We start from the raw sequence: 72089 nt of genomic DNA on the forward strand, positions 1-72089 counted from the left end.
TATATATATGGCCAATTATGGTTTTGTGGTAAATTGGGTTATTATTCCTAGTTTTTCAGCCCTTCTGTGTGGCAGAATTATACATCCATAGCCTCTCCAGTGAATTTTTAACGCCTCCAAGCAGAGTAGGGGGAGTGAATTGCCTATTCCAGTATGGGCTTGACCATGTGACTTGATCTGGCCTATGAGATGTCAGCAGATATAATGTGAGCAGAGCCATTAGGTGTGTTTATATGGTCTGCCTTATCCTCTTAGGCTTCTGACATCTGTCATAAGAACATACCCTGTGTAGCTGTTGGTCACAGAAGGAGGAAACATGATGAGTGGATGTGAATATACGTATAGCCAAGAGCCAAGCCCAGTCAATCAGAACAGAATCATAGCCAAACCATAGAGTTGAGAAATAAACTTGTTTTAAGCCACTAAAATTTGAGGTTGTTATTACACAGGGTTATTACAATATACAATTTTTTTATTTTTATGTCTTATTTAATGCATATTATAATTATGCATGTCATACTTATTTTAGAGATTAAGAAACTGAGGTTATTATAATCCATTTAGTTTAACTGAAAGCACAGAAGTAAACAATTTAGAAAAGTCAGAAATGCTTTGATAACTGTTGGCCTCTAAGACTCATAGCTTTCTAGTTTCCCAAGCTACCTCTCCTAAAAATTCTCTTTTTTCTCAAGAGGTTGTTTTAATCATTAAAAAGAATGTACTGAAAATATCTTTGTCCAGCATAGGAAACCTGCTTCAATTTTCAGTCTGAATTTCTGGTGGGTCTAAGTGTACGCCTTATAGGAGTAAGGATATGGCACAGGCCTGGCCAATTGCAATACTGGAGAAGTCTTATTAAACTGATTGATTCAGGATAGGAATACAGCTAAAGCCAGATTGATCAAAAACCGGAAACCATCCACCAAGAACCAGTTCTTCTTTCTGTGATAGTGAGCACTAAAATCCAGGTAAGCCTGAGGCTGCCAATGGCCATCTTTGCTACCACATGAAGAAAATCTGTTTGAGTAGGAAGTTTTATAGAAGAAACCACAGCTGAAGGACTACCACCCAAAAAGAAGAAAAAAACACATTGTGATGACATCAGTTGAATCACTTGATCTATTCGTACCTGGAGCTGTACTTGTCCTGCTATAGGAACTATCAGTATTGTAAATGTCTTATTTTTATAGGTGCAATAGAAATAAACCACATGGACAATAAAAACTAAAATATCATATAAGCAGAGATTTAAATTTATACATTGTAAAATTTTAGCCAATGAAAGAAAAAGGGGGGGTGTTATATGCTGTTCACATCATTAGAAGTATCGTGAGTCTAAGAGCTTGCTTTTGAGTTAAAGAAAATGCCCTTGGGATTAGATATTTTAGCTATCATTTACTACCATCTGCCTCTTAAAATTGTTGGTTACATAGTCAGGTTAATTAAGGAGTTGATATTGCTGGAGTCTGATTAATCAGAGATTCTTTGTTGTTGTTCCCAAATTTTGCTTATCTTTGGAAGGGCAACAAAAAGTTTTTGTTGCAAAGATAACCTCTAGCAACACCCTCCCCTCCCCACTACCCAAAGAAAAAACCCTGACTATCCTCATTTTAGAATGTATAAATAAAGATTTCGTTTTTGTCTATAGTATTTTAAACATTTCTGTTGTGTGCAGCTCAATGATTGTGTTTACTCTTGAGTAAACCAAAGATGGCTCTGTGTGTCAGGAAAGTATCATGTATTACTGGTGACACATTGCCTTTTCTTTAATTTCACATATCATAGAGCTGGTTACAAAAGGATGGCTTGATGATTTGATACCCTCTCTTTTCTGATTTGGAACACCCAGCTTCCACCCATCTCCTGCCTCTCAGAACCTGTTGTCCTTATGAAACCTCTTTATCCACCTATCAAGTATTGCCAATAAGTGGGGGCCATGATGGAGGAAGGTGGGATGTACTAATTACCACAGAGAAGATAGCAGCATCCACCTAACATTATTTACTGTAACTCTTTTGTGCCACAGATAAAATTGGGCTGGAGTATTTCTCTATAACAAGAGAGAGCAGGCGGGCCTGGAGGAGAACAAAGAATCTGAGCAATGGGAGGGAGAGTGGTAATTCCAAACACATGTTTATACTTTCAAGTCACCATGAGAAAATGAAGAGTGGGATGTGTAAGAAGTTAGGTTTGGTTTCATACCTGTGTTTTTTTGTTTTTGTTTTTGTTTTTTTTAGAGTGGGGGGAGGGGCAGAGGGAGAGGGAGTGGGAAAGAATCTCAGCGGGGTTCCTCACTGAGTGTGGAGTGCAATGACCCTGAGATCATGACCTGAGCCGAAACCAAGAGTTGGTTGCTTAACCAGCTGTGCCACCCTGCAACCCCTCATACCTGTGGTTTATAACCCAAACACATAGCTGGTAAACTGGGCAGCCAAGATGCCAACTTGGGTTTATGTGACACCAGAACATAGATACTTGATAGGTGAGTCACATACATATATCCATTAAAATTAAAATAATTATTGTGCTTTTAAAAATAACTGTGCTTTTAAAATTAAAATAGTTAGAATTCTGTCTTTTTAAGTGAAAGCCTTTTAGATATTTATGCTTAATTTTCATATCCTGGTGGAATTCTCTAGGCTCTACCTCCCCGATTACTTACTAAGTATCATTAAAAACGCGGTTTACGTGGTCACTATTATGAAGATTTGATGGTAAGGAGGAGGATGATAACCCATATTTCTATTATATACTAAGTAAGTAACTGCTGTGCACATGTTCTGTTGTCATTGGGTCCTTGGACATAGCACAATGGACAGAAATATCTGCGTACATAGAGCTTATATTTTAGCAGGAGGAGAGAGAAAACAACAAAACACAAAAGTAAAGTATGGTGTGTTAAAGATAGAATAATTTCATGGAAACAAGCACACAGTAGGTTATCATGTTGTTAACTAAAATAGCTTCTGTTTCTCCCTGCTCCTAGGGCAAATGGTAGGATTTTACTTGCTGCCCCTTGCAATTCAAGCTAATGAATTGTTTACAGATGTGATATATGTTGTTTCTAGTCCAGCACATTTAAGTGCCAGAGTCTGAGCCCCAGAGCTCCCTTCTTTATCGTGAACAGGTAACAGCAAAGTTCAAGGTGTTCATTCCCCTATCATCGTGGGTCCCTGAGTGACCAGACTCAACCTTGATGGACAAGTAGAATGAGGGAGAAATATAGGTTGTTCTTTTAACCCACTAAAGTTTGAGGGTTTTTTTATCCTATTTTTATTTTTATTTAAATTCAATTAACCAACTTAGAGTACATCATTAGTTTCAGATGTAGTGTTCAGTGATTCATCAGAGGGTTTTTTTAATGACTAAAAATATTTTGATTGATGCATGTTATAGACACTAGGCAAAGCATACTATGTACATTACAGAGTTTAATCTTTACAATTATATGAGATATGCATTTTTATTTCCATTTTATATAATCATTAAATCACACAGAACTTAGGTTATCTATTGCCCTATAACAAACAATCCTAAAACCTAGTTCTTGAACATTTTATTTATATTTTTATGACATTATCTGTCATAATTCTCATGTCTCATTATTGCATAGATGACTTGGTATCATCTAGGAAGTTCTCAAGGGGGGTCTGTCAAGTTATTGCAGTCAGATGTTGACTGGGGCTGTAGTCATATGAGGGCTGTACTTAGCTAGTATTTGAGATGGCACATGCACATGGCTGGAAATTGATTCTGATTTATGGCTGATAGATCAGCAGGAATTGTCAATTGAAAACCCTACATGGGGTTCCTTCATATGAATTGGACTTTTCAAGCATGGCAACTAGGCTGTTTGGGGGAGCATTCCAAGAGTTATGGGCAGAAGTTTTACCTTTTATTTTAACCTATTTTTGGTAGTCCACCACATTCTATTAGTAAAGCAAGTGACTAAGGCAAGCTCAGGTTTAAGGGGGAAAGAATTAAATACAAGTCTTAATATGGCACATGTCTGTACAAGGAGAGAAGTAATGCATCCATCTTTGGAGTCTTATGTGTTATATATGCAGTTTGTAAGATATAATCCTGTTCCTTGATGATCTTAAAATATTTTAAGAGCTTAAAATACCTAATTGAGCTCATGAAAATAATCCACTGGGAGGGGGGATGGGAATTGAAGCTGGACAGGGCATGGCGTTTGACACAATGTGTGTAGATCAAGATAGGCTATATTATGTGTGAAAGTAAACCAGTCCAAAACCACAGAGACTTAACACAACAAATTTACTTCTTGTTCACACTGCATGTGCAAAATTGGTCAGAGGGGAGTATGCTTATTGTAGTTGCTCAGGCATTCAGACTAATAGAGTTTCATCTCATTAGATTCTACCTCTAGATGCATTTCCAGTATCAATGTTGCAGAAGAGGGAGATACAGAACATTGCATCCTTGATCTTAAAGCTTCCACCTAGGAGTAATACCCATAATTTTTCTTACATCCCATTGGCCAGAATAACTCATATGATCATGTCTCAATTCCTGCCATGTGCCCACAAGGAGGATCAGAATATATTGAAACAGTCCTAATACTTCTCTGCCATTGTCATCTGAATTCCCATGTACTGGGACTAGACTGAGTTTAGAGAAAACAGGGAAATTGGAAACCACATTTTCTTTCTGGATCTCACAACTCTTTCAATGCTCATTAATTTTCAAATGCTATTACCTTTGCTCAATGTAGTAGGCCAAATATTTGCCCTCATATTTGATATCTTATATAACTTTACAGTATATATGATACTTTCACATACCTCTATTTCCTAATTTTTTAGTCATTTCAATATAGTAGTAAAGTTATTATTTGCTCTGGTTTGTCAGAAAGTAAAGGGTCAGAAAATAAAATAATTGGCTCAAAATTGTCATTGCTTAGTTCTTTGACCCGCAAACTAAGTACTTCCATCTATATCAAAGATTTTGTACTGGGGTCCTAGAAAGGGTTCAAGGTATCCCACAAAGCCCATAAAACTGCAACATTGTGTGTGTATGAGTGTGTGTGTATGTATTCTTGGGTGGTTTGTAGTCACTATACCACTCCATGTTGTCAGTAATGAATAGGTAGATGGACATTGATATGCTATTGATTAACCTGGTTCCTAGAGATGGAATCTGTCTTAACTTCAAAAGGTTGATGTAGATTTCAAAATAAGACTCTGTGGGGCTTCCTACACCTGCTTGCTTACATTTCACACTGGATTCCTTGCTGACTCATGTCTCCTGTCTCTTGCCCTGGGCTGGGAAAATTTCAGGCTCCCCTCACAGGAAGCGATAGACAGGAAATGCCATGTTTTTTAGTGCTAAGCCCATCATTTCCAGTGTGGCTCACATCTCCGTGGGTGGCAGAACTTCCTGAATGCCTGGAGAAACTTCTGCAAATACTCAAGTGCCTATCCACTAATTTCAGATCGCTAGCTCGTTTCCACTAAGTAATCATTTTTATTTTAAACCTTTATTTACACTTATCAGGGCCCTTTCAACTCAATTTGCAAAATGATGATTAGCATGTGTCTAAAATAGTACATCAAGGAGCTCAGGTCACTTTCATTCCTCAGTCACTTGCTGAATACCTATTTTATGTAATACAACAGTACAGGAAATTACAAGCCTAAGGCATGGGCCACGTTAGTCTGCATGCAAGCAAGTAACCTGAACATCAGTATATATAAGTATGGTGCTGAGGAGTCAAAAAGACCTGGTTTAAATCCTTCTTTTCCTGCTAGCTCTGTGATCTGCCTTCCTTGAGTTTTATGACTTCAGCTGTACAAACGGGCAAAGTAAGAGCCCTTAAAGATTATCGTGAAGACTTCATAAAATAATGCATGCAAAATATCACTTCAGACCCGGGGTGACACAGGTGAAAACACACAGTTGAAACTAAGTACATGACCTATTCAGGGCATGAATTTTGAGTCTACTGAAGTAACTACAAGGAAAGTACATGGAAGAATGAGATTAGAGAGACAAACCATGACCTTAAATCTCAGGCTCATCCATTTGGACTTTATCCTGAAGTCAAAGGAAAGGCAGTAAACATTGAGAGAAGATTAGAGAGAACATAATCATTTTTTTAAGCTTTAAATTTTGAAATAACTTAAGACCTGATAAGAATTTGCAAAAAAAAAAAAAAAACAGTGCAAACTTTCCCTGACCTTCATTGAGCTTCCCCCAGTGGTAACATTTTATATAACTGTAGTATAATATCCAAACCAGGAAACTGAGGTTTGTATAATATTAAATAAAACACAGAGCTTGTTCTGGTCTCACCGGTTTTTACATGGACACATTCTCTTTTGTGTGTATAATTGCTTTTTGATTTTTATCACATGTATAGATTAGTGTAACCACTACCAAAATCAGTATACAGAATGATTCTTTCAGTAAAAGAAACTACATAACGCCCTTGAGATCTATCTAAGTCACTGCATGTAGCAGTATTTCCTTTGTTTGATGGCTGAGTAGTAGTCCATGGTGTTTATTTATCCATTCACCAATGAAAGGAAGGCATTTGGGTTGTGTGTCATTTGGGACTATTACAAATAAAACTACAATTAACATTAATTTACAGATTTTTCTATGGATATAATTTAATCTTATTTTAGTAAGATAATAGGGGAAAGCTGAGACTATTGAAGAAATGGATCTTCAAGTATAAGAGAAACAATTCAGATGGTTGTACACCAAGTATTTCAAAGATGGGGCACTGAATTAGGGCAGCAGTGGGGATAGAAAGGAGGGGCTTGGAACAGGACATTAAGAATGTAGAAGTAACTGATCTTAAGAAATCCCTCTGGGGGCGCCTGGGTGGCTCAGTCGTTGGGCTCCTGCCTTCGGCTCAGGTCATGATCCCGGGGTCCTGGGATCGAGCCCCGCATCGGGCTCCCTGCTCGGCGGGAGGCCTGCTTCTCCCTCTCCCACTCCCCCTGCTTGTGTTCTGTCTCTCTCTGTCTCTCTCTCGTCAAATAAATAAAATCTTAAAAAAAAAAGAAATCCCTCTGATATAAGAGGTGGTCATTTGGATAGGGTGTAGACAAAGGTAGTTGTAAAATTTCTAGTTGGAGGATTTGGTGCTGATGATGCATGAACTGAAAGACATAAGGACAAGTGTGTAGATGGAATAAGGGTAAATTTTGGTACTACTGAATATGAAAGGGGGGAACATCCTGTGGAAATGTCTGGCAGGCATGTGGAGAAATGAGTCTAGTGTTAAGCAGTGAGATCAGTGTTGACAACATAAATATATAAGTCATCGCCATGGAGGGATGGATGCAACCATGGTTGTCAAGATGTTTGCTAGGAAAGAGAGGCAAATGTTACGATAGGAAGATCCACAGTATGATTTCAATGTGAGTTTATAGCCCAGATTACAGCAAGAATTTCCAAATTTTGGCACTTTGACCCCCAGTTTGTGTTCTATGGAAGTCTCAATTCTTCCCAATGTTCCCACAAATTCCCAAGGGCATATTTGCTCAGAGTCACTTCTGACACTATGGGTATGTTTTCACACAAGGTGTTTCTGTCTGATGCTATTTTGTTAGCTCAGCCATGACGTTTGCTAGCTCAGTCAGCCTTTTACTTGATCCCACCAACCATGCACCCCAAATAAAACAAAATAAAACAAATGAAAAACAACCGTGGAAATAGCAGAACTCTTACACGAAACACTCAACATTCATTTAATAAATATTAAGTAATCTCTTACTATAATGTCTAAGCAGTTCTTGAGATGTTTTGAGCAATAAAACCATCTTTAATGTAATCAAATAATTGAACAAAATTTTAAATTTTCTTCACCTGAAAGCTAGTTGTTTTTTTTTTTTCAATTTGATATTTTTTATCAGGTTATTGGAATCTTAAGGTGCAGTATCATTTTAGGGAGCTGGAAACAGAATGATTTATATCAAATAGTGACCCATAACTAACTAGGTTTGTGACATTTAGGAAAGCCATTGAATTTCTAGGAGTCTGTTTTCTCATCTAGGAAAAGTATGTAATATCTAAGTCATTTTCACTAATAGGTCCTTTGAGAGTAAGATAGGACTTTTGGTGGGGAAATTTGGAGAATTGGAAGCACCCCAAAATGTTAGCCATTCTTACTATAAGTAATAGTCATGTTTTCATTCCTTTATGTCTTCATTTCAGACTCACTGCATGTCTGCTACATTCTAAAGCACAAAAATGATCATATAATTTTCCTGCTCAAAACACTTTTATGACTATCCATTACCCTCAGGATAAGGTGAGCCTTTTTCATCATGAATTGTAGGGCCATTCCTGTTCTGGGCCGTGTTGAACAAACCAGCCATGCTCTAGGACTAGCTTATAGCAGCTTCCTACAAGCGCCCCTTCTCCCTGAAATCCTCCTCCCTGCCTCTGTACCTGATCCACCAGGGCACTGCTCCATCTCCTCCACATCCACGAGGCATTCTTTAAAGGGGCCCTTGCTTATATCCCTGTACTAAGCTTTATTTTTCTCTAATACAGCACTCATCACTTTTGTATTACCCTTTCTTGTTTAGTTGTAGTGTTCACCCTTTGGGTAGTAAACTCTCTGAGTACAGCGGCAACTACACACCGCTGTACTCAGAGAGTTTACTATCTCTCTGAGTACTAATCATACTGTGGATCTTCTTGTTCACTATCCTACCTGTAGTACTTACACCTTGTAAGATGCTCACAGGATGAGAATCCAGAGCCCATCTGTAAGAGGTATGGAAAGTATATAAACAAAAGAGACATGGATCTTCCCTTCAAGACGTTGGTAGTCTATTGAATAACTTTTTACTTTTTAATTTTTTTTCTAAATTGTATTTTCTTTTATTGATTTATTTGAGAGAGAGAAAGAAAGAAAGTATGCACAAGCATGGGGAGGGGCAGAGGGAGAAAGAGAGAGGGAATCTCAAGCAGACTCTGCACTGGGCTGATCTCATGACCCCGAGATCATGATCTGAGCTGAAATCATTAACCGGCTGAGCCATCCAGGTGCCCCTGAATAACTTTTTAAAAGGGAGGTTTTTACTTATTTACTTTTTAGCAGAATGTAAGTTTGAATTTTTGGCTTCCTTTAGGATAATTTGGTTGTCCTCTTATTTATAGGGCCACTAGGTGATTAGGAGACCTGCTCTTTGACACTGCAAACCTCACAACCCAAATTAATTCTAGGTACAAAGGAGTTGGGTCGAATGCCTGAGATAGAGCCCAGCAAAGATGGGGCCCAGATTTATGGGGTGGCGTTTACAATGAAGAGACACGACCTATTTTTATTTGATCTGCACCATCCAAAAAGAAAATTGGAATTATAATTAAAGCAGGGGAAATGATAACTTAGGTATTGATTTTCCCATAAATGTGCCAACCCTCAGAACAGTGGCTGGTCTCTATGTTCCATATCCTGCTGTGTAACTTAGATGAGTGAAACCTTCTCTTTTGATGAGTCGATTTACACCGCAGTGTATAAATTTCAGTTTGTATGCCCTGATGACTCATCTTTATAGCTGAAATACTTCTCAGGGTTCGGATTAAAGGGAGAGGCCCTTAGGAAAAGCAGGAAGAAGTATCCTATTGGGACTAGCAGTTTGCTATTAGAGACTCTTTATAGATCTGTCTCTGATAAACATTCAGCCCCATCACTATTTTAGATTCCTCCAATATCTTATGGAGATTAAACACAAAGGAATTACCATTTATCTGTAAAGGTAAAATTTACATCACCTATAATCTTTTCATAAATAGATATATCAACTTCCACATTAATACAAAGTGCAATCTGAAGGCAGAAGGCCATTATATTTGCTTACTGTCGGACATAAAGCTGAGGTTGCAAGTCATGCATGATTTTAATAAGGTTTGATAATATGCTATCAGCTGGTGGGAGCTATAGATTGAACTCTTAAAGACTTTTGGCTTCAGTTTCCAAATAATCAATCATGTCAAGATATGAAAATCATTTCATTCCCTTCAATTGAAAAGAAGATGTGATTTAAAATGTCAGCCCTTGGATATATGAGCAGAATTCCTGTAATCAATCATGTGAAATAAACCATCTTATTTAGTAGCTCTTTGGAAGAAGGGAAGCGTTGGGGGGGGGGTGGTGGGGAACAAACTTTTTTTTTTGCCTAACGTGAATGAAGCTCAAGCATCATATGCATATAAATAACAAAATCTAAACCTGGGTTTTCTCATTTGTTTCTTCTTTCAGCTCAGTAAACTTAGCAAGGAGTTGAATGGATTTAGAAGACCTCAAACCACTGGCATAGAAGGACAATATTGTCTATTGTATGTAGGTACTGAAATTAGGAACTGGATTCAGGTCATTTGACTTCTTTTAGAATCGTCTACCTGGATTCAATTCAGCTCCATCATTGTCTGGATAATCCACATCGGACAAGTCTTTAAATGTGAGCCTCAGTTTCCCTGTCAGTTATCAGGTTAATTCCCTCTGTTCTTACTCAGGTACGAGACCATGCTAGAGAAAGGATCTGAGAAAGCTTTGCAGATAGAAACTCTGTGAAGTTCTCCATAAACCCAAGTGGTTATCATCATGGCTATACCAAAGAATAACAAATGATACCAGCATTACTTCTTTTAGAAAACAGAGCGGTGCACATGGAGTATCTCCAGCTAGACTGAATTCACATGTAGAACAGAGGGGCTTGCTTGAGAAAATTGCTCTTACTCTCAGTAAGTGAAACAAAACTGTAGATTGTGCTATTTTGCTGTGCGACTTTAGGCAAGTCACTTAGCTTCTCCGAACTATATTTTCCACCTAACTAGAATTAAGGGTTTGGATTGTGTAATCTTTAAGATTTCTATCCAGCTATAAAAATTGCTGTTTCTTTTTCTGTTTTTTAGATTTATTCTTAACCCCAGTAAAAATGCAGATCAAAGCCAAAACACATTCCTTCCACACATAATACAAATTCCCAACTTGGGTCGAATTTAACTTTCACTGAACTTGGAGAAGTCCAGTCAGATTTGGCAATAAGTCTATTATGACAACAATTACAAGAAACAATATATGTAGAGTAATCTTAAACTAAATTATTTTATTTATGAAATAAATTTAGGAAAACTTAGTTGTATCACCATAGCTCCTTCCAAATACCACCTTTTGTGGATCCGGTTTAAATAGGCTTAATTGAGTGTGTTGGGTTAGAAGTCCTTAGGGGACCTTTATTAATGATTCATTGTAAGCACAAATAATTATTTTGTCAACCATTATGTATTCCTGGATGCTTTTAATGTGCCTTGGAATATTTGAAAATAGTAAATTATCTTGAGCTGTTTCATATTTACACAATTGATTTCTCTATGAAAAATAAGAGGACTTTCTTCAATTAAGGGAAAGCTTAGTACAGTTGTTGTTGTTGTTGTTGTTTTTTCCTGAATGTTCTTGGTGCCAAACTTAATGGACATGAGATTTAAAAAAAAAAAAAAAAAAAGGTTGATAAAAGTAATTTCATTCCTTAGAAGCCAAAAGTAGCATGTGGAGGCACAAATTAAGATAGTCAGTGTAGAAAATGTGTTTGACATTTGCTGCAACATCCAGAATAGTTTATATGTATGTATATATGTATATGTATGTGTATATATAATAGTTTACCTTCCCGTCCTCAGCAAATCAACCTTGAAGTTCTTGTTTCTCCTATCTCACCCTGTATATGCAGAAGAGTACTCTGTGTTTTGCATATTTTCTCTTTCATTTTGACTGGCTGCCAAAAGTTACTCATATTTTATGAAGCACAGAGAGTGGTATGATATGAGTTCTTGTTCCATCATTTCTCCGCACAGAAGAGAGATGGGTTTCTCTTTTCCTTCTTGTTCATTAATGATGCACGAAGCTGAGACTTTTAAACTCTCTCTCTAGTTTTACTTCCTGTGTTTCTTAGGAATTTCTCACATTACTTGACACGCGTGGTTCTATGATAAAGACTCACCAGAGCTGTTAATCCTGCTGGTATGCTTCCTGAGCAATCTTGGCTCATCAACTGGCTGGCAAAGCAGTCTGTCATTTTTGTAGACTGACCGCTTTATTTAGGAAGGAAGGGAGGGAGGAAGGGAGAGAGGGAGGGAGGGAAGCAGGAAGGGAAGGAAGGAAGGAAGGAAGGGAGGGAGAGAGGGAGGATGGATTACAATGCCCGGAACATCCACTAATCCTGATAGGATTATTCTCTCTCACTTCCAGAATGTGAATTTCCAACCTTGACTCTATTCTGCGAAATTAATAGAACATATTCTAGTGACTCACTGAGTCTGTGAGTGAAGCAAGCAGGGGCTGGTGACCTTGCTATAACATCTCCCCCACGTTTGGATTTAGAATCAGATTTGAGATCTAAAATCAGCCTTAACTAACTCATGGTGTGATGCCAACTCACTTTTCACTCTCTCCCTCCTGAAACACTTGCTCTGCTTGACTTCCGGTCCACCATAGTTCATGTCTTTTCTGCCAGATTGCTCCTTCTCATTCTTGTTTGCTTGTTTCTCTTCATCTCTGACATCTCTTATTACAGGAATGCACCAGCTGTCAGTCTTTGAAATTCTTCGTTCCCTCCTCTCACTCTCCTGCTGATGTCTTCCAGTCCCGTGACTTTAAATACCATCTGCACTTGGAAGATTGCTCACCTTTCTACATCCAGCCCAAGACTTTCTACTAAATTCCAGGCTCATATCCTCCCATGTATCTGACATCTCCACTTCCATATCTACACTACATTTCAAGATTGACAGATCCAAAACCAAACTCATCCTCCCACACACAGTATCTCCCATCTTTATAGATCACAAAGCTACCTTTTCAATTATTCAGGGTATATCCATTAGAATTAGTCTCAACTCTTCTCTTGTTCTCATACCTCACATTCAATCCATCAGGAAACTGTGGCATTCAGTCATCCAAAAAAGGCTAGAAATCCCACACACTTCTTACTACTTTTACTAAGACCAGCCTTGTCCAAATCACTGTTATCACTTGGCCGTATTGTAAGGTAGCTTCCCAACTGGTCTCTGTACTTCTGCCCCCATTCCCCTGTGTGTATTTTGAACTTCACAGGTGTCATCCTGTGAAACATAACACATCATGCCACTCCTCTGATCAAAGCCCTGCAACGTATTTGCAGCACATTTTATATAAAAAACAAAGACCCCGAATGACTTGCAGGGTCCAGCACGATATTCCCTGGTACTTCTCTGAGTTCACTTCTCAGGACTCCCTCTCTGGCTCACTTTTCTCCAGACACACTGGTGCCTCGATTCCTTGAAAGTACCAGACACAGTCTCTTCTCAGGGTTTTGCTGTTTGGGCTCCTTCTGCCTGGAATCCTTTCCTGCTGGATATTCATGTGGCCGGCTCTCCTATCTCCTTCCCACCTTTGTGCAAGGTCACCTTTTCAATTAGATCTTCCTTCATCATTTTATTTAAAACTGCACCAAGCCCAGCACTTCCTAACCCCCTAGAATGCAAACTCCATGGGAAGAGGGATTGTTTGTTTTCTTTGGACTGTATCCCCCGTGCCCAGAATAGTACCCACAAGAAAATATTTACTCCTTAAACATTTACTGAATTAAAGAGAATGAACGCTAGGCAGCTATGGTGCTCTCTCATCATTCCTTCCCACCTGCCTGGGACCCTCTCAACTCCTCTGAAACTTCTTTTACATCCTGAAAAATGCTAACATACCTTTATCCTCCAGCCTTTTACCTCCACCACCTCGTTTGATTGGAAATGTTTTCAGCCGCAGGTAACAGAAATCACAATGGTGGCTTTAAATACAATTTTATTTTTCTCACTTGAAGATATGTTTAAAAATGAATGTTTGCTAGCACTGATTAAGCCACTCAGTAGTGTAAGGGCTCTGAGAAAGCGGGCTTCACGAGTCCATTGGCCCTGGCCTCCTGGTCACCAGATATTGTCTCAGATCCAGTGTTCCAGCAGCTCTCAGAGGTACAGGGCAGCCTTCTGGGTGAGGCAGGCAGGTGTTGTGTATGAGCCTCCCTCGAAACAGGTAGCAAGGGACCTTTGTCACGATGCCGTCTTCCCCAGGCTAGACTTACCTTGATACCTCTGAAGACTCAACTTCTCTGAACAAAAGTGAAGGTCAGTGGGGGGCCCCAGGGTGGCTCAGTTGGTTTCCGCTCAGCTCATGATCCCAGGGTCCTCCGTCCTCAGTGGGGGAGTCTGCTTGTGAATTCTCTCTCCCTCTCCTTCTACCCTTCCCCCCACCTCTTTCTCAAATAAATAAACAAATATTTTTTTTAAAAAAGTGAAGGTAAGGATGGCTTTTCGGTAGGCAAAAAGATAGTGCCAGCCTCACTCTCTTTCCCCTTACCAACTCTTATTTCTCCTCCAGTCTTTTTTTTTTTTTTTAAAGATTTTATTTATTTGACAGAAACACAGCGAGAGAGGGAACACAAGCAGGGAGAGTGGGAGAGGGAGAAGCAGGCTTCCCGCTGAGCAGGGAGCCCGATGTGGGGCTCGATCCCAGGACCCTGGGATCATGACCTGAGCCAAAAGCAGACGCTTAATGACTGAGCCACCCAGGCGCCCCTCTCCTCCAGTCTTAACTGCGATATCCTTTCACACTGGAGGCCTTTTCTGATCCATCTCTTACCTATGAGAAGTCTGGGCTAAATGCCCTTCTTCTTGGGTTCTATAAGCCTCTGAGGTTTTCTACAACAATGTTTTTGTGTGTGCTAGAAAATCAGCATTCCTTGTGTGCCTCTCCCCATATTTCCACTACTCCTCCAACTCACACACACACACACACACACACACTCACAGACACACTGTAGACGGCTAATTAGAGAAGCCAGCAGAAGAAAGAATTGAGACTTCAGGATAAAGACCACATTTTTATTGTTCACATTTTCAATTCCCAGCATCTAACGCTTATCTATAGAGTAAATGAGTACATGCATGAATGAATTTTTTTAAGTTGAGGGGATTTCTCTTAATGGCCTTTAAAATCAATTTTGCATTAAGTCACTGTTTCCAGAATTATTTCAGTACTTTTCTTATGTATCTATAGCCTAAGCCAATATTTAAACTTTTATTATCCCCAACCCTCCTCTCCTCTCTTTTTTTTTTTCCCAAAGGACTTGAAGTCTCATTGGTTAAATAATTTAATGCATTCGCATAATTAGGGAAACAAAGTATGACGTGGACACACCTCTCAAGTTGTGGGTGAAAAGATAAAAAAAACTATTATTTGTTCTAAGTTATCACAACAGACATTCTGCTCCCCACGATGAATGTGCCAAGAGGTTCCCTTGGACAAAGGGTAGACAGGGGTGAAGGATATTCTCCCCACCTGTGTTCATGGACAAGGCAATACTAGTGATGGGGAAAGATACAATGTGGCACCCGTAACTCAGCATGGTTACTGCCAGACCAAACAGAAGGCACTTCATAGTGGGTTCAGGGCGGGTGCCCTAAACAACCATCCAAGCTCTACTTCTAGCCTTGTTTTCCAAACCATGTAATACTGGCCACGTTAATGAATCACCTCAAGCCTCTGTTTATTCACCTGTGAACGGGGATCACACTCAGTAATTCCACAGGCACAGTCGTGAGCTTCAAATTAGATACTGTGTGCAAAGTGATTAATGGTTGGCACATGTTTGTTCTCAACAAGCCCTGAAATTTATAGTCATTATTATAAACAAGGCACTATTAGATCATAAAAATAGAGTAATTGGCTCTACAAAATTATGGGTTAAAGTAATTATAACAAATAACTCTAAATCGATATTTGCTTCTTCTAATGGTTGGGAACACTGTTTATTTCTTCTACTTCTCGATCCAGCTATCCAAAGAGCTGGTCCACTACAAAGGGTAAAATTAACACAATTTTCTAATGGGCTCTCCTTTCTCCAGTCCTTGTGATGTCATTAGTTCACTTGCCTTGCCTCTTTCCAGAGTCCTACACCATTTTATTTCAGCCTCTTGTTTCTAGAAGGTGTAACATTGATGTGATGTTTTAGGAATTTTAAATCAGACTACCTTTAGGTATAGAGGTGTCTTTGAGCTCAATTGGCACAGTCCTTTGGTTGCATAGATGGGGAAATGGACTCTGCTGTGATTGGTTTGAGATTATGGAACTATTACCAGAGCTAGAGTTGAAACACAGGTCATTGGAATCCATACCTACTGCATATCTTATGTTGCATCCTATTGAATTATTCATGGGAGCAGAGAGTAGAAGTGGGGAGTAGTGCTTTCTATAAGGGTATTTGCAAGATCAGGTCAATTTTAGGTATTTTTTATCATGGGTCGTGACGATAGTATCGGGTGGGCAATGGGAGGTCTTAAATATTCTTGCCATCAGCTATTCTGCTTTCCACTTAAGGCAGGATCCATACCTAAATTAGCCATTTATTGAAGATGAGCTTATCTTCTAAGAGGAGATCAGAAATAAACAATACATGTAATAAATTAGTCAATTTTATAGCAGCCTAGAAGGTCATAAATATTATTTTAAAAAAGAGAAAAACGGTATGGGGGATTAAGAAGGCAAGGGATGGGGGGAGGTCATAAGACGGCATTAAGTAAAGTGGTCATCGTAGGTCAGCAGAGGCACAAGAGAGTCTAGGTATGGTCTCTAGTCTCATGGAACTCCCATTTAAGCATGTTTTTTAGCACTTTTTTCCTGGACAGTGTAGTTCTTAAAAAAAATATATGTTTGCACAAATGTGATTATCCATGAATGCATGCAAATGTACATGAAGGTATAACTCCTGGAGAGAGGAAGGGCCTTAAAGACAATCTGTTGAATCCCCAGCCAGCATTTGAATCTCTTCTTTGGCAGCATTATGAGCTCAGATCAAATAATAGGTGAGAACAATTAGAAAGTTCATGAGTCAATGATTTGTTTACACACCTCTTATGAAGGCTAATTACTTGTTAGCTAAAACATGGGCCTCTATTTTAGTTAGGGAAGCCAGGATAAGAAAAGAATTGGCTGAGAAGCTGGAGCCCTACTGTCATCAGGAAACTGTCAGGAAAGTAAACAATGGTTAAAATTCTAACCTTTTACGTATTGCCATAAAGGGCTTTTAATAAAGGCAAAATCTTACTGAAAACCTTCGGCTGTCTGCCTCTCTCTCTCTCTCTCTCTCTCTCTCTCACACACACACACACACACACACACACACACAGAGTTAATCACATATTTATGCAGTACAAAGTTTATTTTTATTTTTTTAACTACCACCTCTGACATATTTAACAGTTTCTCATTTCCAACACTAGACTAGACGGGTCTTTGGGGTTGCTACATGGAACATCGGAGGTCTAGTTGAATTTGAATTTCTGATAAATAATGATTATTTTTTTTTCAGTCTAAGTAAGTCCTAAATGTTGCATGGGGAATTCTCATACTAAAAACCATTTTTTGTTTATCTGAAATTCAAATTTAACTAGGCATCCTGTACTTTTATTTATGAAACCTGGCAACCCTAGAAGTTTTAAGTGCTCCAGAGAGAATTTTGGTCAGACGCTACTTTTTCTTCCCCCTTCTTTGCGCTCTGAACTTTGTGGTCGAGTAAACCTTAGAGGTAGTGCTGTGCTATGATTGTGCATGCTTTGGTCGTGAATTTATGCATTTATTCACACAACATTATTTTTGCACACCTACAGTGTGTCTGGTACAATGCTATATAAAAAGCTGAAGAGATCTGAACCCTGCCCTTATTTCCCTTACTGTCTAATAACATCTATTGGGAAAATATCTCAAAGTGGGATACTGCTATGTGGACAGAGCACATATCACTACTGTGTGAATTTGTCAAAACACAGCGTAAGCCGATGATCACTGTGCTAACATCCCTATGTCAGTGAAACAGGGAGAGTCTTTTAAAATAGTGGTTTCCAAATACTGATTTGACGAGTGCTGGATGTGGTGCGTGACATTTCTGAGTACTGTGTGTTTGTCAAACGTGGTGCTGGACTCAGCATTCCATTTAAAACTCAAAGCAGCACAGAGAGATAAATCCAGTTATCATCTCCATGTTACTAATAAGGAAGGTGGGGCTGAGAAAGTTAAATAAATTGCCCAAATCCCTCCAACAAGGATGTGATAAAACTGGGATTCCACCAGAGGCCTGATGATTCAGAATACATCCTCTTCACCCCTGTGCTCTGGTACTTGAGGAGAAATCAGGAAGCCCTACTAAATTGTATAGATCCCAGAGTTTCTGAATCAGTAAGTCTGGGATAAGGTTTGGAGAATACATTTGTAACAAGCTCCTAGGTCAGTCTGATAGCGAGATTTTGGTCCTGCTAATTTAGACAAAAGTAACCTAATCTAGTTGAAACAACTTGGAGGACTGTTATGTAACCTTCACTTTTACAACTGTAAGTTCTTAGGACCTCCCCAGTAGGGGTCTCCTGTTATGAGATGGGGGAGGCAGAAGGCGAGGGGAGCTGAATGAATACCCAGCACATATGCTTCCTACTTTTTTCCCCCCCAGACCACATTTTTCCCAGTTTGCAAAACCATTCCTCAGATGATCTGACTCCAGTGTCCCTTCCTCCTAATTATGCACCTCCATGGTTTGGCCAGTGTAGTTAGGCTAGTGACAAGTTAGCATTAGCATCTATTTTTTTTTTTTTTTTTAATTTGAGAGAGAGAGCTTGGCGGTGGGATGCGCAGTAGGGGCAGAGGGAGAGAGGGAGAGAGAAACTCAAGCAGACTCCCGCTGAGGGCAGAGCCCAACACGGGGTTCGATCCCAGGACTCTGGGATTAGACCTGAGCCAAAACCAAGAGCCAGAGACTCAACAAACTGGCGCCACCCAGGTGCTCCAGGCTCCTATTCTTTCCCAGGCATGGCTTTCCCACAGATTATGAGAGAACTGGTGTAAACTGTCTGGGCTCTGCCTGGTGTGTCCATTACCTTTTCCAGAGAGGGAGGCTATGGGTAGAGGAAGTGGCCAGGAGAGGGGACCCCCGTGGCAGACAGACTTCCAGAAGTCATGAGGATGGAGTGTGGAGCTGGGTGGGGCTGAGGGCGAGGTCTCTGCTGTGAGGGGGTGGAAGTTAGGGCAGTTTGATGACAAATCCCAAAAGTGAACCAAAATTATGTTCCTTCTTCCCTTCCACTGTTTTCTTCTTCTTCCCCTTTTCTCCCTCTGTCTTCCTTCCTGGAAGGAAGTTAAAAATATTTAACTTTATTTTTTAACTGAAGGATACTTATGCACAGAAAAATGCACAAATTCAGAGTGGACATTTTGATGGACTGTCACAAAGACAACACACCCTTGTAACTACCACCCAGGCTAGGAAAAAGAATAACACCAGCACACTGGTATTGTCTGTTTTTGGACTTTAACTAGAGGGAACAATACGCTGTAGACTGTTTAGCATATGGCTGGTTTTGCTCTGCATCAGGCTTGTGGAATTTATGGAAGTCGTATGGTACGGCAGTAATCCGTTCTTTTTCACTCCTGCGTACTATTTCATTCTGTGCATATATCAAACTTCGTGAACTCTACTGTTTGGAGGCATTTAGCTTATTTCCAATTTATGGCTATTACTAATTCTACTAGTGATTGTATAATAGCACCAGTGGTGATTCTGATCTCGGTTACCAGGAGTACTGCTGTGGGCATTCTTGTATCTCTTCTTGGGGAATCATTCCTGCATACAACTTTTGGGTGGGAACCATGAAAGGAATTATGATGTCATACAGTCAGTATGTTCACTTAAGGAAGATATTGCCAAACAGTTTCCCAACATGGCTGGGTTAATTTACAGCCCACCAGCAGTCATTGAGAATGGCAGGTGTTCTACATCCTTTTTTTTTTTTTAAAGATTTATTTATTTATTTATTTGACAGAGAGAGAGAGCACAAGTAGGCAGAGTGGTAGACAGAGGGAGGAGGAGAAGCAGACTCCCCGCTGAGCAGGGAGCCCGATGCGGGGCTCGATCCCAGGACCCTGGGATCACGACCTGAGCTGAAGGCAGACGCTTAACGACTGAGCCACCCAGGCGCCCCCTTTTTTTTTTTTAATGGAGATATCCAATTAACCTACCCAGCACTATTTACTGAAAAGACTACCTTTTCCCTACTGAACTTCCGTTTCACGTTTTCCTTAAATGGATTGACAACATATATTCAGCCGATATCCATTGATCTGGTTCTGTATTGAGCCCTGACAACAGAGATGAAATGGAGTATATACTCTGATCTGAGTCCTCTACTGCAAATATGACAGAAACCATCTTTTCTATCCTAGCCTGTATTCTAGTTGGGGTAAAAGGCAGTAAGTAAGTGAACCATCAAATAAAGTAATTTTTTTATGTGATGAGTAGGACGTGAGAGGAAGAGACCAACGGAGGATGGATGTGGCAGAGAGTGGCGGAGGACAATACAGCAGGTGCGGTGGAGGAAGGATTCTCTGAGAAGAAACAGTTAAACAGACCCAAGGGAATGTGCCAGCACTTCAAGGAAGTACTTTTTCTGCTGTTAGAAAAATCAGCGGCACAGTAGGGGAGGCAGTCCCTGGCGTGGCTCACAGTGGGAACTCTCAGAAGTTTAGGGTGGCAGAGAGGTGTGAATAATGCAGAAAATGGCATAATGGGGGAGCGAGAGGCAAGTGCATGACTTCCTAGGGTCCACAGGCTGCCGTGAAAGATTTCTGTTTTCTTCTAAGGGTGCACTGGAAAGGCACTGGGGAGTTTTAATGGGCACAGTGTCACAATCTGCTGTCCGTGGTTGGATGGTAAATAAATACATTGGGTGTAAAGCGTTGCATCAAACCACGGGAAGGAGATGGAATTCTGCTGCAGCGGTCCCCAGGACTTGGAGTAGGGACAGAGCAGGGCGTTGAGGATGACTCTCATCCTCAGTTTGCTCAGTTAACAGTTTTGTTTTTTATGTAGTGAAGAACGTTACTCGCTTCTTGAGTCCCTAACGGGTGTAAGCATTTGAGGTCTTCTCCAGCCAATCCGGTGGGTCAATTCATAGGATCCGGTCTGCTCACCTAGCTGTTCCCAGTGCTTAAATTCTGGCTGCTCAACCAGCTTACAGGTGCTGAAAGGGAAAGAACAGTTCTCTTCTGTGCATTCTTTTGTTTTGTTTTGTTTTCAAGATTTATTTATTTATTTGAAAGAGAAGGAGAGAGCGTGTGGGGGTGGGGTGGACAGAGGGAGAGGAAGAGAGAATCTCCCGCAGACTTCCCGCTGAGCGCAGAGCCGGATAGGGGGCTCAATCCCATGACCCCTGACCCCTGAGTTCACAGCCTGAGCCAAAAGCAAGAGTCTGGAGCTTAACCCACTGAGCACCCGCCAGGCACCCCTCCTCTCTGCATTCTTCAGAATGGAAAACAGGAGAGATTCTAAGGGGGAAAGAATGGTGGAACTATTGATTTTGATTCTGTCATTTGAAAGCCACAGAATCTCTGGCACATTCTGGTGATGCCTCAGAGAAGGGGCGGACTTCTAGCTTTCATGTACCCTGAACTTGTCAGAGTACTTTTTAGTGTGGCTGAGAGAACTAGGACTTGGTATTGAACAGAACTGTTTGGGTTGACATTTTGTCCTTGTCATTTGCTCTGTGTAGCCTTCGGTCACATCTCCCTGGGCCTCAGTTTGTTCATCTACAGAGTGGGGAGTGGTTCTTCCCTTGGTGCTTGGTTTTCGGAGTAAATGTGAGGATGGAATGAGCTATTCCACATGTAAATTCTGGAGTGCTTTTCCATTGAAAGGAAGTGTTAAGGAGGGCACGTATTACATGGAGCACCAGGTGTTATATGCAAACAATGAATCATGGAACACTACATCAAAAACTAATGATGTACTATATGGTGACTAACGTAACATAATAAAATAAAATTAAGTTAAAAAAATAAATTAAAAAAATGAAAGGAATTGTTGATACATTCAGTATTCTCTGATCCAATCTCAGCCCCCTGCCCTCCAACCCTTGCCATTACCATCAGGGCCATCACTTTGTGCTCATTCATGGTGGGGAGCTCAGGGATTACTTAATTCCACGGGGAATGGCAATTAGGCCCTATTAAAGGCATTCTCTTAAACAAGCTGCTTCCAAGTCAGCCATCCTTGGATGTGACTGTTAGGACAAGTGCTGTGTCTCATTGGCCACTAGATGGCGCCAGAATTCCTTTCTGCCGCGCTCTCTTCCCATCACCACCCCACCAGCTCCCCACCCACTCCGTTTTTGCATCTGCGCAGGCTGCGCTGGGGTTGTGATGAATTTGTTTGCTGGGAAAATCGTTTCTCCCTCAGGAATCTGTGGGACAGAAAATGCCTTGTGGCCTCGGCTATTGTGGAACTTTCTCTTTCCTTGGTCTTCCATTGATTTACCTCCCCAAACGCCACTCTTTCTAAAATTCAGAAGAAAAACAATAAGGACAATAGTTTATGCGAGTTTTCCTATCTCTGGGAACCGTCTTCCTAGGGCCAGATCACATCTGACTTCTGTTTGTACACACAATGCATGATGCATGCCAGGCTGTTCCTGATGAAGACATTATCTGCCCGCCTCTGCCCATCCCTAAGCACCAGGAGAGACTTCTCCCATATTGTCACTGCTTCCTTTCCAGGTGGCCAGAGAAGCCCTTCCCAGGCTTTTCTCCCCATGGGATCTGTTGTCATTAGTTAGGCCAGGTGACTCTCCTCCAGAGAGCAAATTCACTCTCTAAGCAGCTCAGCCCAGCCAGCTTTCCCTCCCACTAGCAACACAGGGTCTCTTGCTCTGTCATTCAAAGACCACAAGATCACAGCACTTCACAGATGGCAGGGCTGAGGGAATTCTCAGATCCTCTAACCTGGTGATGCTCTAACTTTAGCTTCAGAATCACCTGGAAGGCTCCTTAAGCATGGATTGCTACACACTACCCTAGAGTTTCTGGAGCAGTTTGTCTGGGGGTGGGACCTAAGAATGTGCATTTCTTGCAAGTGCCCTGCGGATGCTATTGTTCCAGGGATCACAGCTCTGAGGGCCACTGGTCTAGTCCTATTGTTTGACAGGTTTGGAAACTGAGGTTCAATGAAGTTAAAGGATTGTTCAAGGTCACAGAGCAAACTGAAATTAGCTAGGACTAGGAATTCAGGAGTCTCTTAAGCAAAAGCTTTTAAAGTCCTCATTCAAATTTGGAGCTGGTTAAAAATTTCCCTGTCTGCTCTTTATGGGGAAAGGATTTGCTGAGCAAATTTACAGAGGAAATCAGATTGTAGGAGAAGTGTTTAATCTGTATTTAATCACTTAAAATAGAGCTCTATTATTTTTTAGTTTAAATTAAAGCACGAACTAAGAGGAACCTATTTCTGAGTAAAGGGACTGACCTTTTAGTGTTGCCGCTGTGGTGATGTTCTTTCTAATGGCCGTTGCACATGGGCAGAATGCCAGGGAGGGTTGTTCCACTGATTGATGCTCTTCCAAATATTCATCCCCAACATTCTCCCTTCCCAAACCAGGATTTTCCCCCTGTAATAACTTGAACATGTGGCATTGGTTAAGACAGCCAAATGGAACATGGACTGATTTAAACTTCTCTTAAAGAGGTTTATTCTAATAAATTTTTTCCAACACTGTGGTTCACCTAGCACTTGTGGTAAGTGGCAGGACTTGAGAAGCATGTGTGTATGTGTAGTTATATTAATAATAATAGAGTTACAGATTTATTTATAATGGTACCTTCTATGTGGAGCAACAGATGCTCTGTTTCAAAAAGTTGTGGTAGTAATATAAAGTTTCATTTTAAATGAGTCCATTTTTTTTAAGATTTTATTTATTTATTTATTTATTTATTTATTTATTTAGAGTGAGCAGAGGAAGGGGCAGTGGGAAAGGGAGAGAGAACCTCAAGCAGATTCTGCACTCAGCAGAGCCCGTCACAGGGCTCAGTCTCATGACCCCGAGATCATGACCTGAGCCAAAATCAAGAGTTGGACGCTTAACTGACTGAGCCTCCCAAGCACCCCAATGAGTGAATTGTTTTAAAGTATCCAATTTTATAATAGGACAAATAGTATGTAAACATAGCCAGAGTCATCTGGATACCTGAATGAGGGAATATTGGTAAGTACCACACCAATGACTGAAATAATTCAATTTTACAACTGGAACCAGGATACTTTCATGCTTAGAGATGTTCAAGTGGAAGCTGAGTCACTGTGTGTAGAGATGATGGAAGTGTCCCCGTAGATTAGATGATTTCTTTGTCCCCCCCCAGTCCTATAAGTGTTGATGTTCCTCTGCATTCCAGTAATCTGTCAAATCCTGTCAGCCTCCACGATTTTGGATAAGCTCTTCTGTTTTGGAGGTGAGGGGTCTATATCCTGTGGGTAAACATCTATCCTTGACTGAATTGACTTTGCCATTAGGGGGGTTCAGACACCAGATAGGAGGGCAGACAGGCAAACCGGTGCCACTGTTATGTGCTGAATTCTGTGCCCTCAAACTCATATTTTTTTTTAAAGATTTTATTTATTTATTTGACAGAGAGAGACACAGCGAGAGAGGGAACACAAGCGGGGGGAGTGGGAAGGGAGAAGCAGGCTTCCCACTGAGCAGGGAGCCTGATGCGGGGCTCGATCCCAGGACCCTGGGCTCATGACCTGAGCCGAAGGCAGACATGTAACGACTGAGCCATGCAGGCGCCCCTCAAGCTCATAGTTGAAGCCCTAAGGCCCAGGACTTGAATGGGACTGATTTGGAGATGGGAGCTTTAAACAGGTGCAATGAGGTCATATGGGCGGACACTAATCTAATACAACTGCTGTCCTTATAAGAAGAGGAGATTAGGACAAAGATAACATAAAGATGGAGGGGCAACCATGTGAAGACACAGAGAGAAGGTGGCTATGCAAACTAGGAGAGTGAAGCCTCAGAAGAAACCAAACCTGCTAACACCCTGACTTGGACTTCCAGTCTTCAGAAGTCAGAAAAAAATAAACTTCTGCTGTTGAAGCCAACCAGTCTGTGGTATGTTGATATGGCAGCTGTAGGAAACTAATAGTAGGCATTGAGCTATGAATGCCAGCAAGAAAAATGGGTGGAAGATGTCTTCAGAGAGAAAGTGTCGGAAGGATTCTTTCAAGACTGAAGATGAGTTTATTAGGCACACTATAGGAAAGGCATTCTCAAAAGAAAATATGTACAAAAAGCAGTTGTTTATCCATCCGCTGTTACTCTGCACCAGTGCACAATTAGGTGCAGAAGGATGTTCATTAAAGCGTTGTTTATAAAGTACATTCTGGAAAGATAAAAAAAAGTCCAGGGGCGCCTGGGTGGCTCAGTCGTTAAGCGTCTGCCTCCGGCTCAGGTCATGATCCCAGGGTCCTGGGATCGAGCCCCGCATCAGGCTCCCTGCTCTGTGGAAGCCTGCTTCTCCCTCTCCCACTCCCCCTGCTTGTGTTCCCTCTCTCGCTGTCATATAAATAAAATCTTTAAAAAAAAAAAAAGTCCATGGAGAAAGATGAAAGAGAATTAATGAGTCTATAGAAAATTACGTGAAAAAAATTGAGGGTTCATTTCCTGTCTATACTTAAGTAAATAGAATCCTATACTTTATAAAGTGCTAGCATTCTGACAGGTAATTTTGGTTATTTAAAGTCAAACAGAAAAAATAAACATACACAAATAATATTTACTAAGCATTTATAATGCAAAAACCACTCTGATGATTGGAGTGCTGTTTTGGGGATGAAATAAGGAGATACTTGCAATTAGAAGGTGGTGTGAAGAAGAACAACTGTACTACATCTACTTGGCTGAATTCAGCCCAGTAAAGGCATGGTCCATTTCTCTCTTTATTTCTATTGACTCACCTGTGCTTAGCATAGTCTTTAGAACCTGAGAGCTTTCTAAGTAGTTTTTGAATGAATGAATGAGTGTTAAAAATCTGAATTATAAAATAAGGCCTATGCTTCTGTTCTGGTCTTGGTATAATTTTGTTATAAGCTGGTAAGGAGGTTAATGGATATTAGATTGTCATCTGCATGATAAAGATATTTGAGCAGAAACATAGCAGCCAAGACAGTAAAATCTTAAAGCAATAAATGTATAATGGTTAAAAGCACAGGTAAAGTGGTGCCTGGGAGGCCTACTTCTCCCTCTCCCATTCCCCCTGCTTGTGTTCCCTCTCTCGCTATGTCTCTCTCTGTCAGATAAATAAATAAAATTCTAAAAAAAAAAAAAAAAAGCAAAGAGGCAAAGCTATGTTCTAAGTCTGGCACCTCCAGGATCTACTGAACTTCTCTGAGATCCCATTCCCTCATTTGAGAAATGACGACAATCTTGTGTGTGCGTGTGTGTATGTGTGTGTGTGTGTCTATATGTGTCTGTGTGTGTCTCTGTGTGTGTAAGTATATATTTTTTTCTGACTATAAAAGTAAACACCCTTACTCTTAATGGTTTTAAAAATATAGGGATATATATAAGGAAAAAAATAAAACAACCCTTTCCCTCACCCATCAAGTGATAAGCACTCATAAAATGTTTGATATATTTCCCTTCAAATGTTTTTCATATACATTTGTATATACTACAAATTTGGCATCATTTTGCATTTTCAAATTGGTACACTGTTTTGTCACCTCATATTATATAGAGATTATTTCTTTATGCCATTAAATATTCCTTGTAAATACCATTTAAATGGCTCTATAACATTCCAGACTATGTATTTATCTTAATTTATTTAATCATTCTCTTAATTTTGGACATTTGGCTTGCTTCTAATTGTCAGCGTCAAGGGTTATATTGCAATAAGCCTCTTGGCACACAGAGTCATGGAAGGGAACTTGTAAGTCAGTAGTATCGATCTTAAGCCTCTTGATATATATTGCTAAAATATTTTTAATAAATGCCGTGCTGTTTATACTCCCATTGTATTTATTCGCTTTTGCTAGGTTATGCTGCAGTAAAAACCACATCAGCATTAAGTGGGTTCAACAACCAAGGCTGATTTCTTGCTCACGGTATCTACTCACTAGATCAGCTTGGGCTCTTGTCTATGTGTCTCCTTCATTCTGAAATTCAGATGGAAGCAGCAGCTTTATATGGGACACGCTGTTCTTAAAAAGAGGGGAAAGAGCAATGGTACAACCACATGATGTCTTCTAATGTGGCTGCTTGGATAGAGTGCGTGCCACTTCCACTCACATGCATTGGCGGAAGCAAGTCACATGCTCAAGCCCAATATAATAAGCCAAGAAAGCCACTCCTTCCTCAGAAGGGCATAGCCAGGGGCCCTACAGCGCTAGAGCTGCTACGGAGGGGCAGTGGATATTTAGAAAGAATACATCATACAAACACTGCAATAATTCTGATTCTCCCTCAGCTTTACTGAGTATGGCAATTTTTAAATATTTGCAACATTTGATAGAGGAAGATGGTAACGTATCTTATTTAATTTAATACATTTATTTCCTTATGAGACTCAGACTATTTTCATGGTTTGTGTCATTTAGGTTTGGTTTATTCAAGATAATGCATAAATTTTTATACATTTTTCTATTCTGTCTTTTAGAATGAAGTTTTTTGTTTGTTTGTTTCTTTGTTTTTTATTAAGAACATCAAGACCTTACCCATCAAGTTTAGTGTATTTTTTTCTGATATCCCTTTAAATGTGTTTATATTATTTTTTGATAAATGACATATTAAAATTTACATGTAGTCAGATTTATCATTTTTCTTTGTAATTTATTTCATGCCTTTCTGCTTAGAAAGGGCTTTCCTTTCCTAGAACCAGACACATTTACACCTATCCTTTCTTTTACAGTGTTTTCCTTTAACCGTTTAATTCATGTAAGGTTATTTTCCAGTTAGAGCATGGGCTAAGGATCATAGTTGACCTCTCAACAGTAAACTAGAATATAAGTTATACTGTTCTGTCATTTTCTTATACACCTTAGTTGGAAACAGAGGCACAAACCAGAAAGCATATGGATTGGGGTGGGGAGTCCAGTTGACTTGAATCCTAGAAGTAGCTTTTGGGATTCAGTTGTTGGATGACTTAAAGCACAATCCAAATAACTTTTCTGGTTCTCTACCACTTCACTCCAATGAAAACACTGTATCTCAAGGAGCCCATCTATCCCCAAATCTGTTTGACTCGTGTCTAGATCTGGTATATTCCTATTATATATCCTGTCACTGCCCAGTCCTGTGGCAGATGTGGCTGATGCAATGTGCCACTTTTTTTTTTTTCCTTTGTGAGTTAAAGTAACCAAAGAATTCTTCTTCTCATAGTAACCCAAGAAGTTGCTGAATCAGCATACCACCTAAAACTTACTTCTCAGTAATGTGTTCCAAGAAGTCAGAATTGTGAATTCCTAATCAAAATATCTTTTCTTAGGTAATTCTGCTTATTCTATTCAGAAATTGTCTTTTTAATCATGCAGTCTAAGGCCTATTTTGATCCTACTAATAACCAATGTTCTAATACAACTGCTCTCGATCCCATATTACATATATGTATGTGTATATATGTATATGTGTCTATATATATGTTTTAAAGATATGCCCAGATCATTGCGAGTTCATGAGATGCATACAGTTACATATATTTTCAGTATTTGCAGCTAAGTTGCCAATGGATTTTACTATGACAAGTAACAGAAGTATTCTCACTTATTATATTAGTTTGGGGTCAAATTATAGTACCAAAAAAAAAAAAAAAAAAAAAAAGAAAAGTAAAAGAACAGACCCATAAATGCAGAAAGCAAACTGGTGGTTGTCAGGGGAGAGGGGGATGGGAAGATGGACAAAAAAGGGAGTGGAAAGTAAAGGCTTCCAGTTATGGAGTGAATAAGTTGTGGGATTGAAAGGTACAGCATGGGGAATATAGTCAGTGATATTGTAATAATGTCATATGGTGACAGATGGTAGCTACGCTTGCAGAAAGCATAGCATAATGTATAGACTTGTGGAATCACTATGTTGTACACCTGAAACTAATGTAACATTGTGTGTCAACTGTACTTCAATAAGTAAATATGTAAATGAGTAAATAGTATAAAAGTTAAGAGTCCTAATCTGACAGAGTTAGAAAGAACCTAATATCATCTATCCCAATTCATTCTATTGACCAAATAGTCTTATATAGCTCAGAAATATCAACCAGCTCCCATGGCTTTCATAATATAAAACAGCAACTTAAAAGGGAGTTGGGTTCTTGAATCCAGTCCAAGGTGCAAACGCTAATGGATGGTACGTTTAAAATCTCCTATGGTAAAAGGCTTCACTGGCATTGGGAGAGAACTTTTTGTCTGCCTCTCTAGTATCTGAGGTCAGAAGTCATAGCTGTCGGAATTTTAAGCAATATCTCAGCTTTGTGCCATTCTATAGTAAGGCATACTACAATTAGCCTGTTTCTTCTATATTTACAGACTATATTTTAGTGACAAAAAACTCCACAACAGTCTCCCTTTCTTCCAGTAACAGATATGTACAGTCTATTTGATTTTGGAGAAAAAAAATAGCTAAAAGCCCATTGGTGCCAGATATGGTTGTCCAATTAAGTTCATATCCCTTCGTGGTTATGGGCCGACTTGATATGTCCAGAAAGCACATAGAACAAATGGGGAAATGTCCTCATAGGGAAAAATATTTGAAGTTTAAATGCTTATTTATGATATTTATACTGATAATATTTCCTCTGTGTTTTATTTTTCCCACCCTCTGACACAAAAAATATATAATACTGGTTTTGGGTTGAAAGGAGATACAGGGAGTTATTGTAAAGTCAGTGTTTATACTTTCTTTGTTATCTCTCTTTGTTTTTGAGTTGATTTAGGTGTAGACCTTACATTATTCCTGTGACTGTGGACTATGGACTATGGTCTATGAGCTATGTGTTAATAAAGATCCTATTACCGCTGGACTCCATCGTACTATCAATTACCTTAGAACTCAGTATATTCCCAATTACTCTATGTGAGTGGCAGAGTAGAAGAAGCCATTCCAACACTTATAGTTGATAGCTTAAAAAAACAGAACCACTAGCCAAAGATCTTGCAGGTTGGTAGTAACAGTAGAAAACAGCATCTAGATCTCTAGACTTTTAAGCACAGTGCTTCCTTATATATAAAATCCTTTCTCCTACAAAGTTAATCATAAATTCTTCCATTTGTACCAGGAATTCCCCTTTAGTTGGCGAAGAGAAGAAATGAAACATTTACTTTTTGTTTTAAATGGCTAGTAGCAAAAGCATATTGATATGGTCAAGATGGGGCATAAAATCAAAATTATGTAAGGAATAAAAGGCAGCATAAATTAGAAACATTTGCTTCCACTGTGGTTTAAAAGAGTTAGCATTATGCCAGCCTCATATAACATTGTAGGGTTGGGTTTATAGATGGATTGGGCAATACATCAAAAACAGCATTAAAGACCAAGGAGTTAGATAGAGCAAAAGGCCACCAAAGAGTAAATGTATGGTCACCAACAGAGACTGTTCTCAGGAAATATTAAATTGTTTTCCTTGATACATGGTAAGGTAAGACTTGTACAGTTATAGAGTGCTTAACATATAAAGGTCCATGGTTATGCTCTCTTGCAATCCTTTAATACAGATGTTTAGAGTTGTGTCATCTACCCAACACATCATAGAGTTAGCTAAAGGAGTGGCAGGTGAATTTGTTATCTATTATTGTGTAACAAATTATCCCCAGACACAATGGCTTAAAACAACAGCAAACCTTTAATATCTATCACAGTTTCTACTAAACAGTATCTACAGTTTCTGTTGTGGAATTGCTCATGAGGTCACAGTCAAGGTGGTGACTGGGATCTCTGTTAGTGGAAGTCTTGACTGGGGCTGAAGAATTTGCTTCCAAGGTGGCTCACTCATATGGTTAGTGAATTGGTAATGACCATTGGCAGAAAGTCTCAGTTTCATACCACGTAGCCCTCTTTATAGGCTGCTTGAACATCCCCTCAGTATGGCAACTGGCTTCCCACAGACTGAATAATCCATAGGAGATCAAAGCAAAATATCCAATGTCTTTTAAAACCTCATCTCAGGGGTCATACACCATGATTTCTGCAAAATCCTACTGGTTACAAAGTCAATCCTATATGATGGAGGAGGAGACTACACAAGTGCAAGAATATCAAGGGGAAAGGATCACCGGAGGTTGGAAAGCTTAGAAGAGTACCCAGCATATGGTAACTATTTAGTAATACATTAATAGGAAGAGTAATTAATATTCCTATATTAATATATTGTAGCATATCATAATTCTAAAGGTTCATTTTTATTTTTCTGTTGTTATAGTCTAATTTTTGTAGCTTAAAGAAAAGAGATTTAAAAAAGATATTAAGAAAGTGAGAAGCTAGATTACTTGACTGTGGTCTTGATAACCAACCTAAGTTGTAAACCTATCCTTTTTTTTTTTTAAGAAAAAAAAGTGAGATAGTAATATTTTATTTATATTTGGACATGAATAGAGGATGGATGAGTAAAATATACAAGTAGATATAATGCACACTATACAATAACAAGAAAGGTCACAAGAAAAGTTCAGAAAGAATTCTATGGGAGTTTCAGGGTTTTGAAAACTGTGTGGACTGAGGAGAAACTTTGTATAGGAAGATCATTATAACAATTATTTACAAATAATTAGATTTTTAAAAGAATAGAAAAGTGGGAACAGAATGAGTTAAAATGTGGTGTTGAGAAATCATAGAATATTCTTGTGACAGAGAGAAAAGAGCATTGCTTTATTTGGCTGGAACATTGGATAGAGACAAGGAGTATGAATTTATTCTTCAGGTAATGTGGAAACATTGCAAGTGAAGAATGTCCTGATTCAGGAAAAATTCATCAGGCAAACTAAAGTCAAACTGAAGGAGCAAGAAAATGGACACAGGGAGATCAGTTAGGAGGCAATTGTACAAGGTACTTGACATTCAATGAGAATCTAAACAAGGATGTGTGAGAGAATCAAAGTAGCTTATTTTACAGATAGAATTTACAGCATGGGGCACCGGAATGAGTATGGGTGCTGAGGAAAAAGCATTAACCAAGCACTTTTTCTCCTGGAGCGAAATGGGTTGAATTTAGTTCACACGGTCTTTGTTTTCTTTATTCATTCATTCAAAACCATTTTGTTAGTGACTACATTGTTCTAGTTGCTGTGAAAATTCTGTGAAGGTGAAGATGAGCAAGACTCAATTTATGCCCTATTTCTTTGTTCTCTTAGGATAAAGTATGCTCAAAAAAGTTGTTTATCCTTGTCTACTTGTTGTCTTCGGTTTCTCTCCTCCTATTTGCTCTTAAATTTACTCCAGTGTGGTCTTTGCCTCCTTCATCTTATTAGGCTGTTTGTATCAGCTCACCAGTGACCTCTATGTGGCTAAAGCCAACGGTCAGTTTTCAGCCTGCTTGTTCTTTTATAGGTATTTACTCAGTTTATCTTTTTTGATCCTTCTTGTCACTTGTCACGTGTCCCTATGCTGATTTTCCTCCTTATTCACTGCCTACTACTCCATAATTTAGTCTCTTGCTGGTTCTTCTTCTCTCGTACTTCTTAATATTAGAGTGTCTGAGGGCTCAGTTCTTGACATTCTCTTCTTTACCAATACCAGTTTCTTGGGGCTTTCATGTAGTCACCCAGATTAAAATACTATGTTGGTGCTGAAGATGTTCAATTTTTAAATATATATATATATATATATATATGTATTGGACTTCTCTCATGACCTCTGAACCATGTATCTATTCATCTGCCTACTCAGTATGCCCATAGAGATGTAGAATTGATATTTCAAACCAACCAGTCCAAAAGTGAACTAATCTTTCCCCCCAAATCTGTTACTCCCACATGCTTTTCCCATGTCAGTTGGTGGTGTCTCTTTCCTTGGATTGATCCTTGGCTCCTGTTACGTCACCACATTCAATAAATACATCACTGATGCCATTGGCTCTACCATCACGATATGTCCAAAACCCATTCTCCCATCCTGGTCTGCATCACCACCATCTCTCACCTGGATTACTGCCCTCGCTTGCTATACTTGCCACTCCCAACCCATCTAGTCTTGCCACGTTACAAGAATAATTAAAGTGTAAGTCATAATGGGTCACTTCATTGTTCAAAGTGCACATTGGTTCCACACTTCACTCAGTGAAAAAGGCAAAGTCATCATCTTCTAATCATGTGTACGGTCCTATTCACTCTTACCACCATCATCACCACATTAGTGCTCAAGATAACATTTTACCACTCCCTACTACTTTTATCCTTGCTCATTTTTTTTCCCTCTAGGCCTCCTGGCCTTTTAGTAGTTTGGCAACACACCTGGCCCAGTCATAACTTAGGGTGTCAGTACTTGTATTCTTTGCCTGAAACTTTCATTCTGCTGGTATTAGTAAGGGTAATTCTCTCCCCTCCCAAGGATACTTATCCTGTTTCCTTTATTTAAAACTGCAGACTGTCACCTCCACAGAAACACTCTTTAGTAACTTTATCCCCCTCTCCTTTTGAATCCCTAGGTTATATTACCTGTGCCATAATATACATATTTTTTATTCATTATGTTTATTGTCTGTCTCTCCACATTAGGATGTGCTCTTCATGAGGGCAGGGATCTCTGTATGTTTGGTTCTATAGGAATATCTGGCTCAGAGTAGATAATAAATAATAATTCACAACCCAGTGTGGGGACAAATAAGTGACTTCACAACCCAGTGGGGGAACAGATCCATAAATAGAGCATGTATAACTATGACCAAATACTGCTGTAACAAGGAGGGAAGAGATCTACTACTTTCTTGGGTGAGAAATCTCCTTCAGAAAAAGGCTCATCTGAGTGAGTTGTGCAAGTATCGATTTTGAGACCGGGATGGTTAAATTTTAATAAGGATGGCAAATCTCTATTCTTTATATCCTATAATAGAATTTATGGTGAAGAACAGAGGAAATTTGAAGATTTCTCCTACCACATGAGAGTACACAATTTAAGGTCCAAATAATTCCACTTGAATTAAACCTTAATTAAACATCCTGTGCATATAGATATTTCCCATATCCACCTGTCAAAATCCTACTGATTCATCAAGGCTCAGATCAAATGTAATCTCCTCCAAGAAGCCCTGCATGCCTCTCACTAATCAGAAATAAGTGCTCCCTCTTAAAATCATTGACTGGCATCCAATTCTCCCTTCTAAATTATAAACTTATTGTGAGTATAGACCTTTAGACCTACCTTTGTGTTACCTACAGTTCATAGAAAAGGGACCTGCACACAGTTGTATAAAGTTGCACTACATTATTCCTTAGGATCCTTTAAAACATAATATATTAGAATATCTCAATTCAGTTTCATTGATATATCTAATTTTGATGTACCGCCACAGGGCATACAGAAATTGAACCTATGAATTTGGTTTTATGGGATCTTTCAACCAAAGAGAAGAAAGAAAAAAGAAATCATTCAACACCTCTTGTGTTTCAGGAAGTACGCTGGGCTTTTTCACGTGTGTTACCTCATATAAAATTCAAAATAGCACCATTGAGCAGGTATAATTGTCCTTTTTATTTTTGCAAATGAGAAAACAGTCTCATAAATGTTAAATGACATCTTGAAGGTCACACATCCTGTAAGTGACAGAGCTAGAATTCTAAACCAGTGGTGTTATTCCACTAAATCACAGTCCATGTGACAAAGGAACAAAGGAGAAACGATGGCGAATTCAAAATGTTGAGAAAACATTGGGCTGCAATAAAGTGGATATGATGAATGTCACGTTGGGGCATAGTTTGTGGAACTAATTCCACAGTGCCATAAACAATTGGTTCTTGGAAGAGTTCACACTTAAGCTTACAAGACAAGGAGCTATTCTTGACTGTCTTGGGTAAAACACTGGTATCGTCAGCAGCATTAAAAAAGGTTGCAATGCTAAGGCACGGCGATGGTTATATAATTAAGTTTGACATCTTCACTGGAGATCATATCAGGTGCTGCTGGCTCAATGAACTTTAAGAAAAAAAAAAAAAAGAATGAGTTAGAAACTGCCTGAAGGAAAAGATATAAAATTAAAATCCATAGAATCCAAAGGAAATAGGTTTAAGAATAAATTATGAGAATCCCCAAAGGTTTATCAGCTACAGAACAACCAAAAAATAGAAGCTAAGAGGGTGATAATAGAACCAGACTGGCCGGATGCAAGAAAAGAAATTGATTCAGGTCAAAGAATTCTGTTTTAAACAATATGAGACTAGCCTGTGTAATTCCAACTGTGAGAGATCTATCTAAGGGACAGTAAAATAAGAAAAGAGAAATAGGAAAATAAAAAAAATACTGTCTTGTAGATATCTAAAATAAAGCCTATAACTTATTGAATACTTTATACAGCCCTATGTATCCTACAGTTACATAACATGAGAAGTGAGATGGAACTTTGCAGACACTATGACAGAACACTAGCACTTTACCAAAACATTTTCTTTTTCTTTCTGAGCACACATTTCCTAGCATTTCTTGCATTATTTGTGTCCATGTCACTGAGTACTAGCCAGTGGAACATGAGAAGAGTTGATGTGTGCTACCCCAGGCTGAGCCCATAAAACCCTGTCAGGGATGGATCTCCATGCTCCTTTCCATTCCCTTTCATGCATATAAGCAAGACATCTTTGGAAGGCATGGTAGACAATGATGGAAGCACAACATGGAAAGATACAGCACCACTGAGCTGCCCCCAAATTAGGAATATCAACTTTTGAGTTTATTTGTATAAGAAGTAAGTTTCTATAATGTTTGATCCATTGTATATTTTGGGTTTGTGTGTTACAGTGGTAGGCATTACCTCAAATTGTATAAAGATGATCTAATCCAACTGCATCAACAGAAAAAGTAGAAGCAAAGACTCAGAGAAGTTAGAAGTAGGGTTAAGAACAGGAACAGGGCTTCTAAATACCTCTGTGTGTGAGGCTAAGAGGCTACAGCTGTGGGGAAAATTGGAGCACAGAAGCAGAAAACTATGGAGCGTCTGAAATGAGTTAATTAGTAGATATGTTATTTATGCAAGGAAAATACCCTAAACCTTAGTATGGAATTTTAGGGTGTTGAATGTTATGGTTTCGGTCTGACTTCCGGTTACAAGGAATCAGTGGAAGTCACAAGTTAAAGCAAACTTTGCCACTACAATGGTGCCTCCACAGAACTACTCAGTAGTTTTGAGGTCTCTAACAAATTCCATTCTATAGTCATTGCTTGAACATTAGGCACAGTTAGTGAATATTGTCTTTGGAAATTTAATAGAAGATGGTCATGAAGGTAAACTTTATCGATGTGTTTTTAAAACTGACAGAGAAAGTAGAACTTAAAGATTCAAATAAGTATCAGAAGAGTATAAAATGAACATAAGGCTAGAATTTAAGTGGGGTAGATCTTAATTCTGACTCCTTGATTAATTTGCTTAACATTGAAAAAGTCATTTAAATCTGTGTTTCAATTCTTTTATTTGGGAAATGGGAATTATGAGTGTTGGTTTCTAGTTTGTAGTTAAGGATTAAAAAATGGGCTATATAAAAACTCTGTAAACAGTACAATATACCAGGGAACCTACCTAAGCTCTATTATTAATGAATAGATACTTGTCACCAGGAAAATTAAAAAAGAAAATCTTTAGTCTTAAAAACACCAACTTTGGGCAAGACCTTGCTAGGGAAGGACTTAGATCCTTTGAACTGACTTTTGTTATGGAAAGTTCAGGACCCAACAAAAAGAGAAAAGAGATCAGACAGATGTTCCACTCCTATATTTCCTAATAAATGTGATAAATACTCGGATATTTTCTAGACAGTGTCACTCCTCTGACCAAAAGTCGGAGTTTTTGTTTGTGTGTTTCTTTTTGTTTTGTAATCTATCTGATCTTTCATTAGATCTTTTTTTTGTTGTTGCTATTTTGGTGTGGACAATTAAGGAGGCTAAATCTCTGCAGACTTTTCAAAAGGGTGAGACATCCTCCGATTCCTTTTACTACCCACTCCCAGAAAGAATTTCAACTAAAGGTAACATCAAATCATGGCTATCTTAGCTCATTTGGATACCTAGAGACATGTTTAAAAAGCAAATTGTACCATCTCCAAGCAAAAAGTCTTAAGTACAAGATTCAGCAAGTTTTACATTTTTTTTTCTTCCCTCAGTGTGGTCTGTTTTCTTGGACAAAGTTTACATACAGTGAAGCCCAGGCAAGAACTTAGATAACAGACACTATCTGCTAATGCCACCTGCTTCCAATGGGAAAGCCAACAATGGGATATGGTGATATCCTAGTGTGCCTTGTCTATGTAGGGGATTCACCAGAATCTCATAAAGAGAAACACAGCAGTGGGACTCGCTATCATCTCTAATTTCCATCTTTCCATTAATAAATAGGAGTCAGGGAATTAGAGAACAGATTGGTATTATTTATCCTGGGAGGTGATATTATTTATCCAGGAGATGATCGAATCCAGTTAGTGTGAAAGCAGTTAGTTCTGATAAAACCTAGAAAATGTTTAGCAGGTCCAAGGGACCCAGAATTGCAATAGCAGATAAGATTCTGGATAGATGAGAAGATGTGCTGGCTGGTTGAAATTATGGTTATAATGAATCTTTACCTGAGGATGGCCGCTGAATTAGTTGAAAGCTTTTTATGAAAGCAATGGACAAATCATGGCAAGAAGTACAATAAAGACTTCAGAGATCTGTGTGCCCTGAAAGTTGGCAAAGAGAATTTTATAAAAAGAGAGAACTGTATTTAGCTGCTATATAAGTCACTCTCATAGATTATATTTTCAGGTTAATAACACTGAAGAGGAGAAATAGAAATAGTTTTGGGAAAATGATGTGATAATTTCAGGATACCAAGGACATTTCGGGGGTTAAGAATTTTGTGGCAAATAACAAAAAATGAAAAGAATGATGGACAAGTTGATAAGCTAAAATATGTTTACAGGGTTGTCATTAGAGGGAAGGGCATGGAAGACATGTCAAAGAAGAAATGGAAGAGAAACATAGCTACATTTTTCCATAAGAAGAGAAAATATAAGAGCAGCAAACAGACATAGTCAAATGTTTTAGGACTTCATTTGAGAAAAAGACAACTTGGCTGGAAGATGCTTAAATCTGTGTTATGTGTTGGGTAATGTGTTATAGTCTTTCATTGAATTATCACTTTCCATCCTCAAAATATCTGTTGACAAAGATGTTATTTTTCCCTGTTTTGTAGATGAAGATAGAAAATTCAGAGATAGAAGTAAACAACTAGTGTGTGAAACTGTGGGTCAGTTTTTCCCTTTATATGCCTGGACAACTAAGGTCCTTTACAATAATAAACAGATTTTTATCTTTCTTTAAAAAAATATAAAATTTCCAAACCGTAACTATTAAGTTAAAATAAATCAGTGTGTACCATTCTCAATAAGATATATTTCCCATGTTTGCAATAAATAGAGTAAGTAATGCTTGAAAGATTCCCAAAGGTATTTCTGTTTAAAAACTATACCAGCTTGCTTTTTAAAAATTTTATCTTAAATGGTTTACTATTTCTTAATATTTCATAGTCTTAAAAGTTTCCCATACATCATCGTACATATGTATGTTTTCTAAGAGTTTCTGGTTTCCATCAGATATTCATATCTTGAATCAGATCAAAGATATTTGTACATATTCAGAAAACACCAGACAAATAAGCACATAAAAGTTTGTATATTCTCTCTCTTCCCCTCTTCCCCTTGCCCCAAGCTTATGGAAGCACTTGGCAAATGATCAATAATTTCCAGTAAATTATTAACTGCTTTACTAGAGAGTATTCAGCCTTGAGCATCTCCTAAAGAAATACACATATGACCTTTGTTATAAACAAATGTCATCAATTTCACAAATGTATTAACCATCTTAAAAATGCTGAAACATTTTGACTTCAAAGCTCCATTTCTGGAAATCCATACTAAGGAAATAAAACAAAGCACAGGTGAAGCATTATGGAGCCAATCCAATAAAGGATAAAATACTAATTTATTTGTGACACATTCTTTTGAAGTATCAGATACTCATTAAAATATTTATAATGATTTTGTAATAAAATGAGAAAAAATTGAGTGTACATAAATTGAATGTGAAGCCAATAAATTGGGATAAAATTATATAAGTTTATATAACATGACCTCAGTCTATAAAACATGTCCAAAAGAGTTAGATGGAAATTATCAAAATATGACCCAACAGCCATAATTTTGAATCATGCACTAAATGTAGGAGATTTTCTCTTTTCTTCATAATTTTGTGTACTTTTCCAAACATTTACCTGTTGTCTTTATTGTAAGTCCCCAATTTTTAAATTAATTAACCAATTTTTAAAATATCCGAGGCGTGCAGAAGTATAAAGCCTAATGAGAACAAAGGGTCTACACTGAAATTCTTTCCATCTATTCTTAGCGACTTCCTTCCTTTCTCTAGAGTGAGGCAATCAGATCACTGTTACTTGTTTTTGTTTTTGTTTTTTATCTTCAATTAGCCAACATACAAGTGTGTTCCTGAGATATTCTGTGAAAATGCATAACTTATGCAACCATTCCCCCATTGATAGATAGGCAGACCACCTTTGATCCACTGGTGTTATACACACAACAACAAAGAATATGTTGAAATTCAGATATTCTGAATTTAGGGGCATATGTTTGAGAATTGATTATTTTGTTTTAATATTTCCTGGTGTGGCTCTTCAACCAGTGGTTCAAATTCCCTGATTTTTGTAAATTATCTTCTTTATCTTTCAGTTGCTTCAGAAGTGGAGTTAGAGTCTCATTGTCTTCTTTATAGACCATTGTTCTTTAACAGCACCTGGCTACCTCCAGAGTAGACTTATTTTGTATTGCTCCAAAGAGCGCAATTAAGATCCAAAGAGCTGAAGTCATAGGGAAGCATATTTCAGGTCACTACAAAGAAGTGCTTTCCAATAATAGCAATAATGACAGTGTAGTAAGCTCTATTTCCATACTTATTTATAATTTCTAATGGCCTCTCTCTTGAGCTACCTTATGAGGCAGTTATGAGTTCTGCAACATTGGGAATAATCCAAGAGAACCTGGAATGACCTCTCAAATATGTTGAGGGAGAAACTGTAAATCCCAAAGGGGATGGCATAGAATATTTTTAAAGATTCGCTTCAAGTCCCGCATCCTCTTTTGTCTATGTTAGAAACTTTTGGATTAAGAATGTGGTTAACATCCTAATGAACTTACTGAGAAGGGTTGGGAAGTCACTTAGCTATTAGTTTTTCACACTATAAAAAAAGCGAATAGTCATGTCAGAAGGATACTACAGAGATTAATTAGCTGATGTCTGCACAGTGATAAAGATTATACAACATCAGGTCTACCTAATAATAAGGCTGCAGAAAGGGCCAATTGGACTTTCCCCATTTAACCAGCACTTTGTAATGGTAAAATGAGGGCAAAGGGTGAAATGGCAAAAAAGAATAAAAAAATAAAAGGAGTACATAGCACACAAATGCATATGCTTAAAAAAAAGTAAAAACACACGCAACAACAACTTAATTAACCTGTAGAGACCTTTGCCACCCAGTGGTCTCAAAGCAGACAGATTAGACAGGATGTTTAAAAGGGATTATGGTTTGTAATAAGAAAAATATCTGGAGTTAACCGGTATATCCTGGTGTGGGCTTTTAAAATGACCTTCTAATTTTGCACTTTTAAAAATAAACTTTATTTTTAGAGTGGTTTTAGATTTACAGAAAAATTTCAAAGGTATTTCATAGAATCCCCCTACACCCCACAGCCAGTGTCCCCTATCATTAACATTTTTACATTAGTATAGTACATTTGTTATAATGAATTAACTGATATTTGTACATCATTATTAACTACTTTCCATACTTTGGTCAGATTTCCTTAGTTTTCACCTAATTTCCTTTTTCTGTTTTGGGATCCCAGCCAGGGTACTACAATGCATTTAGTCATATCTCCTTAGGCTCCTCTTGACTATGACTAGTTTATCAGATTTTTTTTTTTCTTTTTGGTGACTGCTATGAACTGAATTATGTCCCTGCCAAAATTCGTATGTTGAAGCCCTAATGTATTTGGAGATGGAGCCTTGGGAGGTAAACAGGTTTAGATGAGGTTATGAGGGTGGGGTGCTAATGATGGGGCCAGTGTCCTTAAAAGAAGAGACACCAGAGAGTTTGTTCTTTCTTATTCTCCACCATGTGAGGACACAGTGAAAAGGTGGCCATCTGCAAACCAGGGAAGGAGTCTCACCAGAACCCAACCATACTGGTGTGCCAATCTTGGACTACTAGCCTCTAGCAGTTAGAAAACAATGTTCTGCTATTTAAGCCACCCATCTTATGGTATTTTGTTATGACTGCCTTAGCTAAGACAGTGACCTTGACAGTTTTGAGGAGTACTCATCAGTTATTTTGTAGAATGTTTTTCAATTTGGATTTCTCATGATTAGACTGGGGTTATGTGTTTTAGGGAGCAAGACCACAGAAGTAAAGGGCCATTTTCATCATAACATATCAAAGGCTTCTTTATCACCATGACCTGTCACTGTTGATGTTGACCTTGAACAGCTGGCTGAGGTCAAAGTTTGTCAGGTTTCTGTACTGTAGAGTTAGAGTTTTTCCCCTTTCCAAACTGTACTCTTTCAAAGAAAGTCATCATGCACAGTCCACACTTAAAGAGTGTAGATCCATGAGGGTGGACTGTCTATAGAAATCATTTGCAATTCTACATGAGAGACTTGTCTTTTTTTCCCCATTAATCTATTCAGTCATTTATTTCTATCACTATTGACTAATGAATATTCATTTTACATTTTGGGTTCTAATCTCATATGATGTTATTTATTTAAACCCAGTTTTGCTATTTCAACTCTATAGATCAGGAAACAGAATTGTCTGTGATCACCTGGCACATCAAATCAGTGAGATTCCAACACAGACTTTTGAAAACCAAAGGGCCATGTATGTTTCTACTTAATGTTTAACTGATTCTTTGATTTCTGTTTATTTTTCCCCCTTATGGATGCCTACAGTTGTAGACGGAGGAAGTTTTAAGTGGGTTATTCAGCAGATTTTTAGCTATAAAACAAAACTGAACTGAAATTTATTAATTCTTTCTCCATTACTGATGTCTCCATACCAGGTTACACTGTTTCTTCATTGGGAAAGCATACCACACTGGTGTTCCAGGCCAGTTTAAGAGGCATAATAGTGAGACACAGATATATATCACAAAGGGTAACCCCATCATTCTTCCAACTGATTTGTGCATTTTTGAAAATGAAAACAGAATTACTGGGAGGTATAAAATAATGCTTCCTTGGCAATTTTGGACCTCAATTTCATTCCCAATTTGGCCATTTGGTCTCCACAACAAACTACTATCTTTCCTTGTACAGTAATGTTAAGATCTGTGCCCAGTTCACAAGGGCATTGTGCACCTTATTAAATATAGGTATGTGTTTTGGAACTGTCCTTGGAATGAATGAGATGGATGCAAAACAAGATTAACCTCAGTTGCATGGCTTTTCTGAGTCTGATCAAATGCATAACACATATTTTTCAAAATGTACATGGGAATATCTACAATATATGCAAATGCTAATAAAATTCCCCTAGCTTTTATGATCCCTGTTAGGACATGACATATTTTAGTTGAATTGTCAAATGTGTTTGAGAACCACATTTGGTCATGCATAACATACATAGAAGAAGGAAAGGTATTTTCTTTATTGGAGGAAATTCATTTTATCACACAAATGATTGGTACCATGATTGAGGAAATTGAGGATTCGATTTATTTACTTAAAGAAGATACCACAGCAACCTACTAACTCCACTAATAGTAATAATAATAATGATTGAAGTTACTAAAACTCTATAGAAGCCGTATAACCTTTTTTTACATCTAAAAAACACACATTAGATCCCTAATAATCCCTACAAATTTTGATCCTCCTATTAAACAGCATTCATTCACTCATTCATTGATCCATCCATCCATCCATCCATCCATCCATCCATCCATATCTGCATTTGGTAAATTTTTATCAAACACTTACTATAGGGGTGCCTGGGTGGCTCAGTCGTTAAGCATCTGCCTTCAGCTCAGGTCATGGTCCCAGGGTCCTGGGATTGAGCCCCACATTGGGCTCCCTGCTTGGCAGGAAGCCTGCTTCTCCCTCTCCCACTCCCCCTGCTTGTGATCCTTCTCTCTCTGTGTCTCTCCCTGTCAAATAAAACAAACAAACAAACAAACAAACAAAAAAACAACCAACAACAACAACAACAAAAAAACACTATATACCAGGCCCTTTCCCAGTGTTTGGAGATACATCAATGAATGGAAATAGTTGAAAAACCCCTCTCTTCACTGAGCATGCATTTATGGTTATTGGTGACTACGTTATTGCTTATTTTGTTATATTAGGTATGATAGGTAGTGGTAATTGACTTAGAGAAAAATAATGCAAGGGATGGGTGGCGATTGTGGGAAGAGGGTTGCATTTTTAAATAGTGTGTTTGGGGAAGGACATGCTGAAGAAATGAAATTGGATCAGAGGTCTGAGGGAGGACAAAGATGGTGCCATGCAGATCCCTAGAGTCAGAACATTCCTGGCAGAGGACAAGCAAGCACACTGAACCTGAGGCAGAGGAGCGTGCTTAGTAGAATTTAATCATGTGACCAGAGTCGATCCAGCAAAGAAGAGAGTAATAAGAGATAAGGTGAGCGATAAGAGGGGCCAGATCTTATAAGATGTTTTAGGCCATTATAAAGGCCTTTTGTGTGGAAAAGAAATTAATAAGTAAAGGGAAAATGTCAAGATTTCATCCTTTCTGATGGCTGAGTAATATTCCATTGTATATATAAATACCACATCTTCTTTATCCATTCATCTGTTGATGGACATCTGGGCTCTTTCCATATTTTGGCTATTGTGAACATTGCTGTTATAAACATTGGGGTGCATGTGCCTCTTTAAATCACTATCTTTATATCCTTTGGATAAATACCTAGAACAACATGGATGGAACTATAGGGTATTAAGCTAAGCAAAATAAGTCAGTCAGAGAAAGACAAACACCATATAATTTCTCTCATATGTGGACTTTAAGAAACTAAACAGATGAACATAGGGGAAGGGAAGGAAAAACAAAATAAGATGGAAACAGAGAGGGAGGCAAACCATAAGACACTCTTAATCATAGGAAACAAACAGGGTTGCTGGAGGGGAGGTGGGGGGGGATGCAGTCACTGGGTGATGGGCATTAAGGAGGGCACGTGATGTAATGAGCACGGGGTGTTATACGCAACTGATGAATCACTAAATTCTACCCCTGAAACTAATAAAAAAAAAAAAAAGTAAAGGGGAAATGAGGAGACGAGAGCCTTCTACAAACCAGGAAAGGAAGGAATTTCAGGGAGAATTTTAATGGTGTTCTGTACTATCACATTACAATACAAATAGTCATTGTTCACTACCTGTGATATTTAAAAAACTGTACCATCTGTGTGAATGGCCACCATGTTTGTCTTACTCCCCATTGTCTCTGCTGACTAGCCCAGTGCCTCAATAAATATTTATTTTTTAAGCAGATGAATACATTTTCTAGTTTAATAATCACAGCATAATTATTTATTAGCCTTCTGTTTTACAGATGGGGGAGAGAAGACAAAGGGAGGGTAAAGGACTGTAAGAGGCACCCTCAAGTTTTTTGAGCCTACCACTAGGTGGGCTTGATAATAGAACTCTAAATTTTCAGAGCAAATGCCTGAAATCTGGGACTTTCCTCCCTCTCTTGAATATTAGAAAAATGTGAACCTTACCTGCTGCTCATTGCTGGCTGTGAGTCTACCTCTTGGTGCCAATTTTGCCTCCCCACTCTCAGATGTCACCAGGTACCCTGCTGAATTCTCATCTCGCCAGCCACAGCCTAGCTTGGGCATCAAATGGCCAGAATAAACAAACAAGAAATTACCCTTGGAACAAACATCTGATTATCTCAGCAGCAATTGCAATGAAAACAGAACACAGGAAAGGGCAGCTGCCTACTTCACTGCTTTCATTCTAGGCTCTGATTGTTATGGAATGAGGTGGCCTTTCCACCTGGCAGTGGATCAGAGGGCCAGGTGGTGCCAGGTGGCAGGGACCATGGGGAAGAAGTTGAAACATCTGTGACCCACCCATTTGGGTTCTGATGAGTCTGTTAAAATCTCTAGGGTGCCTTAATCTGGCAAAATAAAATAAAAGCAAAAGAAAGAAGACTCCTAGGGATCTGGTTTAAGATCCTGGCTGTCCAACTTATGTGCTGGTGATCCTTAGCAAAATGTTTTACCTCTCTGAGATACTGTTGCATCAGTGTTGAAATGTGAGTAATGCCTAACTCACATTGTTGTTGTGAGACGTGAGGAAAGACTCTGTGGGAAGAACTCACTTTGGTGAGGAACACAAAATGGTGGCTGACTGGTGCAAAATGGCGCTTAGATCATACAGCTTACTCGAGTTCTTTATATGGGGGTTTGGAGCAAAAGTACATTGAATTAATAAAATATTGAAATAATAAAATATAAAAATTAATAAAATATTACACTGTATTGTTAAAAGATAAACTGAGGCACATTAAACATTTTAAGAGTTTATTTGAGCAAAAATTGATTTGATTGGGCCACATCCCATCTAGCAGATAGAAAGGAGCTCCGAGGAGCTGTACAAGATGAAAAACTTTTGTAGGCAGAAGGCAGTGGGAACAAGGAAAGTTATACCAGGCAAAAAAGCAGGTTGGTTAGTGTAAAGTGACTTTCCTTTAAGGGGAGGCAGGGTCTATCAGGAAGATGGCCTAACTAGTGTTGATCAGGCAATTTCTGATTGATTCCATATCTGGGAGTGCCAAAATGATAATTAAGTTAAGTCTTGGTTTGGCGACGTGGGGTTAGCATAAGCAACTGTATTTTGGGTCTGTTGATTTGTTTTTAACAGTGTGGACACCATACAGGGAGACCTCTCTGTGCCTGAGGGCAGGTAATTGGTAGTACTGGGTCCTCAAGTCTTCTAATATCATCCAGTGTTTCCTCATAACCTCTGTGAGAAAATCAACCTCCCTTTATCATTTCTGAATAATTTCTGTGCAATATATGCCATAGTGCATGTGGCACCATACTAGAGGTAATACATACATCTTTAACATCTTACTTATGGGTTGCCCTTCCTTGTAAGGTGAGATTGATCCCATGGGCAACCATGGTTGTGGAGCTTTTGGAGAGCTGAGTGGGAAAAAAGTGGAAGGAAGAAGGCTAGGCAAGATGCTTGTAAAGTTGTACCGCGACCTGGAGATTATACCTAGAAGGTTCCGAAAGGCAGCATCAGTGCTAGTCCAAAGGGACATTTGTGCAAGCCAGAAAAAAAGGTGCCTCTTATTCCACATACTTGACTCCTACATCCCAGGGAGCTGTGATGAATATGCACAGGTAACTGTGATGTGGATGGTGGTGGCTGGACATGCGCACAGCTCCATTTCACAGCCATGTGCTGTCGCCTTTTTAGCACCAGAAACTTGTAACTTGGAAATTTGGTTACATTGGGTTATTAAATGCTTGGAAGGAAGAGGAAATTTTCTGTGAGAAATGCTTTTCTCTTCACTTTAGTAACTTTTGTTGTGTTTTTTTTCTCTTCATTTCTCTTTTCTTCCTTTTTTCTTTTCTTCCTTCTTTCTTTCTCTCTCTTTCTTCCTTCTTTTCCTCCTCCACTTCCTCCTCCTTCTTCTCCTTCCTTCTTTTTTTTTTTTTTTTTTGGCAATTCTCTTCCTCTTTGGTTTCACCTGAATATAGCAAAAAAAAAAGAAAAAGGAGACTATTTTATGAAAATATACACTATGTGCCAGACACTATGCCATCACTATATATGTATTTTCTCATTTAATTCCTATAAAATTTGGTGAGGTAGAGGGATTATTTATTCCATTTCATGGATGAGGAGGCTGAAAGGTTAAAAACCTGCTATATGTGGTAGACTGGTATCAGTACCTGGACATGTCTGACTTCAAAGGTGGTGCTAGTGAGAATAATACAACATACAAATAAAAACAAACAAAACCCCACCATGTTTGTCAGTTTAGTCAGCAGCGCACACAGTGATCCTAAAGCCTTTTCCTTAAAGGCATCTTCATGACTGTAAAAGGACGGAAGGATTTGAGGTCCTCCTGTTCAAAATGGGGTCTCTAGATAAGCAGTATCAACAACTCCTGGGAGTTTGTAAGAAATGCAAAGTCCCATCCATACCTACTGGATCAGAATTTGTATTTTTAACGGTATCCATAAATAGTTTGCACAGTAAAGTGTTTGAGAAATGTTAATCTAGGTCCTTGAGGTCTTCTTTAAATCTAATGTTCTTTGAGCCTCAGTCAACATTTACCGGCAGCTCCTTATGCCCAATAAGGCAATGAGTGATCATGGAATGTGGGAAAATCCGGGTTCATGTCTCAGCTATCCAATATCACCTAAGTCTCATTGGGTGGTCCCTTATCTTCTCTCTGGGAAAATTGAAAACACCAGAGTCAGCAGCCAAGCCCTTATGTCCTACTGATATGAAGCTACAGCCTGCCTTCCTGACTCCAAGGTCAGAATGTAGAGTTTAGAGTCACATGTATTCACATTTTAGGAAGATGCATACCCTTTTGAGTTATATGTCTCACCACAAGTCATAGAACCCATCCTGCCCTCTCCCTTAACCCTAAACTCAATTGTGTGGCACCAACACATTTGCTTTAATGTCCCTGCTCTCTGGCTATCGCTCAGGGATATTCTGATTAGCTGCATCCTAAGGGATGACAAATGGATGCATGAGCTATTTCTGTTTTTATGATGCTGCTGCTCTGTGATTAGATTCTGGAAGGAGGGTGAGCCCGTGGTGAGGTCTGAGTAACCTCATTCCAACCCTTTGGCAAATAAAATGAAAAATTTAAATCATCAGTGCTTTGAGGCCATCTATTCTGGGTTTGGGGCACTCCTGTTTTTCAAATCCTATTTTAAACTTTCCTCTGTCACTAGCAAGCTGTGACAAATACATCATTTCCTTGTCATTACTCATCCCTGTATGAGTCCACCTGTGTGCCTGGGTCCATATCTAGAAACCATAGGTAAACTGAGAAACTGGTCCCCTCATAAGGATGCTTCTCCCAGATTCTACCATATGTGGTACAGATGGAAATAGTGGAACTGGGGCAGAGATGGAAATAAGAAGTAGGAAGCGGGGTGTGTAGGAGGGAGACAGAGATGAAGATGCAGAGAGAGACAGGTTGAGGAAGGAAAAAAGATTAAGAGGGGATGAAGAAAAAGCAATGGGTGTGGCTCTTGGATAGGAGGAATGTGTGAAGGGAATGATGAAGAGAAAGAAAAGAAAACTCATGAGTGAAAGGAAGACTTAAAAGAGTAAAGGAGCTTCAGACAGTGAGACTGAAGTGCATGGTCAAAATGAGTAACAGAGAGAAACATCAGAACAGGAAGAGAACATAGAGATACAAAAATTCAAAGGGCAGGATAATTTATTATCCACATTTTACGAGTAAAGGGGGGAGAGATTAATAATGATACTAACATGAAAACAAGATTGTCCTGGGCAAACTGGCATATGTGGTTTGTCCACCAAAGTGTCTTGAAATTCTGATTAACTTAATCTTTGCCTCCCTCATATTGCTTGCTCTCGATTGAGGCTCCAAGTGGATCTGTTATAAGACAAAAGGATTGTAGGGGAGAATAGTGCTGGGCCTATATTGGAGGAAAAGGAAAAAGGTGAGCTTGGAGCTGAGAACTGTTTTCTAGAAAATAAAGCCCATAATTCTAGTGAAGTTATTTGACAGAAAACCATTTTATGGTCTGTAGGATAGCCAGTTATTTCCACATACTCTTTCGTTATGTCTTAGAACACCATTGTGAATTAGGCATTATTATCAAAGTTTCACCTGCAATGGGGGGAAAAATATGAATGCCTGAAAAGGCACTCTTAAAATAAGCTAATGTAGGTCCAATTCTGCAATGCAAGTTTATTCTGCCACCAAAATACGTCTCTAATACATACACATCCTTTTTTTTTTTTTCCTAAAACCACTCTCATAATTTTTCCTGCACAACATTATTTCTGCTCTTCCAGTTCTTTCCTCTACATCCTCCCAATCTTGGTCTATACCTCTTAGGGAAAGAGCAATCCCAACCTGACTATCCCTGTCTTCTCATTAAATCCTTCCAGTGCCAGTGGAAACAAGCTGGTGAAAATCAGGGCCTTTAATAAATTCAGTATAAAACAATGCTTAATAACAATACGTTGGGGCGCTTGGGTGGCTCAGTCATTAAGTGCCTGCCTTCGGCTCAGGTCATGATCCCAGGGTCCTGGGATTGAGCCCCGCATTGGGCTCCCTGCTCCACGGGAAGCCTGCTTCTCCCTCTCCCACTCCCCCTGCTTGTGTTCCCTCTCTCGCTGTCTCTCTCTGTCAAATAAATAAATAAAAGCTTTAAAAAAAGATAACAATATGTTAATGCTTACTTATATGGGAAATATTACCTAAGCCAAATATCTGTTTAGACTGTCATATAAAGTTATTATTTGATAAGTATTTTATAGTTATTTCAGATAAATCATGTCACATTACTTTGCATGTTTTAGGTCTGATATAAGGTAGCAGGTCATCGGACTCATACATCTTAGAATAGAGCTGTAGAAGGATGAATGAGGGGAATTATTGCTTTAGGATCATTGTAGTCCAGCAAAATAAACTATATAAAGGGAGCATATGAAACAGGAAAGAGGCAAGAGCACTAGTCACAGCTTTAGTAAAAACTGTAAAAATGGAAATCTCAAAATTCACTTGGTTTCTCTGGTCTCAGTTATTAGCCCATAAAACAAGTGTTTGACAGGCAGAACATGTTTGGGGAATACCTGTTGCCTCTCATCTTTCCTGTGCCCATGGTAGCCATCACTAATTGGTCAGGATACACTCCCCTTCCATTTATTAACAAAGTGTTCCCACCAGCCAGATAATGAGTGGACTTCATCATCATGTGGGAGCTACATGGTCTTGACATTTTGCTTTTGATTATAAAAGTCAATCGTTCCTCAATATCCCTCACACATGACTCATCTGCTCCTTTCCATAATCAATGTAAATATCTACTCTAAGTTTGTATCACTTCATTCTTCAACCATTGTAAGGGTTTTCTTGATGGTTTTCCTCCTTCCATCACCCCCCCATCCATAATTACTATGGGAAATTCTAAAAGCATAACCAACTTGTGATATTATTTTAGATGATGTTACTATGAATCCATTATCACAGAGTCATAAAATCACTTACAAACCATGGCATGCAATGGATATGTACTTCCTTATTTTGCAAACTGCAGTTAGATTGTTAACATATTCTATTAACTGTGCATACTCTAGCCCCTGCCTACCCAGTCACCCTCATATCACTACCTTCTCTGTCTTCTAACTACATGAGCCTTCTTTCAGAGTCTCAGTTATGGGTTGTCCTCCTCCCAGCCTCAAACCTTCCAATGTTTTGTTCCCTTACCTACAATTCCTCCTTTTCTACCATTTTTCCTGGATGACTCTAAGTCATATTTCGGATGTCAGATTCAATGTCACTTCCTTAGAAGAGTGTTCCCTGACTTTCCAGCCTGAGGTAAATGTCCCTGATGCATGCTTTTTTTTTTTTTTTTTTTTACTTCCCTAGTGTAGATTTATCACAACAATAAAGAAATCATTGGATTTTAGATTTTAATATCTCTCTTGCAATAAAATTAAAGTCCCATGGGAGCAGTTCTACATCCCTCTTGTTCACTATTGTGTCTTCACCTATCAGTGTATAAGAGGTTTTCAAGAAATATTTGTGAAATAAATAAATGAATGAGTAACTAATGAAACTACCATCCAGAGTAATTAAATGACTTGTCCCAATTAAATGTGCTTACTAATGGCAGAGATTGAATGTTAATCAGTTTTTATAACTCCATGTCCAGTGTATATCTTTGAGGAAGAATATTTACCCAAAATACAACGCTGCCTCTCTGAAGCTCAGTTCATTATTTCAAAGAATGGAAAGGAGACAAAAAAGAGAGGGAGGGAGAAAAAGAAAAGAAGAAAGAGGGAGGGAGGGTGAGAGGAAGGAAAAGAAAGTGGAAGAAAGAGAGGAAGGTAGAGAGGAATAAAGAGAAAGAAAAAAGGAAGAAAGAAATAAAAAACTAGGTGCTCAGCTAGTCACACAGGAAGCTAGAAGTATGAGGCAGATCTCTTGTAGTTCCCTTTACTGTTACCTTTAGTGCTTGGCTAAGATTAAGAAAACTTCAACTTGGTAAAAAAAAAAAAAAAATAGACTTGGGATCAGCTGAAATGAGAATTGTTCATGACCACCAGTAATTTATAGTGGTTCTTCTAAAAAAAAAAAAAATATATTTATTTATTTTAGAGAGAGAGAGAAGGATAGAGAGAGAGAACAAGTGGGAGGGGCAGAGGGAGAGAGAATCTGAAGCCTGAGATCAAGACCTGAGCCAACACTAAGAGTTGGATACTGATCTGACCATGCCACCCAGGTGCCCCTAAAATGATTCTTAAATGGAAGGTATTTTGGTTTCGGAGCTGAAGGTTATTCTTCTTGAAGACTTCAATAATAATAATAATAATAATAATAATAATAATAATAATAATAAAACAGCATTTATTAAGCCGTTCTTTATATGTCAGGTATTGTTCTAAGTATTTGACACATTTTATTCTCACAACTTAAGAACTAAATACCCTTACTATCTTAACATGCTAGGTGGAGAAATGAAGGCACAGATAAGTTACAATAAGTGGTGAATTACTGCATGGCTTTCATCAAAAATTGGTGCTATCCGTTGTTAGTGAGAATTTAGAGTAAAGGTACTCTCATATACCAATATGAGAGCATAATTTTATACAACCTTTTATAGGGCAATTTGGCGGTAGGTATCAAAAATTTAAACGTATACATCCTTGGCTCAAGAAATATATTTCTAGGGGCACCTGGGTGGCTTAGTTGGTTAAGCGACTGCCTTCGATTCAGGTCATGATTCTGGAGTCCCAGGATTGAGTCCCACATGGGGCTCCCTGCTCAGCAGGGAGTCTGCTTCTCCCTCTGACCCTCCCCCCCACTCGTGCTCTCTCTCTCTCATTCTCTCTCAAATAAATAAATAAAATCTTAAAAAAAAAGAAGTATATTTCTGGAATCTGTCACAGAAATATCTGCAACATTGGGATATAGCAAAAAGCAAGAACAATAACAACACACTCTAAATATAAATCAATTTAAAATGGCTAAAAAATATGTCCATTGTGTTAGTTTCCTAGGGCAGTGGGAACAAATTTCCAAAAACTAGGTGACTTAATTCAACAGAAATTTATTGGCTCACAGTTCTGGAGGCTGGAAGCCTAAGATCAAGGTGTTGGCAGGGCTGCACTCTCTCTGAAGGCTCTAGGGGAGACTCCTTTCTCTTCTCCTCCGGCTTTGGGGGGTTGCGGGCAATGCTTGGTTTGCAGATGCATCCCTCAAGTCTCTGCCTCTGATGTTCTCCCTCTATCCTTCTCTTCTGTGTGTGTCTCTGTTTCCAAATTTCCTTGTTCTTATAAGAATACCTGTCATTGAAATAGAGCCCTCCCTAATCAAGTATGACTTTAGCTTAACTAATTATATCTGCAAAATTAACTTAATTTCCAAAAAAGATCAAATTCTGATGTTTTGGGTGGACGCTCATTTTGAGGGAATGTTATTCAACTTAGTACTTCCATCCTCTAGAATATTTCATTGTACAAATAAAGATATTATTAGAGTGAACAAACATGAAGTTCCTAAATGCCAAGTACTGTGCCACATCCTTTTTACAGATTACTTCCTATATTCTTCACTACAACATCAGTATGAAGATACATTTATTATTGCTATTGACTGATGAAGAAACTAAAGCTCTTAAGGTAAATCAGTTGTGCATGATGATATAGGTAGTATGGGATCAGACCTGCATCTGCCTGAATGCAGAATCCATACCCTCAACCATGACATCATTTAAAACTAACACAATACAAAAAAAAAAAAAAAAAAAGAAAGAAAGAAAGAAAGAAAAAAAACCCTAACACATTGTGTTGTTAAAAATTGTAAAAAAAGGGCGCCTGGGTGGCTCAGTCGGTTAAGCGACTGCCTTCGGCTCAGGTCATGATCCCAGGGTCCTGGGATTGAGTCCCGCATCGGGCTCCCTGCTCTGCGGGGAGCCTGCTTCTCCCTCTCCCACTCCCCCTGCTTGTGTTCCCTCTCTCGCTGTCTCTCTCTCTGTCAAATAAATATATAAAATCTTTAAAAAAAAAAATTGTAAAAAAAAAAATACGTTGTTTTGTTTTTTAGATCAAGTAAGCAAGCTATTCGTAGTACAGTATGTATAGTATCATGCAGTTTCTGTTTATAGGATTTATAGCTATGATTATAGCTATATGATAGAAATATATTAAATTATATAATATAAAAATTATAACTGACACATAGAAAAACATTGGTGTCTAATTTTCAAAAGCCGGTAATGCATATGAGATCAAGATGGGATGAAAAATGACTTGCATATAAAAATGTTACATAATGCTGATTGGTTTAATCTCTTTTTTTCTTTAACAAACAGCATGTATTACTTTTATAATTTCAAAAACATAATATAAGGAAAGATACTCAGATTTCACCAATTTTAAACATGCTTTCTTTTCTTGATATTAAAAGCCTTCAAGTACAAGGGGGCATAGATAGAATGTAGCAGTTTTGTACTCATACAGGAGATTTTGTATCCACAATTCAATAGAATACATTCACTCCCCTCATCACATCCTTTGAATAACAGGCATCTACTCCCTTCATTCATTCAGTTGCTTATTAATTGAACAGAAATACATGAGTATCTACTCCATATTCCTTTTCATGCTCTTCCAGATCTAATACTCTATGATTGTGCTTCTATGAATATTAAAAAGAAATAAAAATAGATTATTAATATATTTAGACAAAATGAGGGTAGGGGATTGGGAAAAGTTTATGGTGTTTATAAGAAAATAGCATGTACTTAATATTTATGGAAATACAGAGTTGTAAAAGAACTAAATGAAAGATGGAAAAACTATCTAATACTTTTCCCTCTATAGTTACGGGTTTAAAAAAAAAAAAACACTTTCAATGTTTAATCCCCTAAAAATAATTTTTGTGTGGGTTTTATTCACTTCTGTATCTCCAGAACCCAGCAGATTTCTTGGTATATAATAAATATTCTACATAAACTAGTCAAATTAATTGCCTTAGTAAAAATAAATCAGATAAATGTGAAACATTTTCAGAGTCATAACATGCTGCACAGGAGGCCACATTCTATGGTGAAAAGATCAATAGGGCTTGGAAGTCAGCCTCCCTGGGTTCGAAACCACCTCCTATCTTGTACGAGGTGTTTAACCCCTGGAAGTCACTCAGCTTCTCTGAGCCTTGCTATCCCCATCAGTAATTACTGATGGGGATTATCAGGTCTTCATATTTTGCCTAAATACATTACTTTCAGAGTCAAGCGAGATAATAGACAGTTTTCTATAAATATTAGTAATTACCCATGTTGCAAATGTAAAGAAATTCACTCAGCAATCACTCCATCGGCAAGATTCCTATAGCACAGTGTTAGTACTTGCTTATAGTTCATTCATAAAGGTCATATCTCGTTGGCCTAAGATGTTGATCTCTGCAAAGAAAGAGTCTATTTGCCACATATTGTACCCATGGGGCATAGGAAATTGCTAGGTTTATTAATTAAATTTAATTAATTTAATAATAAATAATAAATTTTATTTAATTTTAATTTAAAAAGTTTAATATTTTTTAATGAAAATTAAGTCATTTTTTAAAAAAATATTTATTTATTTATTTTGAGAGGGGAGGGAAGAGGCAGAGATCCAAGATCTGAGACCCTGAGATCAGAACCTGAGCTGAAACCAAGAGTTGGATGCTTGACCGACTGAGCCACCCAGGCACCCCCAAAATTAAGTCATTTTTAGTTGATTTATAATAAGATTTTTGAGTTACTAAAGAGATATATGTTAAGTGTATGGTGAAGTCTTTATTTTAATCTGTCTTAATAGAAATTAAATACATTTTATTTGACTTATAATGATTTGGGTTACTATAGTGATACATATTTATTATTACCATTTTAACAAAAATAGAAAATTCCAAATAAGGAAAGGAGAGCTAAAACAAGGAAAGGAGACTTTCATAACACCACCTTTTCAGAGACAGCAGGTTTTACTGTCTTAGGGCGTGGCTTGCATGACCCTTCTCTGGATGTTTACGGGACTTCATCACTCAATGAATTGAGTCAGTCTGGGCTCTCATATCCAAGGTGATTAAAACGTCAGACTGCCCGTATAGCACTTCTAAACTGGGTTTTCTCTTCTTCAAGATGAGCATAATAGCCCCTACCCCATGAAGTGATTGGGGATTAAGGAGATCGCAGACGTGAATTGCTTGGTGTACTGCCGATGTTTTCCTGTATCTGAGCACCTTCACGTGTCAATGAACATACTTCTTCGGCACTGTATTAAATGATTACAGAATAGTCCAGCAGCGTTTACATAAAAGGGTGTGCAGACAGTGTGGGATTCCCCTTCAGTGTACCGTTTGCTGACTGCTCTGTCTGCTGGCTCTCTGCTGGGTAATTTCTCAGCTGGATTTTACCTTGGAGCCCCCACTTGCTGCTTCCTGGTGACATGTTGTGGTTCAGATTCCATTTTCTTCAGTGCCTCCTTACAGCATACCTATAAAGACAGCAAACCATGGGCCAAGAACTTAGGCTCACCAAGTAAAATGTGTCTGTTGGCAAGTCTTCTGGGCTGCCATCACCCCTGCTCTGCTGAACCATAAGGTAGACAGTGAAGGGCCAAGATATTTTTTGGCCCCAGCCTTTTCAAATGACCGAGTGTTCCATTTGGGAAGGGAGCATGAGAAGGTAAGGAATTCAGTGTGATAGTGGCAACTCTTCCCTTTAAGTCTCCAGAATGGTGTGTTTCTGATAAGCAGGAACAGTTCCTTAGTGTGTGGACTGCAAGAAGACAATTTTGTGTACACTTAGCAGTACTGGTTTAAGTTCCAAGAAGCTGTTATATAAGAGAGTGATGGCCACTTACTCGATGACAGGTTCTAGTTCTAAAATTAGTGCACAGAATCTGTAGTTGGTATATTTGAGTGTGATCCCTGACTTTGTAACTTACCAGCTGAAAACTCTTTACTTTCTCCAAGCCATCGTTTCTTTACATATAGTATGGTTCTGATAATAATACCCACCCACCTTACTCTTGGGGATGTTGTGAGGAATAAGGATAGAATCATATTTATAATGTAAGTATACATTAGTAACTGTTTATAATATTCCAAGCTCCTTAAACTTCTAGTAGCAACATGCTGATTTTTTTTTAATGGTCTATTCTCCATAATGAGTCAATGTAGTTTGGGTGGTTTACCTTCCTACTTCTGTATGGGTTCAAGTATAACCTAGTCACATCCAATCAGCATATTAACCTAGTCACATCCAATCAGCATATTCTATCCTCCAATCAGCATATTCTTTTTTTTTTAAAGATTTTATTTATTTATTTGACAGAGAGATACACAGCGAGAGAGGGAACACAAACGGGGGAGTGGGAGACGGAGAAGCAGGCTTCCTGCTGAGCAGGGAGCCCAATCCAGGGCTTGATCCCAGGACCCTGGGATCATGACCTGAGCCAAAGGCAGATGCCTAACAACTGAGCCACCCAGGCGCCCCCCAATCAGCATATTCTATCTTTGAGGTCCGTTCTACTGGTTTTGGATCAACCTATCTCAGGTGGTTATCAAAACTATTGGGGAAAAAATGCTTTCTTGTCACTGGAGTTGCTCTGGCCATTAGGGTGCAAGCCCTGTACCTGCCATGAACCTCATCTATAGGGATCCTACCTAGACTGAGGCCAACTCAGACAAGAACAGTGTTGAGAGATGATGCTGCCTGAGTCTCTGGTCTGCAGCAAACTGTCAGTTACATAAATCAGTATTTTCACTTTTGTTATTAACCAGTGTGTATTGGGTTTTCTATCACTTGTAACTGAATGAATCCAGACTAATAGAAGTATTATTGTATTTTTTTTTTCTTTTAAAGAAAATGAGGGGGCACTTGGGTGGCTCAGTCAGTTAAGCACCTGCCTTCAGCTGAGGTCATGATGCCAGGGTCCTGGAATTGAGCCCCGCGTTGGGCTCTCTGCTCCCTGGAAAGCCTGCTTCTCCCTTTCCCTCTGCCTGCTGCTCCCCCTGTTTGTACTCTCTCTCTCTTTCTCTGTTCAATAAATAAATAAAATATTTTATAAAAAATAAAATGAGTGTATAAGAAAGTAGGTTTGTAGTCCAATGCTTGCAGCTAGAAAGAGGGGCATCTAAGCAGTGTGGTAGAGTGCTTCCTAAAGTTTTGAGTTCTTGGGTTCAAGGCTAGTTGCATCATTCATTATCCGTAGGATCTTGGGCAAGTTGCTGACACTTTCTGAGTTGTGATTTCTTTGTTTATAAAGTGGGGGTCATGGTCCCTACCTCATAGGCTTGTTGTGTGAAATATATATATATATATATATACACACACACACACATATTAACTAATTATTAGCCATAATAATGGCCATAATGCTAATAGCTAGCAGTTATTTAATATCACTGACAATTCTGCAATGACATTATTTGGGATCCAAATCCACGTCTCTGATTTCTGATCTCGTACTTTTTTTGTACCACAACTCTTTTATTAGGATGGGTGATACAGGGTAGCTGAGGGGTATGAGTCATTAAACAAAGAATGAGGAGATAACAGCCTAAATGGCAGGGTTCTTGTTACTATAACCCAGGCCCGAGGTCTTGGGAATCACAACTCACATGGTGGCATTGTGAATAGAGTGGAGCAAGGGAAGACACTTTCCAGGCTTGGGAAGCTTAACTGGCTTGCTGGCAGCCATTTGGAAATGCTGCCATAAATTTCCCTGTGCTTCAGCACCACTGGCCTTACCACCTCCTTTGCAAGTTCATCTACTCCTCACTTGTGTGAATTCCTCTGAGGGCACAGTGGCAGCATGGAATGGTACAGATACCCCCTTAAATCACGAGCTTCATGCTCCAGCCCAGCTGCTCACCTATTTCAGAGGCAGCTTGGAACACTGCATCACTGTCTTTGAGCAGCTTGGGGGACGATGGATGACACGTCCTCAGTCAGGCAGCTGCTGGGACTGTGTTTGTTTCTCCTCTGTGGGAGCTGGGTTCTCCTGGTGTTATCTCATTCCTTAAGAAAAGAAGAGCTGCTTTGACATGAATTCCATATAAAAAGAGGTGGGATCTGAATGATGAATCTCAACGTGATCACCAACTCCTGCTTTTATTCCCCAAAGTGAAGCTAAAACCCAAGATTTATTGTAATTAGTGCAATTCGTGGTCAGGAGCACAGAATCTGTGGTTAGGCAGAACTAAGTTTGAATGCCATCTCTACTGCTTGTGAACCCTGGTGATTGTGCATGAATTTCTCATTCATCTGCACTCCAGTCCCCTGCTGTCTAATTCCCCAGACTTGGAGTCATTTACTCTTGCCACAGTAGGTTTGCATAGAGGGTCAACCCAAGATTCAATGGCATAAAACAAAGTACTTATTCTCATAAGCACATGGGTTTGGCTGATGGAGGCTGAATTCAGCCAGGGAGCTCACCAGGCTATAGTGGTGAAAGCAGCTCTGCTCCTTCCTGCGGGTCATTGGCTTAAGGTCACTCTGCTCCACTTGTCTCCTCTCCCTTGGATCTGCAGGTTAACTGGGACCCACTTATTCCCTGGGGTGCCAGAGGCAAAAGAGATCATGGAAAACATATGAAACTTCTTTGAGCTGAAGCCTGGAGCTGGCACACTGTTACAACCACCCTGTCATTGGCCAAAGAAAATCAGTGATTGAAACTTGAAGTCGGGGATGTGGAGGGGAACATAGCCCAGGATGAAGCTATGGCAAGAGTGGGGAGACAGGCAGTGAGTGAAGAAGCCAGCCTAACTCAGAACTGTTGACAGGATTAAATGAGAGGTACATGGAAAGTGCTTGACACAGCATTCTGCAAAGAGTAAGACACGTACCAGATGGCTCCTAAATTATTGCCTGTCTATTTTCTAGGCTATAAACACTATACTGGAAACTCTGTGCTGGTTTTTTGACCGTTGCTCTCAAACCCATTTCTTATCCTTCTCTTTCTTTGTTCTGAATCGTAGGGGACAACATTATGATATTTTCTAGGAGCCCTTGCTCATTGGCCTCTTGGTAGATTAGCCAATGAGAAGAATAAATGGACAATTGGAAGGCAAAAGAAGGGGAAACCTTAGAGTGACTCCCCGCTCCTTGGGTATCTCCCAAAATGTCTTCATCTCCTCTGTGGTTCCAGCTCCCGCTGGCCTGATCCTACCATCCTTCCAACTCTGTCTCTGGCAACTTCACCTCCTCTTGTTTTACCTCTAGATTTGGACTCCATTATTTGGCATCTTAGCCATTTTATTTTTTTTATTATTATTAACATACAATGTATTGTTTGATTCATCAGTCTTACACAATTCACAGCACTCACCATAACACATATCCTCCCCAATGTCTATCACCCAGCCACCTCATCCCCCTTGCCCCTCCACTCCAGCAACCCTCAGTTTGTTTCCTGAGATTAGGAGTCTCTTATAGTTTGTCTCCCTCTCTGGTTTTGTCATGTTTCATTTTTCCTCTCTTCCCCTAGGATCCTCTGCCTTGTTTCTTAAATTCCACATATCAGTGAGATCATATGATAACTTTCTCTGACTGACTTATTTTGCTTAGTATAATATGCTCTAGTTCCATCCATGTCATTGCAAATGGCAAGATTTCAATTTTTGATGGCTGCATAATATTCCATTGTATATATATATACCACCTCTTCTTTATCCATTCATCTGCCAATGGACATCTGGGCTCTTTCCACAGTTTGGCTATTGTGGACATTGCTGCTACAAACATTGGGGTGCACGTGTACCTTCGGATCACTACATTTGTATCTTTGGAGTAAATACCCAGTAGTGCAATTGCTGGGTCTTAGGATAGCTCTATTTTCAACTTTTTGAGGAACCTCCTCAATACTGTTTTCCAGAGTGGCTACACCAGCTTGCATTCCCACCAACAGTGTTGGAGGGTTCCCCTTTCTCTGCATCCTCGCCAGCATCTGTCGTTTCCTGACTTTTTAATTTAGGCATTCTGACTGGTGTGAGGTGGTATCTCATTGTGGTTTTGATTTGATTTCCCTGATGCCGAGTGATGTGGAGCAGTTTTTCATGTGTCTGTTGGCCATTTGGATGTCTTCTTTGGAAAAATGTCTGTTCATGTCTTCTGCCCATTTCTTGATTGGATTATTTGTTCTTTGGGTGTTGAGTTTCATAAGTTCTTTATAGACTTTGGATACTAGCCCTTTATCTGATATGTCATTTGCAAATATCTTCTCCCATTCTGTCAGTTATCTTTTGGTTTTTGTTTGTTTGGGTTTTGTTTTTCTTTTTTTTTGTCTGCTTGACTAAATGAATTAAATCCCCTCTATTTGTAAGGCCCAGCACTGTTTCCTGACCTAACTCTAACTATGTTAGTTTTCTCTTGCTGCATAACTAATAACCACAAACTTAGAGGCTTAGAACCACACCATTTACTATGGCACAGTTTCTGTTGGTCAGAAGTCAGGGTGGGCTTGGCTGGGTTCCCTGCTCCAGATCTGACAAGACTAAAGTCAAGATGTTGGTTGGACTCAGTTTTTATTTGGAGGCCCTGGGGGAGAATCTACCTCCAAGCTCATTCAGGTCACTGGAAGAATTCATTTCCTTGAGTTGGTTGGACTGAACGAAGTCCCTATTTCCTTGCTGGCTGTCAGCTGGGGTCTGCTTTCTGCTCCTCCAGGCTGCCCACATTCCTGGTCACATGGTCCCTCTCCTGTATCCAAATCAGCAACCACACACTGAGTTCTTCTCACACTTCAGATCTCTCTGACTCCCCTTCTGCTGCTACCACCAGGAGCAAGCTCTTTGCTTTGAGGGATTTATATGATTACAATGGGCCTACCCAGATAACCCAGGATACTCTCCCTATTTTAAGGTCAGCTGTGCCATATCACATAACATAATTATGGGAGTGATAATGTCATCATAATCACAGGTTCCAGGGATTAGGGTGGGACAAGACATCTTTGGGTGGCCAGTGTAGAAGTTCAGCATATCCCACTGATTGGTACAAGAAGGGACTGAATTTTCCTGATCCGTAGTATCACAGAGTACACAACTGCTGTGCTCAGCATATGTTGGGTTCTAAGCAAATAGTGTGAATTATTGAATAGAAGATGGATATTGTAAAGCATTGTCTAAGGCTTCCCAAGACTCATAAAATTCAGCACATTGTATACGTTCTTTAATCTTGTCAGAGGTCCTCAAAGATACAACCTGATCATAACAGTTGAAACTCCCTTGAATCAGGCTAATAATTAAATTGTAAAGTCGGATCTCAAGATATCTCAGTAAGTTGAAAAGAGGGGCTTTAAACAAATTTTAAAAAGATGAATGTAAAGTCCTGAATTTAGATTCCTGAAACATCTTTACACATAAGGAAATGAGACTTACCAGTAGCACATATGAAAAATTACTTGTCAAGTTCAATGTGTATCAGAAGTATAAAATAGCTTCTCTCAAAACTAAAACAATTTAAAGCTAAATTAAAGAAGTTTAATGTCAGACTCCAGGAAGGATATAGCTCTGCACAATTTAAAGGGGATTTAGACAAATAGAAGCAGATCAGGAAGAGAAAAATCATCGTATGTGTAGTCTCCAAATCATACTGTATGGGTAACTTTATTCTGATAAGGTTAGGCTCCAGAGACAAACAAGAAAGATAAACATTACCAAGAGATGAACTGACTTGAATAGATAAATGCAGTAAAGAACTCAGAATTGATGGAGGGGAGGGAATGGGCAGTGACTGCTTAATGGGTCCAAGTTTCATTTTGAGGTGGTGACAGTCTCTGGAACCAGATAGTGATAGTGGCCGTATGACATTGGGAATATACTTAATGCTACTGAATTGTACATTTTCAAGTGCTTACAAAGTTCATGTATATTTTGCCACAATAAATTTTTTTAAAGATTATTTATTTGGCGGGGAAGACAGGGGGGTAGGGGCAGGGGGAGAAGGAGAGAGGGTCTCAAGCGGACTCCATGCTGAGTGCGGAGCCCAAGGGGGCTAGATCCCACAACCCCGAGATCACAACCTAGCCAAAACCAAGAGTCAGATTCTTAACTGACTGCACCACCCAGATGCCCCTTCACAATAATTTTTTTTAATTAAAATGGTTAAATGGTAAATGTGATGCATATGTTTGGCCACAATAGATTAATCTAATGATGTCAGTGATGCTGCTGAAACCTGATTCTGCATCAGAATCATCCAGAAGGACTTGTTAAAATACATACTTGACACTTTATGCTGGAGATTCCTATTCAGAAAGTCTTGAGGGGTGCCTGGGTGGCTCAGTCGTTAAGCGTCTGCCTTCGGCTCAGGTCATGATCCCAGGGTCCTGGGATTGAGCCCTGCATCAGGCTCCCTGCTCAGTGGGAAACCTGCTTCTCCCTCTCCCACTCCTTCTGCTTGTGTTCCCTCTCTCGCTGTGTCTCTCTCTGTCAAATAAATAAAGTCTTAAAAAAAAAAGTCTTGAGTGATGCTTAATAATTCACATATTTAACAGATATTTATTGAACACCTAATTTGCCCTGGCACTCTGCTGTTATTGACCTGGAACATGAAGCAGCTTTTGGCCCATGGTAACCTCAAAACTTGAGTTTTCTATTAATGCAGGCATTCAAGCAGCGACATTGGTGATGCAGTTTCATATTAAAAAGTGAGTGAGCCTAGAAGACCTATTATTTCTTGTCCAACTCTCAAAATTATTTGAATTGATAACACTGCAAGAAATCAGTCACAAGTTTATTGTGTATCTTGACTCCAATAAGAAAGAGAAAAATTCTTCCGTTTCTTCTTTGCGCAAATAATATGATGCCAAAATTGATCTCAGATTTCAGGGGAAACAGACATACTCATTTTCCAAAATCTCCATTTGTGATGCTTAAGTGACTAATAAGGAGTACTCAAGAGTCAGTGTAGCATAGTGATTTAGAGCATCGGTTCAAATATTGGGTCTAGCTTTTACAATCTCCATTAACTGGGATTTTTTTTTTTTTTTCATCTCCCTGTACTAGATCAGGTTGAAATTGACCCAGACTTAGAGATTGGCATGTATGAGGTTTGCTGGGAGAGCTGCTGAGAACATTGAGGAGGGATGAGGAAAGCAGGATTGGGAAGTAAGAGAAGTCAGATTGCCTGGAATTTGCAACAAAAGCTCTCGCCAGTCCTGTGAGAACTTCTGAGCTAGAATGGCACATCAGTATCGTCCTATCTAGAAGCCGGAGGTCGGGGGCAGGGGGAGGTGGAGAGGCTTCATAGCCTATGGATTCCAGTCACTGGATGTGAGCTGCTCCTGGGGAGGGTACATGGACTTGAGTGGGGTAGTTCTCTTTGGCCAGTGACACTTCCTGGAGGGGGACTCAGCAAAGCTCCCCCTCCCAGCAGTTGGGGGAATAGGGTTTTAATCCTGAAGCAAGGATGAAGGATGGTACCATAGGGATGGTACCACAGCATCACCTATAGTTTCTAAGTTTCAGGATGTTTTTTTTCTGTTTTAAGGTAAGGATAAAAACATCTACTTTATAGAGTGATCGTGCTGTTTAAATAAGATAATGTATACATAGTGCTTATCATAGTGCCTGCCTTATGGTACTAGCTGTTCTAAAATGACACACACAGTAGGCAGAATTCTAAGATGACCCTCATCTTTCTATAATCCCTTTATGTATGGGTGGAGCCTGTGAATATGATAATATTCCAGTCATTATATTATACAGCAAAGGGGCGCCTGGGTGGCTCAGTTGGTTAAGCGACTGCCTTCGGCTCAGGTCATGATTCTGGAGTCCCGGGATCGAGTCCCGCATCGGGCTCCCTGCTCGGCAGGGAGTCTGCTTCTCCCTCTGACCCTCCCCCCTCTCATGTGCTCTCTCTCTCTCTCTCTCTCTCAAATAAATAAATAAAATCTTTAAAAAAAAAAAAAATATTATACAGCAAAGGGAAGGTTATCCTGGGTGGGCCTGACCTAATCAGATAACTCCTTTTAAAAAAGAGAGTTTTCTATGGTTGGTTGTAGACATGAAACCCAGAGAGATGTATTTGGCTGATCTAGAAGAAAGCAGACATTAATCTTATGAGCTATTTATGGAGGGGGTCATATGGCAAAGACCTGGGACCAGCCTTAGGAGTGGAGAATGGTCCTCAGTCTACAGCTTACAGGAAAATGGGGGACCTCAGTCCTGTAGCTACAAAGAAAGGAATTCTGTGAACACCCAGCAAGCTTGGAAGAGGACAGAAAATCCCAAATGACAACCTCAGTCTTAGTTGACACCTTAAATTCTGGTGAGATTCTGAGTAAGGAATCCAGTCACTTTATACCTCGACGTTGGATTTATAGAAACTGAAATAATAAATGTGTTTTGTTTGAAGCTACTAAATTTAGAGTCCTTCCTAATGCATCAGTCAAAAAACTAATGAAGTATATTGTTATCTTTTTATTGAAGTATAGTTGACATACAATATTATATTAGTTTCAAGTATACAAGTATAGTGATTTGACAATCATATACATTATAAAATACTTACCATGGTAAGTGTAGTTACCATCTGTCACCAAACAAAGCTATTGCAATATTACTGATTATATTCCCTATGCTGTACTTTTCAGTCCCTTGACTTATTTTAGAACTGGAAGTTTGTATTTCTTAATCCCCATCACCTCTTTCACCCATCCCCCCACCCACCTCCTTCTGGCGACCACCAGTTTGTTCTCTGTATTTATGAGTATATTACTGTTTTTTGTTTATCCATTTGTTTCTTTAGATTCCACATATAAGTGAAATCATATAGTATTTATCTTTTTCTATCTGACTTATTTCACTTAGAATAATACCCTCTGGGTCCATCCATGTTACAAATGGCAAGATTTAATTCTTTTTTTTTTCTTTTTTAAAAAATTTTCTTATGTTAATCACCATACATTGCATCATTAGTTTTTGATGTAGTGTTCCATGATTCATTGTTTGCTTATAACACCCAGTGCTCCATTCAATATGTGCCCTCTTTAATACCCATCACCACACTAAACCATCCCCCCACTCCCCTCCCCTCTAGAAACCTCAGTTTGTTTCTCAGAGTCCATAGTTTCTCATGGTTTATCTCCCCTTCCGATTCCCCCCCCCCTTCATTTTTCCCTTCCTACTATCTTCTTCTTTTTTTTTTTTTTAACATATAATGTATTATTTTTTTCAGAGGTATAGGTCTGTGATTCAACAGGCTTACACAATTCACAGTGCTCACCATAGCACATAACCTCCCCAATGTCTATCACCCAGCCACCCCATCCCTCCCACCCCCACCACTCCAGCAACCCTCAGTTTGTTTCCTGAGATTAAGAATTCCTCATATCAGTGAGATCATATGATACATGTCTTTCTCTGATTGACTTACTTCGCTCAGCATAATACCCTCCAGTTCCATCCACGTCATTGCAAATGGCAAGATTTCATTCCTTTTGATGGCTGCATAATATTCCATTATATATATATATATACACACATATATATATACCATATCTTCTTTTTTTTTAAATTTTTTTATTGTTATGTTAATCCCCATACTTTACATCATTAGTTTTAGATACAGTGTTCCATGATTCATTGTTTGTGCATAACACCCAGTGCTCCATGCAGAACGTGCCCTCCTTAATACCCATCACCAGGCTAACCCATCCCCCCACCCCCTCCCCTCTAGAACCCTCAGTTTGTTTTTCAGAGTCCATTGTCTCTCATTATACCACATCTTCTTTATCCATTCATCTGTCGATGGACATCTTGGCTCTTTCCACAGTTTGGCTATTGTGGACATTGCTGCTACAAACATCGGGGTGCACGTACCCCTTCGGATCCCACATTTGTATCTTTGGGGTAAATACCCAGTAGTGCAATTGCTGGATCGTAGGATAGCTCTATTTTCAACTTTTTGAGGAACCTCCATACTGTTTTCCAGAGTGGCTGCACCAACTTGCATTCCCACCACAGTGTAGGAGGGTTCCCCTTTCTCCGCATCCCTGCCAACATCTGTTGTTTCCTGATTTGTTAATTTTAGGCATTCTGACTGGTATGAGGTGGTATATCATTGAAGTTTTGATTTGGATTTCCCTGATGCCGAGTGATGTTGAACACTTTTTCATGTGTCTGTTGGCCATTTGGATGTCTTCTTTGGAAAAATGTCTGTTCATGTCTTCTGCCCTTTTCTTGATTGGATTATTTGTTCTTTGGGTGTTGAGTTTGATAAGTTCTTTATAGATTTTGGATACTAGCCCTTTATCTGATATATCATTTGCAAATATGTCCTCCCATTCTGTCGGCTGCCTTTTGGTTTTGTTGACTGTTTCCTTTGCTGTGCAAAAGTTTTGATCTGGATGAAGTCCCAATAGTTCATTTTTGCCCTTGCTTCCCTTGCCTTTGGCGATGTTTCTAGGAAGAAGTTCCTGTGGCTGAGGTCGAAGAGGTTGCTGCCTGTATTCTCCTCTAGGATTTTGATGGACTCCTGTCTCACATTGAGGTCTTTCAACCATTTGGAGTCTATTTTTGTGTGTGGTGTAAGGAAATGGTCCAGTTTCATTCTTCTGCATGTGGCTGTCCAATTTTCCCAACACCATTTGTTGAAGAGACTGTCTTTTTTCCACTGGACATTCTTTCCTGCTTTGTCGAAGATTAGTTGACCATAGAGTTGAGGGTCCATTCTGGGGCTCTCTATTCTGTTCCATTGATTTATGTGTCTGTTTTTGTGTTTTATACTGTCTTGTTGATTACAGCTTTGCAATACAGCTTGAAGTCCGAAATTGTGATGCCACCAGCTTTGCTTTTCTTTTCCAACATTCCTCTGGCTATTCGGGGTCTTTTCTGGTTCCATACAAATTTTAAGATTATTCGTTCCATTTCTTTGAAAAAAGTGGATGGTATTTTGATAGGGATTGCATTGAATGTATCGATTGCTCTAGGTAGCATTGACATCTTCACAATATTCGTTCTTCCAATCCATGAGCATGGAACGTTTTTCCATTTCTTTGTGTCTTCCTCAATTTCTTTCATGAGTATTTTATAGTTTTCTGAGTACAGATTTTTTGCCTCTTTGGTTAGATTTATTCCTAGGTTATCTTACGGTTTTGGGTGCAATTGTAAATGGGATCGACTCCTTAATTTCTCTTTCTTCTGTCTTGTTGTTGGTGTATAGGAATGGGACTGATTTCTGTGCATTGATTTTATATCCTGCCACTTTACTGAATTCGTGTATGAGTTCTAGCAGTTTTGGGGTGGAGTCTTTTGGGTTTTCCACATAAAATATCATATCATCTGCAAAGAGTGAGAGTTTGACTTCTTTGCCGATTCAGATGCCTTTTATTTCTTTTTGTTGTCTGATTGCTGTGGCTAGGACTTCTAGTACTATGTTTAATAGCAGTGGTGATAGTGGACATCCCTGCCATGTTCCTGACCTTAGGGGGAAAGCTCTGTTTTTCCCCATTGAGAATGCTATTCCCTGTGGGTTTTTCATAGATGGCTTTCATGATACTGAGGTATGTACCCTCTATGCCTATACTCTGAAGAGTTTTGATCAAGAAAGGAAGCTGTACTTTGTCAAATGCTTTTCCTGCATCTATTGAGAGGATCATATAGTTCTTGTTCTTTCTTTTAGTGAGGTATTGTATCACATTGATTGATTTGAGGATGTTGAATCAACCTTGCAGCCCAGGGATAAATCCTACTTGGTCGTGGTGAATAATCATTTTAATATACTGTTGGGTCTGATTGGCTAGTATTTTGGTGAGAATTTTTGCACCCATGTTCATCAAGGATATTGGTCTTAATTCTCCTTTTTGATGGGGTATTTGTCTGGTTCTGGGTCAAGGTAATGGTGGCCTCATAAAATGAGTTTGGAAGTTCTCCTTCCATTTCTATTTTTTGGAACAGTTTCAGAAGAATAGGTATTAATTCTTCTTGAAATGTTTGGTAGAATTCCCCTGGGAAGCCATCTGGCCCTGGGCTTTTGTTTGTTGGGAGATTTTTGATGACTGCTTCAATTTCCTTAGTGGTTATAGGTCTGTTCAGGTTTTCTGTTTCTTCCTGGTTCAGTTTTGGTAGTGGATACATCTCTAGGAATGCATCCATTTCTTCCAGATTATCTAATTTACTGCCATAGAGTTGCTCATAATATGTTCTTATAATTGTTTGTATTTCTTTGGTGTTGGTTGTGATCTCTCCTCTTTCATTCATGATTTTGTTGATTTGGGTCCTTTCTCTTTTCTTTTTGATAAGTCTGGCCAGGGGTTTATCAATCTTGTTAATTCTTTCAAAGAACCAGCTCCTCGTTTCGTTGATCTGTTCTACTGTTCTTTGGTTTCTATTTCATTGATTTCTGCTCTGATCGTTATTTTTCTCTTCTCCTGCTGGGTTTAGGCTTTATTTCCTGTTCTCTCTCCAGTTCCTTTAGGTGTAGGGTTAGGTTGTGTACTTGAGACCTTTCTTGTTTCTTGAGAAAGGCTTGTATTGCTATATACTTTCCTTTTAGGACTGCCTTTGCTGCATCCCAAAGATTTTGAAGAGTTGTGTTTTCATTTTCATTTGTTTCCATGAATTTTTTAAATTCTTCTTTAATTTCCTGGTTGACCCATTCATTCTTTAGTAGGATAGTCTTTAGCCTCCATGTATTTGAGTCCTTTCCGACTTTCCTCTTATGATTGAGTTCTAGTTTCAAAGCATTGTGGTCTGAAAATAGGCAGGGAATGATCCCAATCTTTTGGTACCGGTTGAGACCTGATTTGTGACCTAGGATGTGATCTCTTCTGGAGAGTGTTCCATGGGCACTAAGAAAGAATGTGTATTCTGTTGCTTTGGGATGGAATGTTCTGAATATATCTGTGAAGTCCATTTGGTCCAGTGTGTCATTTAAAGTCTTTATTTCCTTGTTGATCTTTTGCTTAGATGATCTGTCCATTTCAGTGAAGGGGGTGTTAAAGTCCCCCACTATTATTGTATTGTTGTCGATGTGTTTCTTTGCTTTCATTATTAATTGCCTTATATAATTGGCTGCTCCCATGTTAGGGGCATAGATATTTACAATTGTTAGATCTTCTTGTTGGATAGACCCTTTAAGTAGGATATAGTGTCCTTCCTCATCTATTATTATAGTCTTTGGTTTAAAATCTAATTTGTCTAATGTAAGGATTGCCACCCCAGCTTTCTTTTGGTGTCCATTATCATGGTAAATCGTTTTCCACCCCCTCACTTTCAATCTGGAGGTGTCTTTGGGTCTAAAATGAGTCTCTTGCAACAGCATATTGATGGGTCTTCTTTTTTTATCCAATCTCATACCCTGTGTCTTTTGATTGGGGCATTTAGCCCATTTACATTCAGGGTAAATATTGAAAGATATGAATGTAGTGCCATTTTATTGCCTGTAAGGTGACTGGTACTGTATATTGTCTGTGTTCCTTTCTGGTCTATGTTACTTTTAGGCTCTGTCTTTGCTTAGAGGACCCCTTTCAATATTTCTTGTAGGGCTGGTTTCGTGTTTGCAAATTCCTTTAGTTTTTGTTTGTCCTGGAAGCTTTTTATCTCTCCTTCAATTTTCAATGACAGCCTAGCTGGATATAGTATTCTTGGCTGCATATTTTTCTCATTTAGTGCTCTGAATATGTCCTGCCAGTCCTTTCTGGCCTGCCAGGTCTCTGTGGATAGGTCTGTTGCCAATCTAATGTTTCTACCATTGTGGGTTACATATGTCTTCTCCCGAGCTGCTTTCAGGATTTTCTCTTTGTCTCTGAGACTCGTAAGTTTTACTATTAAATGTCGGGGTGTTGACCTATTTTTATTGATTTTGAAGGGGATTCTCTGTGCCTCCTGGATTTTGATGCCTGTTTCCTTCCCCAAATTTGGGAAGTTCTCTGCTATAATTTGCTCCAGTATACCTTCTGCCCCTCTCTGTCTTTCTTCTTCTGGGATCCCAATTATTCTAATTCTGTTTCGTCTTATGGTATCACTTATCTCTCATATTTTGCCCTCGTGATCCAATAGTTATTTATCTCTTTTTTTCTCAGCTTCTTTATTTTCCATCATTTGGTCCTCTATATCAGTAAATCTCTCTTCTGCCTCATTTATCCTAGCGTTAGAGCCTCCATTTTTTATTGCACCTCATTAATAGCCTTTTTGATTTCAACTTGGTTAAATTTTAGTTCTTTTATTTCTCCAGAAAGGGTTTCTCTTGTATCTTCCATGCTTTTTTCAAGCCCAGCTAGTATCTTTATAATTGTCATTCTGAACTCTAGTTCCGACATCTTACTAATGTCCATATTGATTAGATCCCTGACAGTCGGTACTGCCTCTTGTTCTTTTTTTTGAGGTGATTTTTTCCATCTTGTCGTTTTGTCCAGAGGAGAACAGATGAATGAGAGAATAAAATGCTAACAGGGTAACAATGACCCCAGAAAAATATACACTAAACAAATCAGAAGAGACCTGAAACTGGCGGAAAAGAAAGAGAAAGGAAGAAAAAACAAAAAAAAAGGAAAAGAAAAAGATAAAAAAAAAGAAAAAGAATATGATCAAATATGATCAGGCCAGTGAATAGATCAGTGCTACACACTAGATTTTGGGCGTATTTTGGTCTGTTAGAAGAAACCGCCTCCCAAAATTTTAAAGAAAGAAAAGCTTATATATGTACAAAAATAAGGGTAAATACGATGAAGGGATGGAATATGACTCTGAAGATGAAAATTATAAAAGATTTTATAAAAGGAATTGGTAAGATAAGAAGTTGGTTGGACAAAGAAAGAAGAGAAATTAAAAAAAAAAAGGGGGGAGATAATGTGATCAGGCAGGAGACTAGAACAAAGCCATACACTAGAGATTTAGGGTATATTTTGGTCTGTTAGAAGAAACTATATCCCAAATTTTTAAAGAGAGAACAGCTTATATATATATACCAAAAATAAGGGTAACTACTATGAAGGGATAGAATATGACTCTAAAAATGAAAAATAAAAAAAGATTTTTAAAAAAAGGGATTGATAAGATGTTCGTTGAAAAAAGGAAAAAGAAAAATTAAAAAAAAAAGACAGTTAAAAAAAATTAAATTTGAAAGACTAAAGAATCATGGGAAAAAAGCCATGAATTCTATGTGCAGTATTCCCCTAGCACTGGAGTTCTGCTGTTCTCATTGATCGGTAAACTTGGTCTTGGCTGGCTGTTCTTGCCGATCTCCTGGGGGAGGGGTCTGTTGCTGTGGTTCCCAAATGTCTTTGCCAGAGGCAGAATTGCCCCGCCCTTGCTTGGGGCTGGGTTAAGTAATCTGCTTGGGTTTGGTCTTGGGAGCTTTTGTTCCCTGCAAGCTTTCCCTTCAGCTTTGGAGGACGAGAGTGAAAATGGCGGTCTCCCAATCCTCACCCTGGAGGAGTCGAGAACTCAGGGCCCCACTCCTCAGTGAGCCCCCAGGGAAAAGCAGTCAATCACTCCCATCTCCCTGGTCTCTGGCCGCACTCTGTGCTCACCCAGCCTGTGACCCAGCGTTTCTATCTCTGGCACCCAACTCGGTGTGGAGTCCCCAAACCCAGCAGATCCCTGCGGTGCGCTCCTGTGCCTCTCCTCCCAGGGGAGGAAGGTGAGTCTCCCCAGATCTGCCACTTGTTGGGTCCCTGCTGGAGGAGCAGTGGCCTGAGTGTGCTGCGGATCACGGTTTATGGCAACCCCGAGCTGAGAGCCCACGCCTCAGCTCCGTCTCTGCAGCTGGCTT

This window comes from Halichoerus grypus, chromosome 14 (genome assembly GCF_964656455.1).
Source record: "Halichoerus grypus chromosome 14, mHalGry1.hap1.1, whole genome shotgun sequence".
In the NCBI taxonomy this organism is placed as follows: Eukaryota; Metazoa; Chordata; class Mammalia; order Carnivora; family Phocidae; genus Halichoerus; species Halichoerus grypus.